Below are 71,071 nucleotides of genomic sequence, written 5' to 3'. Positions count from 1 at the left end.
CTCGCTCCTGGGAGGGACAGATGTCAAGAGAGCTCTCTCCCGGGAAAGCGGCTTACGAGGGAGGTCAGCTGCGGTGCCGTTTTGCTTCCTGTGGTAACTGATCCCCTTGTGATGGGAAGGGACACGGGTTCGCAGGGTGTCTCGTGCTCCCCCCCCCCCTCGCCCCCCATTATTCAGCGGGTTGATAAGAGTTTCCAGGGGCTGATTTCTCCCAAGCGGCGACCGTGGCTGAGGAGAAATCCGCTGACTTGCTGCTTTTTAAAAATAACTCTGCCTTTGTCAGCAGGTCGGGGTTGCTCCACATTGAATAATCACAGCCGCTCGGCCCTCCCCTGCTCTGAGCAATTTGCACAAGGCTGCCATTCTCGTGAGGCCGCACACATCATCACGGTTAATGTTCCAGACGAGAGGGCTGGGGTGCTGCTTACAAGGGTTCACGGTCCTTTGGGAACAGCCGCATCACCAGGTGGGCTCGGAGGGCCAAATGTCTCCTTGAGGACCCCTCCCTCTTCACCCATCTAACCCTGGCAGGGTCATGGCCTCGTGGATCTCTTAAAATGTCGCGACCTCAGTGCTCTCCCAGGCTGGGGTAGCGCCAGCCCAGCCACCCCTCGACAGCATCACTGTGATGAACCTTCCACTTTAAAGAATTCAACCTCATCAACTCCCGAACACCTGAAGGGGCCTCAGGGCCGCATCACAGCATGTGAGATCATGCTGCCTTCAAAGACATCCTGCCACAGCCATCACCTTATCTAACCCCAAAGAGATCACATGCCTCCCGCTCAGATCAGACTGTGGTAAAGCCAAATGCTCAAACTTGGGTTCTGTTGAGGCGGAAGGAAGTGAAACTCGTGGGCCATCGGGCCCTGAAGAGTCTGGTTGAATGTTTCCCAGCAGGGGGGGCTTTACCGTGTTTATGCATATAGGGTAATGTCTGAAACTGTTGAAAATTTTCCAGGGGTGCTTGCTGAGAGAGAGGACAGGGCATGCGGAGAATGGTAGAAAGCCTGAATGTTGCACTGTCTTGGCTTTCTCTCACGTAATGCTTGAACCCTGAACACAGTGTCAAGGTCCCACAGGTACATGAAATCAGACACTAAGAACACTGCAAAAGAACGACTCCAAAAACAAAGAGTAATCCCGTGACTTCCCAGATTCCTGTCCCCGAGCAGATAGATGGGAAAGGGGATGTGTTTAGCAACTGGGCACTCTGTCACTCCCAGTTGGAAAACTACAAAATTGCAACAGGACTGGGTAAAAGGGAAAACAAAATAAGCCCAGCCACGAGCTGTAATGGGCAAAGGTTGCTGCATGCTCCAACTGCATCGGAATACGTCAGCAGCTGACCAGGAGCACCCAGGCGAAATCCTGAAAGCATTTTAAATCCACAAAAAATGTCACAGGTGAAAGGTATCTTTTCAACAAGTGTAATCAAGGATCCAGAAAAACAAGAGATCAGTAGAGTGCCAAAGTGCACAAAATGGCTGATGCAGGCAATTATCAAAACTTAAAAGGTGAACTAATTTGGGATAGATGGGCGTTAGGGATGAAAGATGCAGGAGCTCGAATGAGAAGGGTAAGAGAGCAAACACGACTCTAGCAAGAGCTATAGACAAGTGCAAAGTAGCAGACAGCTGCAGTCCCCAATGCAGAGCATAAGTGGAATAGACACAGAAATAATTCATAAGAACGGCCCTACTGGGTCAGACCAAAGGTCCATCTTGCCCAGTATCCTGTCTTCCAACAGTGGCCAGTGCCAGGTGCCCGAGAGAGAATGAACAGAACAGGGAATCATCAAGTGAGCGATCCCCTGTCACTCATTCCCAGCTTCTGGCAAACAGAGGCTAGGGACACCATTCCTGCCAATCCTGGCTAATAGCCATTGATGGACCTATCCTCCAGGAATTTATCTAGTTCTTTTTTGAACCTTGTTATGGTCTTGGCCTTCACAACATCCTCTGGCAAGGAGTTCCACAGGTTGACTGTGCATTGTGTGAAGAAATACTTCTTTTTATTTGTTTTAAACCTGCTGCCTATTAATTTCATTTGGTGACCCCTAGTTCTTGTGTTATGAGAAGGAGTAAATAACACTTCCTTATCTACTTTCTCTACACCAGTCATGATTTTATAAACCTCAATCATATCTCCCCTTAGCCGTCTCTTTTCCAAGCTGAAAAGTCCCAGTTTTATTAATCTCTCCCCGTACAGAAGCCGTTCCATACCCCTAATCATTTTTGTTGCCCTTTTCTGTACCTTTTCCAATTCCAATATATCTTTTTTGAGATGGGGAGACCACATCTGCACACAGTACCAGCTGTTGGTCAAACCCCCGGCCCTGCCGAGCATCGAATCCAGATGCCAACCATGCCAAGGTGAAGAGAACAGATAGACGCGCATACGTCTCTCCGATCCATTATGGACGTGAGAGCTCTTTGAGGGAAAGCCACAGAAACCTGTAGCAAAGCTCCTGACAAAGGATGAAAGAGACTGCAGCAAAGTAGGCCTCACTCTGGTCTGATTTATGCCACTGAGCCGCTAGTGACTTCAGTGAAGTTACTCCATCTTTACCTTAGCATGAGAGTAGAATCAGGCGGCTTGTGTCTTCCACCCCTTCACCAAGCACCAGGCAAGATCCCATCCTCAGCCAGCCCCGGGAACCAAGGCTGGATCCCATCCCACACAGCCAGACCTGAGATGGGGTGTAGTGACCCTACGCGCGGCGACAGCCACTGAGGGGTTAATGGACAGAGCAGCTACTTCCCCATCTGCGGCTAATTGTTTGACCAGCAACAGTTGGGATAAAAGGCCCCAGCACAGGCTAAGGAGTGCTCTCCCCTGGCAGCAAAGAGGGGAGAAGTGGTGCAAGGAGGTGAACCTCCCAGGATGGAACTGGAGGCAGATGAAGATAGGAAGTGGGCCGGGAAGCAGCAGTGAGCCTGAGGGAACAGATGTAGCTGCTTAATGTGAGGTCCCTGGGCTGGAGCCCAAAGGGGATGGGAAACCCTCCTGAGGCAAGGGGGCTAGGAGCCCAGGCTGGGCTGAAGACCTGCCATAAGGCTCATGGGCTGTTGTTTTTTCTGGGGTGGAGGGCTGGGTGGTGAGGAAGAGCAAACTACTGCAGGCTTGGAGTGGCTGTGGACAGGCAGCACTGGAGTCCAAGGCTGATACGCCATGCCTAGCCATGAGGGGTGCACCAGCTGGCAAGTGACCCTTCTATAGGACCCTGATGGGATCCCACTCTAACACGCCCCCTGCCCACAGCCAGCACCAGGGGACCCTGACGGGATCCCGCTCTAACCCCCCCGCCCACAGCCAGCCAGCACCAGGGGACCCTGACGGGATCCCGCTCTAACCCCCCTCCCCCAGCCAGCCAGCACCAGGGGACCCTGATGGGATCCTGCTCTAACCCCCCTCCCCCAGCCAGCCAGCACCAGGGGACCCTGATGGGATCCTGCTCTAACCCCCCGCCCCCAGCCAGCCAGCATCAGGGGACCCTGACAGGATCCCACTCTAACCCCCCCGCCCCCAGCCAGCCAGCATCAGGGGACCCTGACAGGATCCCACTCTAACCCCCCCGCCCCCAGCCAGCCAGCACCAGGGGACCCTGACAGGATCCCACTCTAACCCCCCCGCCCCCAGCCAGCCAGCATCAGGGGACCCTGACGGGATCCCGCTCTAACCCCCCCCCCCCCCCCCCGCCCCCAGCCAGCCAGCACCAGGGGACCCTGACGGGATCCCGCTCTAACCCCCCCGCCCCCAGCCAGCCAGCATCAGGGGACCCTGACGGGATCCTGCTCTAACCCCCCCCGCCCACAGCCAGCCAGCACCAGGGGACCCTGACGGGATCCCGCTCTAACCCCCCCCCACAGCCAGCCAGCACCAGGGGACCCTGACGGGATCCCGCTCTAACCCCCCCGCCCACAGCTAGCCAGCATCAGGGGACCCTGACGGGATCCCGCTCTAACCCCGCCCCCCCCCTGCCCACAGCCAGCCAGCACCAGGGGACCCTGACAGGATCCCGCTCTAACCCTCCCCCCCGCCCCCAGCCAGCCAGCACCAGGGGACCCTGACAGGATCCCACTCTAACCCCCTTCCACCCAGCCAGCCAGCTCCTGTTCATCCTGCCTTCCCTGTCAGACAACAGTGGATGACATATCTGCCTGTTAACTGAATCTAAGCCAAGTTTTTTGACTCCCAGTCCTGGGCCCTAAGCACTGGGCCGCGCTGCCTCCCATAAATAATAGCAGGGCACAGTGAGGGGTGAGACCATTGTGAAGAATTTTGAAACACTCGTATCTTTCTGCATTTTTGTTGCACGTTCACAATTGCTCCCAATTTGGTGAAAATTCCACCCCCTAGCCAGGCCTGTTTTGGTGAAAATGAGACCGTTTTGCATGTTTTCACTGACAAACGACTGTGATGGGGGAAACTCGACCCGCCGCCCCTCAAGAGTGGCGTTGCAGGGGCGAGAAAGGAGAACGCTCTGCATGGGAAGAAACGCAGGTGAGCAATGTGCAGCGTGCTCGTGGCGGAGGAGACGGGGATGCACTCCAGGGCTCTCCCGAGTGGTGGGCTAAGGAGGGAGGTGGAACATAAAAGGTTTCGTGCGGCGAGATGGGCACTCAGGGAACAGGCTGAAAGGGGGTGGTGAGTGCTTCGTCTTTCATGCTTGAAGGCTCTGAGGCATTTACCGGCCTTTACTAAATGATTTAAGATCAGCAGTACAGCCAGGCACCAGGCTCTGCACTGCACTCTGTACATGGAAAAGAAAATCAAGGGCTGGGTGCCGTCACCCTCCTGGAAAGGGTTTTAAAAACTCCCTGGTCCCAAAGGGCGTCCGAGGCAGACTCTGTCCTGGCAAGGCGGGGGTCAGCCCTGTCCCTGCTGGATCTTCTTTCCCACCTTCTAGCCTCCGCCCCATGGCTCTGGGGGCAGATGCCCGCAGGGTATTGTTCAGCTTGCAAACGGTGTTTCTCCAACCTTGGTGATGAGCCGGGCCTGGAGAGCTCTGTAGCTGGGGCAGCTGAAGAGCAGGTGAACGCCCCTCTGGCAAGTCCGGGCACCATAATCCTCCCCAGCAAGGGGACATCCATCTAGGGATCTTACCTGGCCCCATCGCTGAAGCAAACAAGCACCTCATGGATGCCGCGGGACGGCGCTTGTGAGGTGGGGGCAGTATGTTTCGCCCCATTTGCCGGGGAAATAGAGGCTTGCTCGAGACACGCAGGGAGTCAGTGGCAGGACCAAGCTAGAGCTCAGACCTTCCGTGTCTGACCATCACCACAAGCTCCTTCCTCAGCTGCCTGTGCAGGTGGGGGGGCGGGGGGGGACCTTCCAATCTGAGGTCAGCAAATAGACTGGGGTGGGGGGAGGGGCTGCTCCTCTAGTCAGCTTTTGGGGACCATTTAGGAGAAAATGGGCAATTTCTCCCCTCGCCCATGTTGACCCGTGGAAGTGGCCGCTCCAGTTTGAATCCTTCCTGTTGTCTGTTTCCTGTGGGTTCTCATTACTTTTGCAAAGCTCAGGGCATGGGCAGGGGGTCATCTATCTCTGTGGGGCCTGTATGTTACCAGCTTGTTGTTTACTGCCTAAGAGCCCATTAATCCTACGGGAGGGCTGGGGGTGCGGGGGGAGAGTCTGGGTGATGCCTTTTAGCAGCGGGAGAAGCATCCCGACTCGTGTTCCTAACGGGTGCTTTTCCTTGTGCCTTTCCGTGGGTTGGAGCAGAGAGTCCCAAGGGCACCTCAGAAAGATGGCCAAGCACAGAGGTAGGTTATCTACCTCTGATGGGACTCCCACAGTGATGGGAGAATGCATGAGTTGTGCGTCTGTACACCTCTGCTGGAGGGAAGCCAAACTACTCAACTGTGTGTCATAGACCCCATGTTGCTAATAGCCAGTGGGGAGTCTCCTCTAGTTCAAGTGGTGCTTTGAGAAAGAAAGATCTGAATTCCATCCAGGTGGTTGCTGTGACATTTCAAGTGTGCAGTACGCACACACAGCGTGACAACAGTGAGGGAATTTTGGACCAATCTTTCTGTTGTTTGGATAGCACTGAGACTGCATGGTACATTCCAGACACGGCCCCCGCTCCCTCACTTAGCACAGAGCAAAGCCACCACTGTTGGGATCGATGCAGAAGCACCCTGCGCGTAAAGAGAATGGAAATTAGCTGGTATTGATACAAAACTGAAACTAACTGGCAGTCAGGGAATGAAACTTGAAACTCACTTGGCTTTACTCTGTGCTGTCGCCTAATACACCTGCAGAGACAACTGCGGTTTCTGGGATATTTACCGATCTGGAGCTGCAGCTGCTCACCACCAAAGGACTTAGGGAAATTCCCACCCCTGGCCTTCCTTGTCTTTCCAAAATAAAACTCCTGACGCTAAGCCTAGTGCAAGAAGGATGGTCGTGTGGTCAAGACACTGAGTGGGGACTAACCTAGACTTCTTGTGTGACCCTGGGCATGACACCGCATCTCTGTGGGCCTCTGTTCCTGTAGTGTCTAGGAATTGGGTGGTCTCCCTTCAAATGGTTTAGGAGCCAGCTAGTAGACCCCTGGCCTGATTCCCAGTGCAGAAGCTTGCAGTAGCATGTTATATGTAGCTAGGCCTTGTATGTGTGTATGTAGTTAGTTGGAATCTGGCTGTGTGTGTGGTTCATAGAATCCTAGAATATCAGGGTTGGAAGGGACCTCAGGAGGTATCTAGTCCAACCCCCTGCTCAAAGCAGGACCAACCCCAGCTAAATCAGATCCTTAACATTGTGTCCAGAGCAAGGATGCAGTAGTGCCCGACGGGAAATAAGAACTCTTCCTCTGGCTGTTTGGTCTGTGTCGATTGCAAGTTTTGTGGGACAGGGACTGTCTTGTCCTCTGTATTTGTGCAGGGCCCGGCAAAATGGAGCCCTGATATCAGGTGGGTGCTACCATGATATAATAACACAAGGAATCCAGCAGCCCTGCTTGGGATGGAATTTGCTGGCACGGTTGAAAATCGCAGCGATGTCTTGGCTCTGGGCCCGCTGCACAGCTCTCTCCCTCTGCGCTGGTGACGCAGGGTTTTGTGTGCGTGTGTATCTTGCCAGTGCTTATCAGACAGCCGCTCTGAAGACACTGGCTCTGCGAGTGCCTCTTGCTGGCATCGCCTGCAATACCCATCGCTCTTCCGGATGCAAATGGAAATCAACCAACAAAGAGGAGCAGGGCACAATTCCCATCGCGCACCCTGGGAGCTGCACATCCGAGCGCCCGCTGTTCTCGTCTCAAAGCACGGGGGAGATACATGCGTAAATACCCACATCACATCCTGAGAGAGTTAGAGGAGTAAGATTCATGACGGCAGACAGGGTAGCTTGAACTAGAGGCGAGTAGGGTTACCAATCCCTCAAGCTTCAGGGTATAAGTGCATCCTTATTTGGGGTCAGGCCGGAGTCGGAGTGTCAGAAATAGCAACAGGCGCACTCTAAGGAATTAACCCCTTCCCAGGATGCTTGTGCCGCTGGTCATTGTCAGAGACAGGGCACGGGGATTAGATGGGCCACAGAACTGGTCCACTAGGTCAGTTCCAATGCTCTTATCTGGGGATCCAGAGTGACCACGTTATGGGTATGGCTACACAGCTGCTGGGAAGTGTGATAGAGAGATGCATGCCCAGTAGCTCTACGAAAGTGTGCCCATGGTGGCATAGGGGACGGCTTAGGCTAGTTCATACCCAATGGAGTGGGTGGGATTGCACTTGGGGAGGCTAGCCCTAGCCCTCGCAGTCATGGCCTCTCTGCCGTAGCTTGAACAGAGCTAGTACATGTCCGTCTGCCAGTACTGGGAGTGACACCTCTCACCTGCCGTGCAGGCAGACTCTGTCGCTCGGACCCTCCGGGCCAGCTGCAGCCGTCGCCCAGGAGGCTCCTCCAAAGCAAAGGGAGAGGGTGCGTACACTGCAGGCAAAGGTGTGACCACATCATGGGGAGGAAGTCCTTTGCTAGCTTTAATCTAGCTAGCGCGGGTAACAGTAGTAGGGAAGACGTGGCAGCACGGGCTAGCTGCTTGAGTATAAGTCAGCTGGGGGCCCCGGATGTTCTCTGGTGGCTACACTGCTGTTGTTCCCAGGGCTGGCTGGATAAAGGGTACCCTTTAATATACCTACCCTGGCTACAAACCCCCCTTCCCTTGCAGTGGAGGTGCACCCTGGCACTTGGCAGACCTGGGTTCAGCTCTTGGCGGTGCCCCAGACTCCCTTTCAAGTCACTTAGTCTTTCTGAGCCTCAGTTTCCCCATCTCTATCATAAAGGGTTAATACTTCTCTGTCTCCCAGGGGGTGATGTTTGTAAGGTGATCAGATGTGACGTGGGCAGGACTATGGTAGCATTTATAGATTCCCCATCTGGAAGGGACCAGTCTGATCATCTAGTCGTTGGGAGCCCTTGACTGCGAGATCAGGGCTTGATTGTGCAAGGTGCTCTGTGCACACATAGTGAGACGCGGTCCCTGCCCCAAAGAGCTCCCAGACTGAAAAGATAGGACAGAATTATCCCCTCTTTACAAACAAGGAATCAAGGTGAAGAAAGACTAAGGAATTCGCCTGTGGTCAGAGACAGAGCTGGGAACGGGACTCCAAGCTCTCACGGCCCATCCTTTCCTGAGCGAGGGAAGGCTTAAGCAGTAAAGATCCCACTCTAGGTAGAGAGAGACCTGCTCCCAAACCCTGCACCTGAGCTTTGGGACCACTCTGATTTGGATCTACACTCCTTAGCTGGGGCTCCTGTCCAATTCCCAGAGCCCTGTGTTGACAACCTCCCCATCCCGCTCTGTCCTGTCCGGTTCAGTCGAGTGCAGCATCTCAGCTGAAACTGGATCTGACGGTTTTCCCCTTAGACAAGCAGGCTCTGTTGCTGTGATTTGTGGCGCTATTTAAGGCATGCACCATCGTTCCGTCTCCCCTCTCAATGCTTGTATTCTTCTTTGGCCAATAAACTTCCCTGGCTGCTGTGTTCAGCTTTTCCCCACATCCTTGATCCGTTGCGTGACCTGTCTCAGGGGTTCCATCTGGCGCGGTCTCTCAGCTCGGGGTAGATTTTTCAGAAGAGCTCAGGCCCAAGTTTTCGAGAGCTCAGCACCCATTTGAGCATGTGAACCAGGGCCAGGTTCTCCAAATAACTCCGCACCCAACACACAGCCACTATGCTGAGCAATTCTGAACATTCGGACTCTCCAGAGTTGTCTCCTCAAATGGACGTTGGCTGCTGGCATGACGCATACAAGTAATTCTTCCTTGCACTTGCGTCTGATTCATCCCTAGTTCATCTCCACTGGCTTCAGTGGTGTTACAGCAGAGATGAATTTGTCCTCTTGACCCTTTGGACAATGTAAGCACAGGACCACTCTGATAATCAGTAATAAAGTATATGATACTGGATGAGTCATGTCCCCTCTGTGCCTCAATTTCCTCATCTGTAAAATGGAGATAATGGTACCGACCTCCTTTGTAAAGCGCTGCTGAGATCTACAGATAGAAAGTGCTCTGTGAGAGGTAGGCATTTGATTTATTATTATTACATGAGCAGCTAATGTAATTTCATTTCTATAGTATTTTTCATCTCCCAGGAAGCCCCAAAGTACATTACAAACTAAACCGGGGAACAACTTCATCCGGTACAGAAATGCAGCCACCTCTGGTGTGGAAGGCAGCGTGTATAATTGTGAGTAGGCCGTGGGGCAGGCAGGAAAGTACGTCTGACAGGATTCTGGAATCCTGATCCTGCCCAAGGCCCTGATCCTGCCAGCTGAACCCTGCAGAGCCTTATGACTTCAACAGGGTCCTATGTGGGAGTTGGGTTCTGATCTGTGCTGGCTGCACCCTAACACTGCACAATAAATGAGACCAATATTGCCAGGGCTTCCGGCTTTGTTTAAGAAAAGCCAGGATTTCTTAGCCCTTAGAGAGCTAGGAATGTAGCCCCTTGTATTACCACTAGCCAGAACCGTGCCCTTTTCTGCTATCCAGTTACCATTGAACTCTTCAGTTCAGGTTCACTTTTCACCAGGCTCTTATGAGAGCTGGCCCTTTAAATCTGGGAGAGACAGATGGCTGCATCCCTGCATTGCCCGGCTTGTTTCTGATGACAGCAAGTTCACCTTCCCAGTATTTTGGCTCCATCTTCTCCTGGCTTTTCTGCCCTCTGCCCTACAGAAGAAGTTCATCACCACAACGCGGTACATGCGGGATCAGTCTATTGCCATATGCCTCGGTATAGCGGGGAAGGTCAGAGGGGTTTGGACTTCTGCTGGCCTTTGCTTAGCAGTCTTTGCAGGATGGTTAGAACTGGGGATCAGAAGCTCCAGGTGCTGTTCCCAGATCTGCCGGCAGATTGTCTGTGCAATCTGAGGGAAGTCACTTCCCCTCTCGGCAGCCTCCCGATTCAGTGGGTGCCCTGATGGTGGTGAGAGAGACCCTGCCTGGGATGCAGTCGGGGAGGAGGGTCCACTCAGCATCTGGACCTGGCTGGTCAGAGCTGGGAGAAGCCCAGCACCCTACCACCAGCGTCCCTTCGGGCTGCAGACAGGGTCACGCTGCAACCTGGCCGGGAGCCGCACCACCATGGCACACAGCCACACTTGGGTTCTCACACACAGGAGTGAATGCGGCTTCCCCCTTTGTCCCTACGGCTTGTCTTTGCACCCTTGGTTTCACAATTTCTGTGCGTGCAGCTGAACCCATGAACCCCGCTACAACTGGCCCTGCCTCTCTAGGGATCTGTGACATAAAACCGTCCATTGCAGACAGGTTAGCCACTAGTATGGGGCTGTCGTTTTGATTTCTCTTGAACTCGGGCCATGAGAAGGGCTCTGCAACCGCTGAAGAGCTAACACAAGCAGCCAGGTTTCCAGAAGAGCCTGGCATCTTGGCTGTTGAACACTGGTCTCAGTTGTGGGTGCTGAGCCTGTGAACATCTGGCCCTGAGCAGTCTGGAAATCCCCACCCCAAGCCAGGAGAACATCCCCCTAAATAAGGTCTCCGGGTGCCTGCTTCAAGCTCTGCGAAGAGACCAGGGGACCATTTCGCCTTCTTGCAATTTTGTTCTCCTTAAGAACATTTTCTTCTCTGCAGCAGCTCTTTCCTTGGTGGCTGGCGGAGGGAGGGCACTGGGTCTAAGTGTATTTGATGGATAATTCCTCATTACCTTAATGCATTTGCAAGCTGGGATAATTGATGGATGTTTAACAGGATGTATTTCCGACAGCCGGCTGGAGAAATGGACTCTCATTACTCTGCAAATGTTTCTTCTTACTATTGAACTCTTTTGTTTCAATTGATCCTCACATTTCCCATCATTCACTGCTCATTAGTAATCCCTCAAGCAGCTGCTCCCTTCAGCCCTGCTCCTCCTTGGCAGAGCCATCACTCATCTTCCCCAGCCAGTTCTACCTGGGATGCTGGGAGACTGGGGGAGGCGGAGGGCAGAGGCTGGATGCTTTAGCAGGCATTTGCAAGGGGCGGGGGCAGACATTTGTGTCTTTTAGAAACTAGCTGCAGATCTGTGCTGCACAAGAACAGATGAGACACTCCTCCCCCCCCCATACACACGTTGGACCTTGACTGTTAGTTACACTGAGGCTCATTTATGTCTGATCTCAAAGTAAGTGAAATATGGCTGCCTAAGAATCTCCCTGTGCAGGAGGCGTTCCCACGCAGTGCAAAGGCTCCACGCTGTCCCTGCTCCCAGCCCTCAGAGTGAGGGCTGTGTCGGGGGAGAGGCTTGTCGGCCCTGCATGTCTCCTGTCTCTTTTCTAGGGCGTGTAGGGAACTATGGGAAGTGGAGTGTAAATTAGAGCAACCACAGGGCTGCTCTAACTTACAACAGAAGCTAGGCTGGCCCTTCTATAGCCCTGGAAGGAGGGAAGCACAAACATGGCTTAAAACCAGCAAGAGAGGAAGGATTGGCCAGTGCACTAGCCTAGGACTTGGGAGACATGGGTTCAGTTCCCTACTCTCTCACAGACTCCATCTGAGACGTTGGGGACATCACTGATGTGCCTCAGTTTTCCCAGCAGTATAATGGGGATAACAGTGCTCCCCTACTTCACATAGATGTTGTGAAGCTAAATACATTAGAGATGTTTTGAGGTGCTCAGATGCTATGGTGATGGGAGCCACATAAGTACCTTAGGTAGATCTTTCCCCCAGCCCAACAATGGTGTAACCCAGAATGGACTCACTGGATACTGTGCATGTGGATATTATCAATCCTCAGGGCCTGGCTGTGTTGCATGTGGTGCACCAGGACAAAGGAGGCGTAAAATGCTCCTGAATGAGATCTCTCAACTCATGCTGAGGAAGCTCGTCATGCTCACTTTGAACTGGTGTGAATGCCAACCCAAAGCGCAAGGTAGGGGAGAACCTGACACTGTGGGCCTAATTCTTCCCTCCCTCACTGCCACCGTCATGCCAGCATATCTCCATTGGCCTCCAAGGAGATACCACGGACTGACACCAGGCGAAGCGAGAGGAGGCTCAGGCCCTGACTAAATCCACAGCTCTTTGCTGTACAGCATGGGGACAGGTCCTGCTGACAAGACCACGTATTAGACTCTGGAATTGGCATTGGAGGGAAATGGAAGCCCCATTGCTTGAATCATTCAAAACTGGACTGGGTAAAGACCTCAAGTATAGGAAACACTTCTGCAGTGGTCTCTAGGAGATGCACCATTTGGGACCTAATGGGGCTTTGAGCTCTGCAGCATCTATGATTGTATAATAACAGTCCACCATCAACAGAGTAACTACTGGCTAACGCAACACACGTGCAGAGCATGGTAACGGCATAGTCCCAGAGATGCCTTGGAAATCATCCAGAGAGTTACCATATAACTCACAGGAAATTAGCCATATGAAAATCAAAGATCAATTACCATATAGCTTGTGTTCATGATAACCCTCTAGCGTACGAGGCAGGAGTAACTAGATAAGACCCTGTGATTATGAAGCACTTATGTGGTCAATAGTTACTGTGTAATTAAACGGTTCCTCTCCTTACTTAGTTCTATGCGCTTGGGGGTTACAACCTCTCCTGTCTTGTCCTGCTGGAGGAGAAAACAGTAATGGTGGGACGACGGGGCTTGAGGATGTTGTATCATGATGGCGCGACACCAGTGGGGAATATTTCCCCCCTAATCTAATTAAATGTGGGCACTTTTTCATGCTATGACTGAAGGATGAGGTCTCAAATTCTCCTGCCATTTGGAGATCTCAAAGCCCTATCCGCCCGTTTCACAGTGGGACTTTCAGAGAGGCCCTAGTGGGGCTGGCATCCAACTCCCACTGAAGCCACAGGGTCTGTCTTTTCATCATACTGCACCTTGCACAATGGGGCCCCAGTCTGGCATTTAGGTGCTATTGCACTATAAAGAAGTGAAATGACCTTCACAAAGAGAGCCACTGGCAGAGCTGGGAACAGAACCAAGAGGTCTTGACTCCCAGTCCTGGTCTTTCACTACTAAATCAAGCTCCCCTTTCAATATGCAGAGCATGAGGAGATCTGTAGATTCTCGACAAGCCACGCGGGCAAAGTTGACCCTATAATTTGACATGCTTGGAAGGAAACACTCTGGATTTCCTGTGGTGGCCACACTTTGTTTACCTTCTGCCCAAACTGACTTGAAGCCTTGTGTTTGAGGACATTCCCCCCTGTTTCTATCGAACCAAATTTCTAGTGTCTTTCCCCAACAGCCTTGCAGCTAATAAACAGTAATGGGAGGTGGGGGGAAGTACTTAAATTAGATCTTGACACCCATCCAATGAGAACCGGTGCTGTGTGAGATGAATTCACTGGATCATTTTCTGTTCATGGAGTGTCCAGGAGTGGCTCATGATTTGTCTTGTATGGACTGCTCATTTGAAATGATTTGCCAAAAACTCCTGGTCTGTGAATGGTGCATGGGGGGCTATTCCTTGTAAACATTCAGTGTTGGAAACGTGGGTCACATGATTGGTTCCTTGATTGGATACGTGTCCTTCTTCAGAATCAGGCTTCTAATGCAAATACCTACAGTTACCTTTATGGAAAAAATCCTATAGAATTAAATAGGGATGAAATTGTCTAGGGCTCTGTACAAATTATTCTAAAATTATAGTAATAGCTAGTGCTTTTCATCCATCCATCTCAATGAGAGGAGGTCAGCATCATTTTATAGATGGGGAAACTGAGGCATGGAGAGGGGAAGTTGCTGGTGACCTTGAGCAGTACCAGGCTTCCTAAAAGACAGTCCCATGCGCTATCCACTAGGCTGTGCTGTCTTTCTCTAGGGTTTATTTAACTATCCTACAGAATTCTGAAGTAGAGATTTAATTTTCAAATCTCTAGGATGGTCCATAAAAAGTGATAGGAAAGTCCATCACTTTCTGCTACATTCTGTAGGCCTTCTCTGTAAGGGTCTGAATTCAGAATTCACACTGCAAGAGTATTCATTTAATAATATGCTCTTCCCTCAGTCAGGCCTGCCAGCCAGTGTGCGTGTTCTGTTTCTGCAGCCATTCTAGCAAAGTGAACAGAGACCAAGCAAATTCCTTTAACAATCTTTGAGGACTATATACAGGGCTGTGTTTTTGCCCAGGTTGAGTGAACACATTGGCTTGGATTTTCCCCTGTCCTGTAACTTGTGTCATCACTTATGGCTGTTCAAAGAAGGCATAAAATGCCACCAAAGCAAGGCAGTGGAGAACTGGGAGCTCATTGGGACAGGGACAGTCTTGTTCTCTGTTTGTACATTACCTCGCGTGGTGGGGTCCTGGTCCATGACTGGGCTCCGAGATCTTTCAGTAAAATATATAATAACCCCAGTGAAGTTAGAGGTGTTGCAAGTGTTAAAGTGGCTGCTGTCAGAGACCTCTCAGCATTAATACACCTGGGAGGCCTTCACCTCTCCTGTCAGCTGCTCCCTGCACAGATTCCAGGAAACCATTATCAGAATCTCTCTTATTCAATGTGCTCTAAAACGATCAGGGCTCCTTATCCCTCATCTGTGTACTTAGCAGCATCAGTTATTGACAGCCGCTTCCAAATGAGGAGAGGGAGAGAAGGAGAGTTCTTCTTGGAGCAATTCTGTTCCCATTGACACGCTGACATTTCCCCAAGACCGGGAAGGGCCCAGGGGTGCCAGGCAGGCCAGGGGACTTAGGAGAACTCTACCCCTTCCCCATAGGATCTTATGGTCTCAGCTTCTTGTAGAGAACAAGGGAGCGAAGAAGAGAAAATAAAGAGCAAGAGAGGCAGGGAGGTTCTCCCCTGGCAGCCAGTCAAAGTCCTGTGCGCAGGGGATAATGGTCTCTCTGGCCCATCAGAAAATCATTAAGGGCTGGCTTTTCCAAAGAGCTCCCCTCCCATTCAGACCCCTAAATAACCAGCCGGATGTTTCAAACAAGCTCAGCACATTGGATGCTGATATCTTTGGGGAAATCTGCCCATCGGTGTCGCAGCTGGAGCTGGGCACTCTGGAAAATGTGGTCCTTATTTGGGTGCCTAAAAAGGGAGCTGAGCTTCTGGAAAATACGTCTCCAGTGGTGGGCACTGGGCCCTTGAAAATCTGGTCTGAAGAGTGGCTCCTGGGTGCTCCCAGGCTGGGACGCTCCCATTCAATGGGAATTGGCTGCCTGATGTCTTCAGGCCGTGTTAAACCTACAAGCTGTCACCTGGTTTTTCAGGCAGATGAGCACAAGAGGGGAAAGAGACTGACAGTAAGATCTGGGAGGGCTGAAAGCTTGTGTTCCCTTGCTCCTTCCTCCAGAAGAGCACCCCCCATTCTGTGGCATTCTCATCCCCTCCTGCCCCCGTCCGTGCACTATCCATCAGCGATGCCTCAGAGGACTCCATGGCACAGTCTGCTCTGTCCTTCGTAGATTTCATCAGGGCGGGACCCACTGCCTTTCCACCCCGGTGCACCTTGAACTTGCTTCTAAAATTAACCTTAAAGCTCTAGCGTCTCCTCTGTTGCTGGAGCGAGAGAGGCCGAGAAGGATTTATCGGTGCCCCAGAGAGCTGTAATGTGAGCAACTCCCCAGCGATTACAAGGAAGGAGCAACCCCAATCCATCAAACCCACTGTGCAGAACAGCAGCTGGCCAGATCCTCCTGTTAGCTTCCCATCAGGCTGGCTGTGCTGAAAGGGAAGAGGAGGAGTTGGGGTGAGGAGAGGGTGGCCTCCCCATCGCAATTCCCGCAGAAAGCGGCATAAACAGCCAGGTGTGGGGCAGATGGGAGCTAACTGTATTTTTTATTAGGGACCTGGGTTACTTCTAGGGTAGGCAGTTGATCTGCCTGCCTGTTCCCTGGCTCCCCTTTGACTTGTACACCTACATTAAAGGGACCACCACTAAAACCTACCCCCCATATAACTTATGGGACTAGCTGCATACAAATCCAGTGGGCCCAGATCTCCTCCCACTCTCATCAGTTTGAGGCCGGGGTAACCCCATTGCATTACTCCAGATTCACACTGGTGCAAGCAAGGCAGAATCGGGACCAATATTTTTGGTTGGCCCCATCTCTGTAATGGGCCTGAAACCTAAATCCTCTCCATTGCCTCTGAACTTTGGGGAAGTACAGGTTCAGATCAGGACCTGGATCCACACCTCCCAGGCTGCTTCTTGCATCTACAGGGGGCCAAGCCAAACTCTGGATTAAGCCAGGGACAGACAAAAAGGTGGGGTCTAAAGTAGCTGTTACCAATCAGGAAAGAGACCTTCGAGTCCTTGCGGAGAGCTCTCTGAAAACATCTGCTCAACGGGCAGCAGCCGTCAAAAAAGCCACCAATGTTGGGACCCATTAGGAAAGGGATAGATAATAAAACAGTAAATATCATGGCACTGTATCAGTCCAGGGGACGGCCCCACCTGGAATACTGCGAGCAGTCCTGATCACCACATCTCCAAAAGCTGTATTAGAACTGAAAAAAAATACAGGGGGGGAGGGGGCAACAAAAAAGACGAGGGGTCTGTAACCGCTTCCAGATGAGGAGAGGTTTTCAAAAAGACGGGGGACTGCTCAGCTTGGAAAAGAGACCACGTGGTGGGAGGGGGGGATCTGGTAGAGGTCTATAAAATCATGACCGGTGCGGAGGAAGTAGACGGGGAAGTGTTATTTACTAATACACGAACTAAGGGTCACCCGGTGAAATGAATAGGCAGCAGGTTTAAAAAACACACCAGGAAGTATTTCGTCACACAGCGCACAATCAACCTGTGGAACTCCTCACCAGGGGATGCTGTGAAGGCCAGGCGTATAACTGGGTTCAAAAACAATAAGATCCATTCCTGGAGGACAGGGCCATCAGCGGCTACTAGACCAGTTGACTGGGACAACAACCCCCCGCTCTGGGTGTCCCTAAACCTCTGACTGCCAGAAGGTGGGAGTGGATGACTGGGGGTGGGTCACTAGATCATTGTCTGGTCATTCTCTCTGATGCATCTGGCATCAGCCGTTCTCAGGAGACAGGATCCTGGGCTAGATGGACCATTGGTCTGACCCAGTCTGGCTGTTAGTATGTTCACCCCAGGTATAACCTCGCTGCCTTTGGTATCCAGGCTGTCCCCTTTGTCACCACTCCCGTAGCTGCCCTGGGCTGCCTCTGCAGACCTTGCTGATCACTAGAGTCTCCCATGGCCCAGCACCACCAGATTGCCTGGCTCTGGGTAACTTATGCCTTTAGCACTCAGTCTCCAGGGGGGCAGAGGAGTCGCGCCCCCTTTGACTCTTTCCTCCTTTCCCCGTTGCAAGGTTTGGCGTGTCTGCTCTCCATTGCAGGCAGTTGCTGTAAGTGGCAGTGGCCTGCGGCTCTCATAACTGGCACTGCCAAGCTGAAGGAGGTTGGGGAAGGGGGGTAATCAGGCTGCAGCACCGAGTTCCTGCCCCCCTCCATGCCCGACTATAGAGCACGAACTCTGAGCTGCCTGCCCAGTGCAGGACTCTGCCAAGCACCCGCTCCAGTGTGTCCCTTGCCTCAGACCAGCTCTGAGCGGGCAGCAGGGAGGCCTGGAAGGGGGCACCCACAGCCAAGTGGGTAGTAGGAGACGGGATGTGTGGGACCGGTTCCCAGTTCTGGGAGGGGATAGAGCAAAGGCCTGGGAATCAGGGCTTCTGGGTTCTAGTCCTGGCTTTAGGGTGCATTAGCTAAAATCTGTCAGTGCTACAAGGGTGAGCGGTGTTCTTAGAGCAGTGGTTCCCAACCAGGGTGTATGTATTCCTGAGGTCTTCCAGGGGGTACTCAACACATCTAGATCAGTGTTTCTCAACCAGGGGGTTCTGTGATGGGTTTAGAGGGATCACAAGTGCAGGGCCAGCATTGGGGGGTGCCAACTGCCCAGGGCCCCATGCCACAGGGTGCCCCGCAAAGATCAGTGACCTGCTTCACCCCTGCCACCTGGGGCTTGGGCTTCAGACAAGGCTCCCAAGTGAAAAACTGGCTCAAGTATTTCACTGAACTGTAAGTACAATATTTATATTCCTGTCACTTTATTGCACAATTCTATAGGACAAATGAGAAAGTCAGTGATTTGTCAGTACTCGTGACTGTGACACCTCTGTATTTTTGTAAGCAAGTAGCTTTTAAGTGAGGTGAATCTTGGGCTACACAAGACAAATCATCCTCCTGAAAGGGGGACAGTTGTCTGGAAAGGTTGAGAGCCACTGGCTTAGAGAACAGCCACCCCTGGCACTTGGGGGCATGTGGATCCCATCCCAGCTCTGTGGGGCCATCCCCTTTCTCTGTAAGGGGCCCAGCAGCACTTGTGCCCTGGACCCCTCCTAATTCTGGCAAAGGTCAGATCTGGACCCAGACTCTGCCCTGAGGGCCCATCTCTCATAAGTGGCACATAACAGTGATATTTCATGGACGGGGGGTGGGAGTGGGGGGGCAGCTAGCTGGGCCCATCCACCCATTGCTCCTTGGGCGAACGACTTCACCTCCTCGTGGCTAGGTAAGGGGCAGCACCCTGAAATGGGGCCATTGCCTCCTCGCCAAGCATCCCCTGGCGAGTGGTGGAGGAGATGCAGCCAGCATCCCTGCTATGCCAGGGCCTTTGCCCAACACAGAGCAAGAGGCCTGGACTCTCCCTTCCACCACCACCCCCCACCACCACCCTCTGAACAGTGTGTTGGGTTCTGATAATCTTCTGAGAATTACCAATTGTTCCCTCAAATGTCATTTCCATCCGTAATTGGAACACGAGCTGAAACAAAGCAGCGGCCGCGGCTCCGCGGCCCGATAAGACGCCGCTGGGAAAAACCTTTCTCTCCTCTCCAGCGTGGCGCACGAAGCTGCAGAGAGCTGATAAAGCCGAGAGCGCCCTGCCTTTCTGGGGAAATGGCCCTCGCAGCCCCTTCCCCGGGGGGCGGGGGAGCTGTGTGATGGAAGTGAGGGGGTTGGGGGCAGCGGGGGGGGGAATGGACTCGTGTGGTCAGTGCAGGTGGAAACGTGGGGGTGTGGGGCTCAGTGCATGCTACACATGAAGGGGAATCCGTAGGACAGACTAGGGCAAATCTCAAGGAGCGAAACACGTGCCAGTGCAGTGCAGCTAGGCTAGCAGCGGTGGGATGGCTAATGTTAGCATCGCTTTAGAAATGGGGAGGAGGGGACAGATGGGTGGGTGCCCAAGGCCTAACACTTGGACTCCTGGGTTCAGTTCCTAGCTCTGCTACAGACTTGCTGGGTGACCTTAGATAAGTCACTTAATTGCTCCAGGCTTGCCGAGTTGCACTGTTTTAACTACGGGTGTGATTTCCAAACTTCTCACGAAGGCTGTGAGAACTCACCTGGTTCAGCTTACAACCGTTCAGGCTTATTTCTACTAGCGTCAGTCAACTGGGATCAGTCTGATGCTAAACTGAAAGGGAAGCGTCCACACAGGTTTCACCAAAGCAGAGAAAGCCTGTGTGCAGATTAGGCCTCGGTTTTAGTAGGAGACACTTCGCGTGGCAGTAACCCACATCTGCCTCCTGTGGGGTTCTTGCGCTTTCCTCTGGAGCTGGCTGCTGGTGGAGGCAGGATACTGGGCTAGGTGGCCCTGGGGTCTGATCCACTTGAGCAATTCCTATGGCCCTCATTTTCCCTATCTGTAAAATGAGGATCCTAACCCTTCCTCTCTCCCACTCCTCCTCTAGAGCCTATGAGCTCTTCCAGCGGGAACTGTGGGTCTGTACAACCCCTAGAGCAGTAGGTCTGAGTGGGGGGCCTCCAGCTCTACGGTATCTCGTGTAACAAAGGGTAGCTTCATCCCGTGTTAACTCCCAGGACCGATGGGCTCAGCAGTGAGTTCGTCGCCTTTTCACCAGGAAGAGGAGGCAGAGGCACCGAGCATGGAAACTCTCTTACCATGTGACTTTGGACAAAATCCACGTCTAGACATGGATCCCTGCCCCCGGGCCTCGACCAGGAGCCTCTTCCTGCCACTGACTCACTGGGTGGCTTGGGACTGGTTACTGTGTCTCCGGGCCTCCGTTTCCTTCATATGTAAAAGACAAAAATCATGAATGCTTGTAAAGAGCTTTGAGTTCTTGGATGGGAGGAGCTCTTGATGGGCAAAGCATTACAGTACCGGCCTACGGGACCAACTCAGGATGTAGCCAGTCCTCTAGCTCTGCGGTGTACAAGTGAAATAGTAACAGGTGCAGGCAGGCGTCCTGGATGCCCTTCTCCCACATCTGGTGTCTCAGCAAGAGAAGGGTTTGAAGGTCCGATGAGGTTACCATGGAGCCCTAGGACTTCCTAGCCTAGGATGGTAGGATATGGGGGAATATCCCATGAGTGGAGCAGGGTCCAGGTTCTGGCATCTCTTGGAGGACTCGAACTCGCAGGAGAAAAGCACAGCCGAGGGAAGTGATGTCTGGATTACAGCTCAAGCAGAATCAAGGTGGAGTTGTGTCTGGGACCTGCAACTCAAAGGCACTATAACTAATACGAGCTAGCTCTCGTTGTCCAGAGATCTCCAAGCACTTTACGAAAGAGGCTCGGTATCCGTATCTTCTGTTTATAGGTGGGGAAACGGAAGCACAGAGCAGGGAAGTGACTTGTCCAAGGCTGGCGGCAGAGCTGGGAATAGAACCCACGTCCCTATCCAGCGTGTCTGCCACTCGACCACACTGCCTCCAAGACATGCCCTTGTTGATGGAACCAGCTGTCACCAATGACCCTCTCCCCACTCCCCATTGGGGGCCTCTCCCCCCTTCTGCCCGGGGGCCTCTCCTTTCTCACTACCAAAAGCCCCGACCCAGAGTAAAATCAACTCTAATTCAGTAAGTGCTGATTGCCCAGGCAGGGCTGCTGATGGTGTGAGATTGCTGCCTTGTTCAAGGGTCCCTGCCCTGACCGGCTTCAGTCCGATATTCCCCAGAGCTCACAAGGCCTTGCCAGGGTCTGTCCAAGGCCCCGATCCAGGAAGCGTGTAAGCCTTAGTGCCTTCACTGTGCTTCCCCGAAGCATGGCTCAAGTGAAACTGGAGCTGCGGGGGGGGCAGCTGGCGTCTCCGGAGCAGGGGAGGGCTGGGGCTCAGCCAGCAGGGAGCCGTTCCAGCAGCAAAGAGCCAGCGAGAGATGGCAGGGATGCCTCATCCAGCCCCCCCACGTGGAGGAGAGGAGCAGCTGGAGGGGCGGTGACCAGCCAGGCACACTCATCTCTTCCTCCATTTTCCCTCCACACACAGCACTGACTCACACCCAGTAGTGCCTGCTGTTGTTTTAACCTCCAGCCGCGCTGTCCTGGCTCTGACACGCAGGGGGAGAGGAGGTCACCAGCGCTTGGCTTCCTGCCCTTACCCCTCTCTAGCACAACCCCGTCGCCCTAGCAACCCCATCAACATGGTCCCCTGATGCCAAGCCAAGTCACCCCAAGGATGAGCAGTGGCCCCGCCCATGTGCTCTTGTCTCTGTCTTGCCCCCACACCCTGCTGCCTTGAGTCAGAGACAGCTGACTCTTCTCTTCCAGCAGCACCTAGAGGCCTCAGCGCCCCTCACTGGGCTTCTAGTCGGAAGGCAAGAGACATAGGGTGAGTGATGAGAAGGATGGTTATCCCCGTTTGGGGAAACTGAGGCACAGAGCCACTAAGTGACTTGCTCAAGGTCACACAGGAAGTCTGTGGCAGAGCCAGGATTGAACCCACATCTCCAGAGTCCCAGCCCAGCGCTTTCATCACAAGAGAAACCTCCTTCCCCTTGTTGTATCCTGCACATGTGGGAAAGGGACAACTGAGTGACCTTTAACCTTGTATCCCTTGGGCCTGGATGAGACCCCTTCTGTGTTTTCCCCCTGTGTTTACATTGACTTTAAAGACTCTGCCAACCAAAGTGGTTTCTGAGATGGTTTGGGCCACCAGCATGGCAAGGGTGGAACCCTGGGCCCTATTTCCCCCAGCAGAAGGGTCCCCGAAGGGGGATTGGGAGAGGCAAACTGGGACACTAGAATCCAGCTGAGTTGGAATTGGGTTTATACCGGGACTCCCAAATGTGGAGTAAAGGCTAACATGGATGGTGGGCCCTGAAGGTAACCCGTTCCTTTGTCTCATGCTCCCCATGTACCTACTGTTCTGCCCTGCTGTGCCCCCAGCTGAGGCCTGTGTGACTCAAGGGGAAGCCCATGGTTCTTGGGAAGCTTTACCTTTCTCCTGAGGAACTTGTCATCGAGCCTGTCAGCCCCTCTGCTAGGAGCTGGGGAGGAGCCCCTGAGTGGGGGCTGGAGTCCCCCTTCCTTCAGTGACCTCCACTGCTCTGGGGAGGAGCGGGGGATGCTGCAGCTCACAGAGCCCAGAGTGGAACGCCCTGGGAGCGGGCCTCACACTATGGAACTCACCATCCTCCCAGTGACTCCCCGTGGCTCCTAGAGAGACAGCTAATGACAGCCATCAAAAACACCATCTTTCATCAATGCCTAGTCACAAGACTGGGTCCCATTGTACCACCAGCATGAGCCCCCGTAGGGCGCATCACAAGACTCCTCTTACAGCCAAAGCTGCCCCCCCTGCGGATAGCTGGAAACAGAAGAGTGGCCCAGCAACGTGTTGTTGGTCTTTCCTCATGGAAAGAGAAGAACGGTGCGAGGGGGGGAGAGAGCCCTCCCAGAAAATATCATAACAAAAGGAAGAGAAGGTGGTAGAGATCTGAACCATGGTGATGACCCTGGGGAAGTCACTTCACCTCTCTGTATCATGAGCCGCCATAACACCATTCTCATCTCCCCCCTTGACAGCATTTGGCAGGTCCATGGAGCAAGCCACTCTAGCAACGCTGAAAGAACTCCAAGTGGTCCCCGTGCCATCTGGGCTCAGCCCCATGCTCGCTGTGGCTAGCAAAAGAGATCCAGCAGAATATACAAGCCTGGCTTTGCCAACACCACCTTTGGAGAGGGGCGCCTCCCAGCTGCCGTAAAGAGGGCCATAGCTCGGGCTGGTCTCCAGAAATCAGCTCTGGACCCAGGAGACCTTGGTCAACCCAGTGCCACATTGCTTGCTTTGGGGCATGATCCCTGAGAGACTAGTGAAGAGCCGTCTCCAAACACATCCATCCACTGCCAATATCTAGGCAGGCTCCTGGAATGGAGAGAGTGCTGATCGCATTGATGGATGAGCTCCTCCTGTCCGTAGAGGTGCGGAGGGCATGCACACCTGTCCTCCTGCATATCTCAGGCATGACCACTGGATTCGCGTGTCTTGCCTCAGACGAAGCAGGGAAAGCTCAGAAAAGACTCCAGTCCTTCCTTTCAGAGGGAGAGTGGTGTCGGGGAACTGTCCCCCTTCCTCCAGAGTGCTCACCATGCGCTCACCTCCCACATCCTCTTTAAGGACTACTGAAGCCACTGGGGGAAGACGACGAGATGGCTCTCCATCTCCTTTACCTCTGCCGAGAGCACCATCCCCCAGCTCCCCCTCTGCCTGGCTGGGGGTCGGCGCCTGGAGGAAAGGCAGCCGGCGGGTGCTGACCCAGGTGTGATGTTGACAGGAAGAGGGAAACGCTTCGTAGACAAGGCAACTGTTCACCATCCTCCATCAATGCCCCATATCTGACCAAAGATAGACATGGCCACAGCAATGCAGGCCTTTGTTGCCTTCAGCTGGACTGTCGTCAGTCACTACAGGCAGGCGTTAAAGCTTCAGCTAGGTCTGCACAGGCCTTGCTACTCTGATGCCCCATGCAAGGCCAGGCCAGGCCATCTCACCAGCCTTGGGTTTAGTCTCCAGGACCCTCCATGGAACCAGCCCGTGTTATGGCCAAGAGCACCACCAGTCTTCTGTACAACCACCATCCCTCAATAGTAATCTCTCTCAAGGCCTTCTCGGATCTGGGACTTGTTACCAGCGAAGATAAGAGTGAGCCCAAACCCCAGGGCCTTCAGACCAAAGCAGAAAACTTGCCTCTTTCAGTGGGCTTCCCCCCAACCACAACCCAACACAGCAGAGGAGGAGGAGGAGGAGGAAAAATTGAAGTCAAGAAGAGAGGAGCAGCAGAATGGGAGGAAGGGTGGGAAGGAAACCAATTTAAAACTGTAGCCTGATGGCCTCAGGCAGCAGAGAGGACACACATCTGGGTGAAATTTTTTCAACCAAAACCTTTTTTCAGCAAAAAAAAAAAAAAAAAAAAAAGGCAGATTTGACAAATTTGTGTCAGTTTCATGGGATTGTTTCAGTTGGGGAAAAACCTAACAAAAAATCAAAACCTTTTGATTCAAAGCCACTTTTTATTTGACGTTTTCCTTGAATTTTATTTTTTTCACCTTAAAATGTTTTTTAAAGGTTTATGCTCAAAACAAAACATTTTCATTTGAAACCACTTTTACTTTTTGATTCACCGAATGTCCAAAAAAATCATTTTCAGTTCGATGGTTTCTCCCGATATTTCTTTTTTTCCCAGTGAACCGACAAATCCCTGACAGATCCTTGTTGACACCTAGACGCTGCGGTGATGGGCACCTCTATAACAATCTGATCTCCTCCCCCGTGATTTTCCTTGTCATTGCACTATTCTGCGTGGGGGGGGCCCTTCTGCAGTTTGGGGGCCTTGAATTTTCAAAGAGAGCTCCGATTTTGCCCAGCTCGGCCTAGCAGTCTCTGCTTGGGTTTTCAGCTTTTTGCTTGTGACCTGCATGGGCGTGGGTGGGGTTTCTGAAGCGAATCCCTGCAGCGGGTGCATAGCCACAAGCCTCTGCCATCTTGATGAGCTGCCCTCATTGGGGAGAGCGGGGGGCGGGGGTGGTTGCTTCCTCCCCTTCTTTCTATCTGCCAGGCCTTTCGCTCCCCAGCAGCGAGACTGGGAGGCGATGCCCCGTGAGGGGCTGGTCTGAGATTCCTGGAGGCCGACATGCTTTCCTTCTGAGTCACAGCATTCCTGTCAGGTCAGAGACTGCAGGCAGCAGGCCCGGCGCAGCAAATCCTGTTAACAATCGCCCCAGCTCCTCGCACTCTCCCTGAACTCCCCTCTCAAAACAAACTTCCCCTGAGCACTGGAGGCTAGGATCCTCCGCCTGGCACTGGTACCACCCACCCGTGCAAGAGAACACACAGCAGAGCCGGGGCTGGGGTGGCGGGAAGATCCTCAGGGCTGTACAAAGGAGGCTGGCGGGAGATGTGGCTTGGAAGATGGTTTTAGCAGAGCGAGGCCTGGGCAGCGCTGGCCGCATGCCCCAGCCTGAATCTGTGCTAGCCCCGGGCCAGGAAGTCCTGTTACTGGCGAACATGGCATGAGCTGCCCGTGCTCCTGCTACCGGACCTGGGGTCTATTAGCTGTCAGTACAGTGCAGAACGGGGCAGCCACTCTAAGTAAGAGAGAAGGGTCCCTGGGGATGGAGACAGCCCCTCCCAGTGTGGGGCAGAGGGGCCTGGGCTAGAGACAGTCCCTCCTGGCCTGGGGCAAAAGGGGCTCTGGATAAGTGAAGGGAGCGGACCCAGCTCCTGCTCACGCCGGTGCAGATCAGGGAGCACTCTCTGGAGGTCAATAGCAGAGCTTTGTCGCAGTGAAACGGGGGCAGGCGAGCTCTCTGTGAGGGGGCTTCACCTCGCAGCTCTAGGGAGACAGTTACCAAATTCACAGCCCAGGAGCCACGCTGGCAGGTGAGACAAGCACAGGAAGAGCAGAGACCGAGCCTGGGCAGGGTCTGCGGTGGGAAGAAGGCACCAGGACCTGGTACCCAGACTTTATGCCCTAACCTGTGCGCCTGTACCTCAAGCCAAGCTCCGCCTTGAATCCCAGCTGGCTTAGGGCCGGCTCCTGCAGTGTGCGCACCCAGGGCTTCCACTGCCTGCAGAGGGAGTAGAAGGCGGTCTGCCCGTTCGGGATTGCTCGCTGCTTTGCAGGAGAAGCCCTGACTCACCAGACTTCGCAAGAAATTAATCTCTAATCTTTTCTACCTGTCAATTTCCACCTCTTCCTTTCTTTATTTCAAAGAAAAGAAAAGAGGAACAAGAAGGAGCCGTCCGGCCCCCCAGCATGCCACTCCCCTCTGTATTTCTTCCTAAATTCTGCTCCGTCCTTCTCTCCAAAGAGAGCTAGGGGTTTCCTGAATATGTAGAAGAGGCAGCGTGGTCCAGTGGATAGGGTCCTACACTGGGACTCAAGGACTGCAGTCTAATCTTGGCTCTACTATTGGCTTCCCATGTGACCTTGGGAATGTCACTTTGCGCCGCCGTTTTCCCCGTACCCCTATTGGCATTGTCAGCTCTTCAGGGCAGGACTGTCTCATACCCAGTGTGTGTGGCTACTAGCACCATGGAGCCCAGGTCTCATAGAATCATAGAATATCAGGGTTGGAAGGGACCCCAGAAGGTCATCTAGTCCAACCCCCTGCTCGAAGCAGGACCAATTCCCAGTTAAATCATCCCAGCCAGGGCTTTGTCAAGCCTGACCTTAAAAACCTCTAAGGAAGGAGATTGTACCACCTCCCTAGGTAACGCATTCCAGTGTTTCACCACCCTCTTAGTGAAAAAGTTTTTCCTAATATCCAATCTAAACCTCCCCCATTGCAACTTGAGACCATTACTCCTCGTTCTGTCATCTGCTACCATTGAGAACAGTCTAGAGCCATCCTCTTTGGAACCCCCTTTCAGGTAGTTGAAAGCAGCTATCAAATCCCCCCTCATTCTTCTCTTCTGCAGACTAAACAAGTCATTCATGGGGTCTCCAGGAGTCACTGCATTTTCTGGGTACTCTGCTTGCTGAGTGCTCGAACCCTAGGAAAATCTGGCCTCAATTGTGGGTGCTGAGTGCTTGAAAAATCAGGCCCTGAGCTCTTTTGAAAATCCATGCCTCAGTTTCCCTGCCTGTAAAATGAGGGTAATGATACTGTAAAGTGCTTTGAGATCCATGGACAAAAAGCCCTAGATAAGAGCTGGGTGTTGTTGCTATATATCGCCATAATAACCTTCTTTCCCAGAAGCTGTTTCTTGTGTTAATTTCCCTTTCTCTGTTTAGAGTTCCTTGTTTACCACGTTTCCTCATTTTTGTAAATGATCAGCTTTCCTTTTTAACCCCAAGCTCACACCTCTTCCCTCCCACCCTGAGAACTCTTGTCGGCCTCGTCAATCACTTTTAAAACAAAATCTCCCTTTTTTTTGGAAGAAAGCCGCTTCTCTAAAAGAGGTACCATCAAGTTACAAAATAATAAGGGGCTTTCCTGTGTCCATTACAACACCTGGGGGTGGGGGGAATGTAATGTGATTTAGTGGATAAGGGACTGGATGAAGAGTCAGGAGCCCTGGCTTCTATTCCTGGCTCTGCCACCGGTTTTCTGGGTGATCATGGGCAAGTCACTTCCATGATGTTTCTCTGTGCCTCAGTTTCCTTTCCCTCCTTTGTCTGGCTTGTCTCATTAGATAGTAAGCTCTTCGGGGAGAGATTGCATCTTACTTTGTGTACAGGACATAGCACAATAGGGCCCTGATCTCATCTGGGGTCTCTAAGTCCTACCATAATAACAATCATCTAGTTGGCATTTCACCATGGAGATTGTCCTAACCACCTGTTATCTGTAGATGTTAATTCACTACAGGTCCCACCTCTTTCTCTCACCCATACATGTGAACTCCATGATAAGTTATCTAGTGTGTACTTCAGAAGGATGACAGTCCAAGTCCCCAGGGCTGGGATTTGAACCTCTAACTCTGGCAAGCTTTAGGAGTGTAAACGCTGCTGTTTAGAGCTTCAAGTTTCCCCCACCAGCCTCATAGCCCTCATGCCAACCATCAGCTCCTTATTTCCCTCTGGTCCTGTCTGCCACGGCCCTCGCTCTGCAGTCAGTGACCGTGCAACCATCTGAATGTTTGAGTTCCCGTCCCCACCTGGACTGGGCAACAAATGAGCGGTGAACCTAGCGTTGCTGGAGGCCCAGATTCACGCAAATAGGATCTGCTCAGAATGAGCCCTGCCTGCTGGTCTCTGATGATGTTGTTGTTGTTCTTGTTTTGCTTTTCAAGATTGCGCTGCTGCTCAAAAGCAGATACGCCCACCAGCTACAGGAAACACTCCATCAAGATTACACTGTGGAAGAGCTCTGCGACGTAGGTCCACGGTACTATGGGACGCGTGTGGGCTGGGTGGTGCTTTCTTACCCAATCGATCTGTGTCCTGAGCATTCAACAGAGACAGATCTGCTGAGCGACCAAGACTTTTCCTGGTTTTCAATCCCGTTAGCCTGAAGAGCCAGCTAGGGGAGAGTGAGCTAAAGCCTCTTCCTTCTTGGGCAGCAGCTATAGATTCTTTCCTGCCGTGTTTTGCAACGTTTGCCCCTGGATGCCCCCTTATTCCAAGTCAAAATGTTCATGACCCCTCGCCATTTACTATAAAAGTAGGAGTTTTTTTTTTAAAAAAGGCTCGATGACCCCAAAGTTAAGCCTAGATAATTGAGTGGGGTGTAGTGGGAGAGGTTGGTGGAGAATACTGGAACCAGGGCTGTTACGGATTCTAGGCTCCCTGCTCTGTAAGAGGGAGCCGGGTCGCCTGGAAATATCAAGCAGCCCTGGCTTGAGGTAGGGCTCCCAGCCCGGTGGCAAGGATCCTGGAAACACCCCTTCTCCCTCCCCCCCCCACCCCCGCCAACTGCATTTCAAAAACCCACCATGAAATGTGGGTTTGATTTCTTTTTCGGAACGAGTTTTCAGAATTCCCACTCCATGGGAAATCTGGACATGCAAGGCTCTGGCCTCAGGCAGAGTGAAATTTTGGTTTGGAAATTTTGCACTTGTCTGTGGCATGGGAATTCGGGAGTCTGGCCAGCCCTATTTAGATTGCAATAAACTTTTTAACACCACTTGCCCCAGTGGCTTCCCTTTTGGGGCCCCCCCTTCCCTCCATGGGGGTTCACAACCCACCAACTGAGAAACACGGGTTTATTGCATTCCAGTGGGTCCCTCCTGAGCCAACCCATTGAGGGCACCAAATTCTGAACGGGTATCCCTCCGAGCCTCCTTGATGCTGCAAAGCCCGTACTGCTGGTGATAAAGAAGAGATTCCAGCGTGGCTCTCGGATCCCAGGGTTACTGCAGGGCTGGGAAGGTGGCGGGAGGCAAGAAACCTCTTTCTCTGATCACATTCAATCCAGGAATCATTAAGAGCCAGCAAACTCAGAGCCCCCCGGGTGCCACTTTTCATCATTTTCCCATTCCTCGTCTCACCACCGGTAGGCCACAGCCTCACCTGTGCCTGGGCAATCCCCACTCCTGCACTGTTTTTAGCCCTCGATTCTTCCCCCCCACCCTCTCATCCGACACCTTCCCGGGAGCCCACACTGAGCACCGAGATGAGATACTCGTAACCATATGCCCCCTGGCAGGATTCCAGCCTCTTTCTCCTGCTCTCCAATTGCATCACCGTTCCTATTCAGTTCCAAAGCAGCAGTAGCCCTGATTGCTCATCGCTCATGGCGGGGATGGTCCTGCTTTCCAGACACAAGTCGTGTTTCATGCTTGGGTCAGCCCCCTCCGCCTGCAATCCTCCAGCATATTATAGGGCCAGCATCTTGCAATTTGCTTGTGTTATGCCGGGGGAGAGGCTGGAAGCAGGGCCGGAGCGTCACTGGGGTGGGCATGGCTGTGGGAATCCACACCGTCTATCGTATCTGCCCCATCAGCACACGAGTCGCTCACGCGGCAGTGCCCCAGCCGGCTGCCACTTGGGATCAGCAGATTGGAATGCTGTGAGCTTGCAGAGCGTGGTTTCAGCGAGACGTTATCTAATGGAGGAGGAGGAGGGCGGATTAAGCCAAACCCACAGCACCGGCTTTCAATTAAACCAGGAGGGAATTTACGGCTTCTCTTTCTGACACAGTAAACACAAGCAAAAAAAATTGCAGCCCTGGCAATCTTTAAGGTCCTGATCCTGAGAGATGCCCCCAGCTCTTAGGCTGAGCCAGCGCCATGCAGGATTGGGGCCCCCCAGGCAGCCATAAATCTCCGCCCCACCCACATGAAGGGTGGGAGAAGAGACAGGAAGGCCCAGATCCTCAGTGGAGGTTCGGAGCCTAAATACTGTTTGAGGAACTAGGCCAAACACACAGCAGCTCAGTAGGGGAGCCAGGAACAGAACCCAGCTCTCCCAACTTGCAGGCTGGTGCTTTAGCCACTGGATGGGTTTGCAGAGCAAACTGGAAAACAAAACAAACCCTCGGGACTTTAAGATCGCCCGAATGCATCCGATGAAGTGAGCTGTAGCTCACGGAAACTTATGCTCAAATAAATTTGTTAGTCTCTAAGGTGCCACAAGTCCTCCTGTTCTTTTTTCCTGAAAAAAGTGACTCCCAGTTACTGCCACCACAAACCGAGGAAGAACACACCAAGGGGAGGCATCAACCAAGTAGGGAAAAGTTGCAAGCATGGAGGGCTTTCCCTCTCTGTACCTTTGCAGCATTTAACCCTATGCACTGAGACATGTCAACCTCAGGTCCGGATCCTCAAAGGTATATAAACACCTAATTCCCAAATGGAGTTACTTTACGGAAGGAATCACTGTGATCATCCTGCATAACACAGGCCCACCAAACATTGGACAAGGATCATTCTCTCTGTTTCACAGGTGGGGGAAACTGAGGCACAGAAGGGGCAGTGATTTACCTAAGCCCACTTAGTGAATAAGTAGCAGATTCAGGCGCAGAACCCAGGTCTCCTGATCTCTTCACCAGTGATTCCAGCATCAATTAATAGCCAGGTGCTATATGGCAGGGAATAGATGGTCTTGGGCCAAATTTCCTATTGGAGTAAATAGGCACGGCATCATTGAAAGGAATTTAGGGCCAGATCCTGCAGGGCTGGAACAATGCTGAGTATTGGGATTTGTTTGTTTCTGCTAATTCTGGGTATTTCTAAATGACCGGGGAAAAGAGCATGCTTAAGTTAGGCATCCCTCCTGCTTCCCCACTGTGACTGTGGACCTTAAACGTGTGTGAATTGCAGTTTGTAGTTTGGTGGTGTTATGATGAAGCCATCTCTTCCCTCCCTCAGTCCTGCCCATCTATCATGTCTGGATTGTGACACCCCACGGGCGGCTGGTGCGTCTCGTTGATGGCTGTCACTGTTTGTGGGTTTAGGATTAGCTGGCCTACTGCACTATTAACAGCGTTTTACTAGCTTCCAGCTCCGCTGCCCAGTTTGAGTCAGAGATCTTAAGTGCTTAATGACTTTATTTCAAAGGAGGCATAAAACCCAACCTTCTCCACAAGGTTTTCTGGCTTCACTCGGGACCTGATTCAGCAAAGCACCTGAACACATGCTCAATGCCCAAAGTCCATGTGACTTACATGTGTCCTGAGATGCTTTGCAGAACCAGGGCGTCAGGGACATTTGTTGAGAGGGGGACAGAGGCCAAAGCATGGACTAGAAGTTTGAGAACAGGGAGTTCTGGATTCTCAACTGGATGTTGGTCTGACTAGATCACATCGCTCCCTTCTTTGAAGCTTGGCCTCTCTGAATCATCCCAGCTCTGACTCTTCGTCATGGCCCCTCTCTGTGCATCAGTTTCCCCCTTGGTAGAAATGAGGCTAATTCACCGGAGAGGGATATGTGTCTTGTGGGGCTGAGATTTCTGTTGCCTGTTTTGACTCCTTTGGAACTGTGACCCCCCCCCCAAGTCCCTAGCATCTGCATCCCAGGCACTTCCTTATACCCACTTCAGCTGCTCTCCTCACACGTTGTTTCCATCCCTTCTTGCACTTTGAGTGGCCGCCCATGTACCACATCTGTGTGAGAGATGTGAACTCATCAGAGCAAGGCCTGCCCCAGTGCACAGGGCAGTGGCTTAAGCAGAGCTGGGTTCTGTCCCTGGCTCTCCCACTTAATCATGAAGTGGTGCACTCCATGCCTCAGTTTATCCCTCTGTGAAATGGGGACAATGATGCTTGTCCAGGGTTTGAGCCTACTATGAAAAGGCAGTGGCTTAAGAAGAGCTGTGTTCTGTCCCTGGCTCTCCCACCTAATCATCAAGTGGCACACTCCATGCCTCGGTTTATCTCTCTGTGAAATGGGGACAATGATACTTGTCCAGGGTTTGATCCTACTATGAAAAGCACTATTGAAGTGATAAGTAATATTATCTCTTTTGCGCTGGTAAATTGGCATATCCAGTTACAGGGCTGCATAAAGAAATACCTCAACCATCCTTCTTCCTGCTTTTTTGTTGAAGCAGCAAAAACTTACCATAAATGAGGTCTGACTTGCATGTGGCTTTTCCAGAATCCAGTGCTAGGTCTGGACTAAGGAAACACCCTTCCCCCAAACCCTGAAAATTCCTCTTTTTCCTTTGAAATTCTTATCCTTTGTGCCACAGTCATGACACAATATGGGCTCCCCCTAGTGCCAGAACCTCTTCAGGCTCAGTAGTAGAGAAAGAACAACAGGTCGGTATCATAAACTTGTCTTTTCTAAAGGCTTTGTATGAAGCCCCCGGGCAGGAGGCTGCTAAAGAAATGTGGCAAATACAGTGCGAGAGGTAAAGATGAAGGGCCAGATCCTCAGCTGGTTGTAAATCAGCATTGATCCACTGCAGTCAATGGTGTCATACGAGTTTCCAGTGACTGAGCAATGCTGATATACTCCAGTTGAAGATCATACCCTAGAAGCTGGCTGATAAATAGGACTAGGCGTGATCATGAAAAGGACGAGGCTAGACTGGTGCTCTCGGAATCAGATTTTGGACGAGTGTTGTTCAATATATTGATTAAAAGCCTGGAATGGAGATGAAGAGCAAGGTGGCAAAAATGTCTTCTGACCAGTTCTTTAGGTCCATGCAGAGGATTGAGGAGCTCTGGAATGGTTTAGCCAAAGTAGGTAACTGGGCAATTCCATGCCAGATGGAATTCAGTGCAGTGGCTGCCAGGTGATGGGGGCACTTTTCAGGGTCAATGGCCGTTTTCCCAGGGTGAATCTCTTTGCCCACCTCAGGAAACTCTCCCCAGCCACCGGCTGCTGGCAACAAAGCGCTCCGCTCCACAAGGTCCACTGTTTTTCCCAGATAGCAATTTACACACCCCAGGTTGTCACATTTGAGTGCCCAGGCCCTTGTCTTTTGGACACCAATCCGCTGCCTCAGTGGAAGCCTGGCACCCCAGTTTAACAATTGTCGTTTATTTAACAGAGCTGGAGATAGAGATTCAAATAAAAGCAAGTAGAAGGGCTTGGAAACATCAGGTTACAAGTAAAAGAAAAACACAGAATGCAGGCGATAGCTGTTTCTTTGCTGTCTAATAAGGTATTTCTTACCCAATGGTTAGAGCTTACTGCCCAGGCCAGGCCAGAAAGCTGGGCTCCACCTTGCATGAGACACTCCCACTGGTGGAGTGTCTCCTCCATAATGGGTAACAACATATGCTCTTTCTTCATCTCTTGTACAGTTTCTATTATCTCTTAGCCCAGGAGGTCCCCTATTCAGAGACTTATCTTGGGGTTCTTTTGACTTGAGGACTGACCAAGTCTCCACCAAGTCCAGACCATAAACACAGGGCTGGGGCTGGCTACAGAGATGTCCATTGTTCTCCTTGCCGATTGTGTTAGCCCTGAGACCTGCCTTGCCTCAGGACACAAGTTTCACTTTCTCAGGTTTTGAAATCTAGAATTCAACACTTTGCACCTCTCTCAAGCTTTTTCCCGGACAAACCTCTCACAATAACCATGCCGATCAGCGAGTTCTTAGAGACCACCCGGGACCCCCTCCGGTAAAATATTGAGAAGATGTTTGTACACAGGGGTAATAATATACATGTCTGGGCAAATCTATGTCACAGGGATGCAGTCAGTTCTAAACAAACTCCAGTGTGATATTAGAGAGATTGTAATCGTGATATCTAATTATAAAGATGAGTAAATCACTAAAAAAAAGTTAATAATAACCCATGGAACTTCCTGCCTCAGGATATTACTGAAGCAAATAGCTTGTGAGATTCAAAAAAGGATAAGAGATGAATGAGAATAGCATCCACACTTACACTAGCTAGGATGGATTTACCAGGGCACTCAATGCTCATGCTTCAGGGCATATGGTGTCCACAAATGGGGGGCCAGGAAGAAATGCCCCCTCTTCATGGGATACTATTGCACAACTGGGGGCATCGTGCAGGTTTATGTCTTCCTGTGAAGCATCCGGCTTAGCCCATTTCCAGAGACAGGATACAGAGCTCGCTGGACTATTGGTCTCATCTGGCAGTTCCTGTGCTCCTAGAAGAACTAATCAATACATATAATTACTTTTCCCAAGAGATGCTCAGTGTACATAACCAGCTAGGCACAAATGTTGTAATGCAGCTGCTTTTCCACCTGCCCCCACATGCTGCTTTGTGCCATCTCATCCTGAGAATGGAAAAGTCCAGGTGCTCTTGCATTAGCGGGGCAGGGTGGATGGGCGTGTGAGGGATTGGATTGCAGGGGTCGCTGGTAAATAGCCAGGTTCCTTCAGAGCCACCCTGATCTCTCTGTTTCTAGTAGTGGGGCGTCTTTGCACTGAGTTCAATGGGAGCTGGATTGGGCCCTAGAATTCCCCTTCTAATTGGCCTTTTCCACACGCTGTTAAGGAGGGAGGCTTTTATCAGATGATTGTTTCTATGCATTTAGTTTATGAAATTATTGCAATGGTCCCAAGCCGGTTGGCGACTCGGGGTTAAATGCAGTTGTATTTTCAAAGGAGTGATTGCTTACGAAATGTCAGCCGCTCCGGGCGAGAGCCAAACTGTGTGAGGGCTGGCACCATTACTATACCCCACGCAGGGCCAGATGCTCAGCTGGTGGAGAGCCCCGTAACCCCGGCGATGGCAAGGGAGCTGTGCTGATTAACAGCAGCTGAGGATCTGGCCCGTATATTTCTAAATGAACATCAGCGTCTCAGAACCCTCCTCCCACCCCCCACCATTATGGGTGGATGGCTGAACGTGATGTCCAGGCCGAAACCAGGACTTGGCTTCCCTTGACTGGTGAGGCCATGAGAGCTCAAATGCAGGCTGAGAAGCCAGGAGGAGCAGCAGGTTTGTAAAGGCTGGAGGGGAGGGTGTAGCAGCCCTTTGCTCTTGAGTCAGCTGCACTCTGACTCAGTCTCAGCTGGCAGGGCGGGCGAAGACCTTTTCCATGCCAGCCCATTGCCTCTGCTGATTCAATTAACTAATGATGCGGCTGCTGGTGCCCTGACCGGTCTAAAAAACAGCATGTCCGATTGGTGCTCTCCTTGCCCTCCACGCAGGCCTCCAGCCCCGTGGGCGTCTCGCCGAGCCAGCCAGTGCTACTCTGAAAAAATAACGAGGCAGAAATGGCCCCGCTGCTCCTTGAATGCATTTCCTCCGCGTCTCTTCCGTTTGCTCACTCAGATCTGCAGCCCCCAACCTTTCGTGCTTTTCAGCCCTACCGAGCCCTTCGGGGTGGGGAAGTGAATTCCACTCCACACCTGTGCAGAGCCCCTGACAGAAGCAGGGTCGTGAAGGCAGAGGGATGGCACAGGTGTCACTGAGGGCCTGGTTTGTCCTGGCGAGCATGTCTCCTTAGGGGCGAGTGGCATTGTGATGCCCAGGAAGGAAAGAATCCATCCTGCCTCTCAGATCTCAGGGTGAGTTTGTAGGTTTGGCAGCTTGTAAACTGAGCACATTTGCCCCAGAAGCCCATGTGACCGTAATCTTGCAGACCCACTCTTGCAATTCCTACGTTTTCTGTTTCCCTCTTCAGCCAAGCAGTTAAATGTTCTTCTCCAGTAAGGCAGTGTCCTTAAGAAGGCTTCAAGAGGACAGAAAGAGGGTTTTCTTTCCCCCGTGCTTGGCAAGGAAGATGTCTCTCTAACCTCCAGAGAAGTTAATAGCTTCCTGTCCTAACATCAGTAGTTCTAAGCCCATTCCTGCTCTGGGTAAAGACCACTGGAGTTTTGCCATTGACTTCAGTGGGAGCAGGTTCTCTGTTCCCTTATGACTCTGGTTTCTTAACACTTTGTGGCATATGTTCGTTCTTCAGACAGCCGCTACCCATTGCTGGCAAGGGGTGTGTTCTCTGTGCAGAATTTGCCCAGCAAGGCAGTGCAGCAGCTGAGTACAGAACCCAGGCGTCCTGGCTCGCAATCCCCTGCTCTAGCTACTAGACAGCTTCCCACCTCACCGCTCCACTCCTGGAGCTGGGGATAGAACCCACGAGGACCCGCGCTCCCCTCTCCATGCACATCTGAGGCCGCGTCTGCGCTACAAAACTGAGTCAACCCCCCATACAGCTGCTGCTGTAATTTCACCGCTTGTGCGTGTCTGTGCGTTGCTCTTTGTGTAGGCAGTGCCCGTCCTCCCCAGGAGCGCGGGCACCGATCGCACTGTCGGTGTGGGGCCTTGTGGGACGGCTCCGGAAAGTCAGAGTAAGCCGCGCAGTGTCAATGTCGACGCTGCATCGGTCTAACTACGTCAGCCCTGAACCAATGCTGCTCGTGGAGGTGGAGTTATTAAGTCGGCGTAACAGGGCTGTTACATCAGTGGGAGTGAAATGTCAGTGTAGACACTTCCGTAGTTAGGTCGCCATAAGCTGCCTTGGTGGTGTAGACGAGATCTGACTCTTCAGCAAAATCTCTGGCACAGATCACCTGGGTGGAGTCTGCAGGGTGTAAGGTGCTCAGAGATTCAGCACCCTGCAATTCTCCATAAAGGGACTTAACACCTTCCAGGATGAACCCCTCCCCCACACCCCCGGGGGGGGCGATCGCCTACAGCAGGAATGGAGCTACGCCGAAGGGACACTGATCATGAGCGGTGCTGAGCCCCTCCAGTACCTACTGCAGTCCTGGGGATCAGAATCAGGCCCAAACCACCTCTGACTCCGATGGGGGTTGAAAGTGGCTGTGTGACACTCGGTCCACACCGACTGGCACAAAAGGGATCATCAAAATCACTGCCAAGCGCTCAGGCTGGAAGCACCAGCTCTCAAGTGCCGCACAATCAGCAATCCTCCATCTCTGAACAGCTGGGCTCCTACCACAGGGCTGGCAGCTGACAGCCCCAGAGACACGTCCTCCCGCTCACCCCTCTGCTCCTTCCCCCATCTAGGTAATAAATTCTGCAGCTCAACAGAAGGCAGAAAACTCGTTGGCATGACTGTCTCCTCCCATAACCCCTCTCTCGAGCTCTCCCAGCAGCACCCCGGCTCCCAGCATCACTGGACGGGCAGAGAGGGGAGGGAAAGGATTCCCCTGCATGCGTTGGAAGGGATGGAGCAGTACTTGGGCTCGGAGGGGAGAGATAGCTGGACGCTGTGAGACTCGGGTCTAGTGGAAGGCTTTTGCGTCAATTGCTATTCATGGCATGGCAGACACAGTCCCTCTTGCTGTTAGTGGAACCAGGAGCTTGGGGGCCTGTGAGTGAAACTGACTTCATACTCTTCAAACCTCAGGAACTGGGCTTCCAGGGCAAAATCTCCATCCCAGGGCACAAGGCCCACCTTTCCCTGCTGGCGGTTACAGTTTCTGCACTGGGAGCACAGGGGCTAGGGGATCAGGATAAACATGGATCCTTGTTCCCATCTGTGGCAGGGTGATGTGCTCAGGGCATACAGAGAACCCCCTCCATGGTCACTCCTCCCGCCACCCCGTGCAACCCTACCACAGGCCTCTTGCTCTGGTCCCCTCGGCGCCATGGTGAATTTCACCCTCTGAGCTCTTCATTAGCTCGCCGCACAAAACCCACCTACGGCGTAGCAGGATCCCGTCTCCCCACACCCAGCCTCAGATCGCTGCCCTGTCCCCCAGCCCGTGCCTCTGTTTCCCCATCTGTAGCACAGGGATGGTACGGACGTACCCACCCTAGGGATGGTGGTGAGTCTGACTTCAAGGATGAGTTCAAATCTGCATCAGGACGGAGCTGGTGGTACGTCCGGTTGAGGGTGCATCGCCGGAGGTGAGGGGGCCAGGACGGGGATGGGAAAGTCTGGGCTGAGGTTCCCTGCCAGAGCCGTGGGAGGGAGCGGGACCGGAAGAGCAGCGGTGTTGCATAAGGACAGCAGCACCTTGCTATACAGCTGCAGGGCAGGGTGTAGGGAGAGTGGGCAGGGCTCATTGCAAGGTGCCCGGGCAGAGCTCCGTGCCAGAACAGACACTTGTGCCACCAGACGCTAATACCCCTCCACTTGCATTGACCCTAAATCTGCCGGTGTATTGTTTTGAAAAAAAACAAGGGGAGGAAAGAATAATAGTTTCCCCCAAAGTTTCTTCTCTTTTCTTGCCTGAGTGGAGGCTAACAGTGAATGAACTGAAGTTATGCCCCACCCGCTGCCTCTGTGCCGATTGTTTGGCTGTGTACAGCCTAGGCCAGGACTCCGCCCCCTCCCCACCCAGCTTTCCTAACAGGGTTACTCACGCTATTGCTTGGGAGGGTTTGTTGTGAATCGCTATTATTCAGAAAGAGACCATAAAACTGCCTGCCTTAATCGGGCTCGGCAGGGTGTCTCCAGGGAGTTCCTATTTCATTAGCACTCGCCTCTCCCTGCTGCAGGCACCCGCGAGAGCTGAGCGCACCGGGGCGTTTTACAATCGCCCTTCACGTGGGGCATCATCAAAGCATCACGCAGGTGCTAGCTGATTAAGCTGAGCCGGGAGAGGCTCACAGGGGAAACTGAGGCACCAGGCGGCAATCTGCCCTGCCCAGTAAGCCAGTGCCAGAGCTGGGATTGGAACCTGGAGTTCCCATCTCCCTGCCCGGCGCTTAGATCACTAGGCCAGGTTCCCCTGCTCTGTCATTCATTAATTGTGTGTTGGCTGGCTGGTAGTGCTGGTTCTGGACTCGGCGTAGGCTGGTGTTATTTTAGCACGCTCACACGCAGAGGCGGGCCGGCAACTGAATCCAGGATCTGACAGAGTCGGGCCTCAGTATATAGGTCAGGCCCCTCCATGCCCTCAGATGTACTATGCTAAACGTGGGGGTCCCGGTTTAGCGCCCTGGTTGGTCTGTCTCTTTCTTGGCTCTGTTTGTGTTCACACGGTGCCCTGTGCACCGGCACAGCTCTTCCTGATCAGCAGAGACTGCCCCACCAGGAGCAGGTGCCAGGCCCGGGCAATCTCACGCTCGGAAAGTACCAAAGAGGTAACCCCACAGATAAAGGCCTCTGTTCCCCCAGGCTTGGGCAGGGATATTATGAGTCCCTGTGGCAAGGAGAAGGAATTAACCTTGGGGCAGAAGCTCCCTGGAAACAGAACCTCTTGGGGGCTACAAAGGAGCCCTGCAGAGACCTGTGACCATGCCCCATCCTCACACCCCACACTTTACAGACAGAGGAAGGGGGTAAGGTCAGGCCTTGCTGGCGGGAATCTGCTGGCAAATGCAGGCAGAGGATGCAGCCGCCCCTACTTCAACCCTGGTCTTTCTGCTGCTGGGGCCCCGCAGCAGGGGGTCGGCCCCAGTAGGTTCGGATGTCTGAGGGGGAGATGGGGAGCTGGCAGGGCTGAGTGTGGCTGATGCTGCTGGAGCGGTCTCTCTAGGGCCGTGGTTCTCGAACTTTTTGGACTGGTGACCCCTTTCACACAGCAAGCCTCCGAGTGCGACCCCCCCCTTCTAAATTAAAAACACCCCCATTTTTGTTTTAGCACTATTTTAAATGTTCGATTTATATTTCAATTCTTTAAAATGAATTGATCTTTTCTCACCGCTTTTCACTTAAGACAAAAACACGTTTTTGTTGAATTATTGTCATAAGCAGAAAAGTTTTTGGTGTTTTTTTTTTAAAGAGTTGCCGTTTAATACTGGGAAGAAACGACACTATCACTTTTCACAGCCGACTTACTGGAACCCCATGGCCACCCTTACTTCTGCACTGCTGGTAGAAGCAGGTGCTGCCTTCAGAGCTGGGTGGCGGGCTGGATGCCTGGATGTCAGACCATGCCACCCTTACCTCTGCATCTCGTTTGACATTTGCTCTGGGAGGGGTGGCTACGGTGGGCGGCTAAAGCAAATTTTGGGGGTCCTATAACCCCTGCAAGGCCCCCCTCCAGCGCCACTCCTGCCTGTGTGTCTGCTTGTTAAATTATAAAATTACTTCTTTTTTTTTTGCCAATCTCCGTGTACTGATTGGTCTGCGGTTTTATGCGCCTCGTCAGCTGCTGAACAATCAAGCCCTCTCATGTTGTCTCAGTCCCACCATTTTAGTCTTGACAACAAACCTGCACACAAGATAGACAATCCCCAGACTCCAATTTCCTTAAAGTGGTGCTAATCCAAATATACATTTTGTTCAGGAACAGCGCTCGCAAACATTATCCGTTGACAATACTTTTTGCAGTAAACACACGAGATTGCGACGGAAAGGTGTGTGTAATTTTCTAAAATACTCGATGTAAATGATATATTTCATAGCAGTTGCTCTGTTTCGTGCATGTACTCGCGACTGCCACCTAACAACCTCATGACCCCCTGAGGAGTTGCGACCCCCAGTTTGAGAATCCCTGTGCCGGGGGGAAGGCATCTTAGGGCAGATAAGCGGCCACCAGCTTGGTCCCTTGGCAAGGCTGAATGGGTGTTTTGAACTGAGCTCAGGAGAGAGCACGTCTTCCCACCTGTTCTCTGTTTACCTTCCTCAATGGAATCCACCCTGCCAACTTCCCCCCTGTGCAGCCCAGATAAGGAGAAGTCACAAAGGTTCAGATTTTCTTCGGGCAGCCGTGAACCAGGAACTGTCGCCTATGGGCCTTGTTAGTTGCCCTGAGCATTTGAACAGAGGGTAGCTCCGCTCATGAGCTTCGGCCCTCCCAGGCATAAGGGGGCAAAGTGACATGCCCAAGGTCACACAGCATGTCAGGGCGGAGTCATTGCCAGGCTCGAACCACTAGACCGTATTCCCTTCTCAGAGCTGGGACCGGAACCCCGGAGTCCTGACTCCCAGTCTCTTACTCCTACTATGATGCCAGACTCCCTTGCAATTACGTATCTTTTAACACCTTCAATGCTGAATGAGCTGGGCTTGGTGGCTGACATAACTGGTGTGTCTTGCTGCTCCATCCGTCTAAATGCAGATTCAGTGACGACTGCAATCACAGCATGCCCTTGTCCTGGCAGAGACTCCCCGCATCACCAGGGGGAACGGATCTGACAGCTCGAATCAATCCTGCCATGACTGAGGGTCATGTTGTTGTGAAGGCCAGATTGGAGCAAGCAGCCCTGCTGGAAAGAGTGGCTGATACAATCCACCCATTTCGGGCTCTTCCCACCAATAGACTGTGATTTTTTTTTTTGGTTTTTTTTTTTGAGCGCGCCAGAGCAAGGCTTTATTACAGACCAAAAGGCACCCACTGAGCCCCAAGTACTCAGCTCGTCAGAGATTTACACAGGGGCCAGTCATAGGCCAGAGCAGGGGGATACTGTCCAGGGGGCTGTGGTGGGAGTGGGGGGGCCGTGTCTGGGCTCTGTGCACAGCCAGGCCTGTGCCACCCCCAGCTGCAGGGGCACCAGCTGTTGCGTCAGGAGGCTCCGCCGAGCAACCCCCGGCCCCAGGCTGGATTTGCGGGGCCTCGCTGGTCCCATTCGTCTGGAGGAAGCTGCCGCTGCCAAGGGCCGCAGGGGTCCCTCCCTGGGCAGGGGTCACGCTCGCTCCTGGAGCTCCAGGCTGGGCCGCCGCAGGGCCTGCTGCTTCTGGAGCCCCCGCAGCTTGAGGAGCAGCTCCCGCACGAAGGCCTGCGTGCTGTTGTGACACGACTTCAGGGATGCCCTGCAGCTGCGCGGCCCGTGCCCCGTCTGCGTCCAGCTCCAGGAATTCGTCAATGTTCACTTCGTCCGGCATCTCTGCCTCCCGGCCCCGGTACAGCTCCTCCAGGCGCCCGTCGATCCATTTCTCGGTGTCCAGCCGCCGCTGCAGCTCCTGCTGGTCGTACTTCACTGTCACCCGGGCTTGGCGCTTCTGGATCTCGGGGCTGCAGGCCGGCTCCGCCCGGGGACTCCCCGGAGAGCGCGCCAGGGACCCCCGTCCCACCCGGTTCGCAGCCATCCCTGCCTGGAGCCGCAACCCCGCTCAGCATCCACAGAAATCCCAGCGGGTTCGATAGGTCACTGGGAGGCTGCAGGTCATGGTTAAACAGCTCTCGGCCCTAAATCCTTTAACTGCTCTCTGGTTAATTATTCCGGCCCCTGTACAGGGCTCCTGCTATTTCCACCTGGAGGTAGGAGAGGAAAGGCTGGATTATCTGTCGCACTTAGACAGTGGGGATGAGATACAGGGTGGGCCAAAAATCCCCTCCTGCAAAATACAGCATGCCACGCCCCATACCCCCCACTCCTGCAAAATACAGCGTGCCGCGCCCCATACCCCCCACTCCTGCAAAATGCAGCATGCCGCACCCCACACCCCTCCCCCTGCTCTGCGGGGAATCACCTCGGCACATAATGGAACAGCCTCTCATTGCGGTTCCCAAGAATAGTGCTGGGGGGTACTGAGTTGTGGGAAGAGGCTTGTGCGTTAGCTCTGAATGTGTTAAACTTGTTGCAAGCCGGGTGCTGGACAGCTGCCCCCTCACCTGTCCATGCGGCCAAGGGAGGGGATCAGGCACTCCCCAGACTGAGTCTTCGCTATCTTTCCCCTTCCCCCTTGGCACCACTCCCACCCGCTCTGTTACTGAGGTGCTGCGGGTCGGGGCCGAGCAGGGAGCCTAGGATGCAGGGGCTGCAGAGGTCTCACACATGCCCTGAAGCTTCCTTCTTGTAAGTGCAAAGCCGCGGCCAGGGTCCAAGCCCTGGCCTCGCTGAAGCCACTGGAAATGCTCGCTTTGACATCTGTGGGCCCAGTGTAGGGATAGCAATGCAGGGAGCAAACCGCAGGGAGACATGGGTCTGCAATGACCCCACACCCAATCCAACTGCTCCCCTTCCCTCCCCCCACCCAGAAAACTAGGGACATTGGACTTCTCCTGCGGGATCTGAGTGTTGCAGCTTGGGCCCATCTCTGTGAATATTGGTCCCTCCCCAACAAGTTTACAAGATAAAGGGTGGGAGGGGAAACTGAGGCACAGAGCAGGGAAGTGACTTTCCCAGAGTCACCCAGCAGGCCCATGGCAGAGCAGGGAATAGAACCCAACACCTGAGTCCCAGTCCAGTGCCTTTTCTATTGGATGCTTCCATTTCCTAATCTAAATGTAGCCATGCGGCTGGGGGGGAGGGGGGTGGTGCTGGCAGGGTGGCCGTGTAGGCCCCCTGGGTTGCAAAACTTGGGTGCTCCTGGCCCAGCCTCTCCAGCCCATTCTACTGCTCCCCTTTATCCCCAGTTCGTATGCCTCAGTCCCAGCAGAGCACGGAGCAGTGACGCTCAGTGGGGAAGGTTCCGCAGAAGAGTCGGTGACAAGAGACGTCAGCTGATGTGGTCTTTCTGAGCTGGGTTACGGGCAGGCTGTCTAGGAGGGGGGGGCAGCATTTGTTACACCTGAGAGGTTCAGAGGTGATGATACAGCCAGGGTTATATTTACCTGGATACCAAATCCCGGCCTGCCTAATGATTTCAGCCACTCCATTCTATCCAGCACCTTCTTATGTATACCTGCCTCGCACAGGGAGAGAATCCCATGGTCTCCAAAAGCCTTTGGCTCAGGCCCAGGAGGAGAAAATGGTGTTGAAGAACACAGGATGGGGAATCAGGACTCCTAAGCTATATGCTTATAACATTTGCAGAGGACACCAAACTGGGAGGGGTTGCAAGCACTTTAAAGAAGCCAGGATTAGAATTCAAATCCGACCTTGGCAAATCAGAGAATTGGCCTGAGATCGACAAGGTGAAATTCAATCAAAACAAGTGCAAAGTCCTTCACTTGTGGGGGGGGGAATCGAATGCCCCGCTAGACAATGGGGAATAAGCGGCTAGGCTGAAAAGGATCTGGGGGCAATAGTGGATCACGAATCCAGTGAGAGTCAATTGAGTGTGATGAATTTATGGAAAAGGCTCAGCTAGAGAACTGTGTCCAGTTCAGGGCACCACACTTTAGGAAAGATGGGGACAAATTGGAGAGAGTCCAGAGGAGCGCAACAAAAATGCAAAAAGGTTTAGAAAACCTGACGTATGAAGAAAGGTTACAAACCCTGGGCATGTTTAGTCCTGAGAACAGAAGTCTGGTAACAGTCTTCAGATATGTTAAGGGCTGTTATAAAGAGGATGGGGATCAGTTGTTCTCCTTGTCCACTGAAGGTAGGACAAGAAGTAATGGGCTTCATCTGCAGCAAGGAAGATTCAGGTAAGATATTAGGAAAAAATGTCTAACCATCAGGATAGTTAAGCTCTGGGACAGGCTCCCAAGGGAGGCTGTGGAATCCCCGTCGTTGGCGGCTTTTAAGAACAGGTTGAACAAACACCTGTCAAGGCTGGTCTAGGTTTCCTTGGCCCTGCCTCAGAGCAAGGGGCTGGACTAGATGACTTCTCAAGGTCCCGTCTCGCCCTACATTTCTGGGATTTCTGTTATTCTATTCCTGACTCACTGTGTGATCTTGGGCAGGATGTGCTCCCCTCTCTGCCTCGGTTTCCACGTTTGGAAAGTGGCCTTAATAATGATGGAGGCCCAACCACCTATTGATGGGTGTAAAACACTCCGATGTGATGAAGGTGATAGAGGTGTTCAGAACAGTAGTATTAGGAATAAGCTGCCGTTTCTCGTGTGTCTGAACTGTCGATCAAAACTTTGGCATGTCTTGGAAAAGCAAGGCCCGCTCAGGTCTGACTTGTGGTTCTACAGAACCGTCCGTCCCGTGGCTCCCTGCCTCTGCCCAGGGGTAGCATTAGCAGAGGTGACTTACAGACCCACCCCGGGAGCAGCTCTGTTGCGTAAGGTGTTGACACCTCCACACACAGTCGCCTTCTCTGGCCCTTTCGAATGGAGGCCAGCCCAAATGAGGGACGGGGTCCTTGTCCAGACCCAAGCCCTCGCTGGGAAGTCTGGGTCTTCCCAAGGACCAGGGGGTGGGTGGATGCTGGGCCCTGGCTCTAGGAGTCAGCCAGCTTCCCTTCCTGGGCTCTCCACATCTGGGGGCTGTTCTGTTCTTTAGCACATCTGTCCAGCACACACATCTGTCCCGCACACACATTTCCCCTCCTTCCCCCTGGCCTCGCCAGCACTGGCAGCGGGCAACACCCTGCTCTCTCTGTCACCCTCCGCAGTGAGATGTGGGATTCGTTCGCTTCGGGTGCCGTTTTTAAACCATATCAGTGGGGCTGGGGAGCAGAGGGGCCCACACAGCCCCCATGCGGGACCTTGCCCGGAAGGGCAGTGCCAGTGCCCAGAGCACTGTTTGGGAGGTCTCTGCATGTCAGAGCGCCGAGGGTGTGCCCACCGCCATCTAGGAGAGGCAAGGCGGATGTGTCCGATGCATAAAGCTGCCGGCCTCCTAACTATGGGTTCCACTAGCCCCCACATTCCTTCCCAGCCCTAATGGGTGCCTTTCTGGCCGGCGTGCCTCAACCTGCTGGGCTGCTCAGGCAAGAGGTATTTACCTCCCCATTATCCATGACTCACGGGGGACTCTACCGTCCACTTCCTCACTGGGCAGCTCCAAAGAGAATCTGGTTAAGAGGAGACACGACACTGCAAAATCGGATGGAAAGGTGGGCGTGGAAAGTGCTGCGAGCCAGGGACAGCAGGATGCAGGCTGGATCTCTGTCTGCAGCTGTCTAGGAAACAAGGAGTCTCAGGGCCTGGCGCACCACTGTTACAGCAGAACTGGAAACATGCTAACAACATCATAAGTGTCCCTCAGGTGGAGCATAAATAGCAGCAGCAGGGACCCAGGGCAACCACACAGGTCTTGTGCTTAAGGTGCAGGCAGGCAGGAGATCAGGGTCCAGTTCCTGCCTCGGCTAGTCTCCCCGTGTGACCTTAAGCGAGTCGCTTCGGTCTGGGCTACATCTCAAACGTAGGCCGACCTAGCTGCGGCGCTCCGGGCTGGGAAACATTTCTCCCCCTGTGCAGTGTCGGTACGTCAACCTAACTCCTGCACTAAGCACAGATGGATCCTTCCGTCCATCTAGCTGCCACCTCTCACAGAGGTGGGTTTTCTACAGTGATGGAGCAACCCTCGCCGCCAGAGTTGGGTTTTCAGAGGCGCTGGGGTTATTGGGCCCAGAGTCTCAAAGGTATTTGGCCTGACTCCCGTTGCCGTACAGGGACTGCAGCACTTTGGGTTTTTTAAGTCAGAAAAGTCTCCCAGCTTTGGAAGCAGGTCTCAGCCCGGAGTGAACGCTCTGCAGCCAAGTTATATAAACCCCTGAATGACGAGTTTCACAAGGCAGATGCTAACACGCCCTCACCCATCGCTAGGCAAGCCAGCTGCTGTAATAATACAGGTAGTAACAATAAAAGGAGCGTCTGTAGGTGCTTAATTATCATACACCTGTAGCTATTCATTCGTACAATGGGGGCGGGGGGGCTGGGGCTCCTGGGTTCTATTCCACTGACTTGTTCTGTGAGCTTGGGTGAGTCAGGTCCCAGCTCTGTGCCTCAGTTTCCCCACCAGTGAAATGGGGCTCCCTGATACCTAACATGCAAGGCAGCAGTGGATGTCTCTGAAGTGCTTTGAGATACTGTGTGCAGCTGCGGTCGCCCCATCTCAAAAAAGATATATTGGAATTGGAAAAGATTCAGAAAAGGGCAACAAAAATTATTAGGGGTATGGAACAGATTCTGTATGAGGAAAGACTAATAAGACTGGGACTTTTCAGCTTGGAAAAGAGACGGCTAAGGGGAGATACACTTGAGGTTTATAAAATCATGACTGGTGTAGAGAAAGTAGATAAGGAAGTGTTGTTTACTCCTTCTCATAACACAAGAATCACGTAATGAATAGGCAGCAGGTTTAAAACAAATAAAAGGAAGTATTTCTTCACACAACGCACAGTCAACCTGTGGAACTCCTTGCCAGAGGATGTAGTGAAGGCCAAGACCATAACAGGGTTCAAAAAAGAACTAGATAAATTCCTGGAGGGTAGGTCCATCAATGGCTATTAGCCAGGATGGGCAGGAATGGTGTCCCTAGCCTCTGTTTGCCAGACGCTGGGAATGAGCGACGGGATGGATCACTTGATGATTACCTGTTCTGTTCATTCCCTCTGAGGCACCTGGCACTGGCCACTGCCGGAAGACGGGATACTGGGCTAGATGGACCTTCGGTCTGACCCACTAGGGCCGTTCTTATGTTCTTATGAGATCCCCAAAGGGGAGGCTGTGCAGGGCAGCGCTCTGTGTCAGAGCAGAGCCCGCCAAGGGCTGGGTCCTGCAATTCAGGCAATGGCTTAGGCCAGTAGCTCAGGCCGAATGATCAGCTGTAACATCACCCCCTGTTTTACAGGTGTGACACGCACCAATCTGCACGTCAAGGCAATGTAGCTTGTCTCGACCTGTGAATTTGGATCCCCCCCACCCCAAAATCAAGCAGGGGCTGGACTAACTCCCTTGCTGCCCAGGAGCAGCCGTGAGCAAGTGCCAGATGGCCTCAGACTTGGCTGCCCCACTGCATTGTGCTTGGAGCCATTGGGGGGGCCTCCTCCCAGACTTGTGCCCACGACGGGCGCTGGCATTGACAGGGTGAAGTGCTTTCCCTGGGGTGAATCCACCTCCAGCTCGGGCACTGAGCCCACGAAGGAACCATACCCCGCCTCCTTGTTAAGGGCAGAGCAAGGGAAGAGATTAACTAGCCCGCTTTCTGTTATCAGACAGCCGCCCCACACTGCACCCCTGGGGGTCTCTACCTGCAAACTATTTCACGCACACTGTGTTCTCTGCTCCCAAAGAGCATGTCCCGCGGTGTCCGTGACAAACAAGTGCTGGGCTGGAGTTTTGGCCAGATGGGCCGTGCTGAATCCTGCTGCATGGCTCCCATTTCTTAGCTGTATTACAGCAGCGCCTAGAAGCCGCAGCTGGGCGTCGGGGCCCCACAGATTGGTGGAGTTAAGAGTCTCCCTTTTCTCCAGAATCCTTGCCTCAGCACCCTCTAGTGTTCCCAAGTGTGTACTGCACCTGCTCACGCTGGCGTGGTTCCACTGATGTAGTTATAGCCAGGAGCCCTAATGCCTCTGGGAAAAGGCATCTCGCCACGGGGCTGCTGTGGAAACATCCCTCTCTGAGCCCGCGAGAGCTGTCGGAGCATCCTTCTCCTGAGATGCCGAGAGTCACAGCCTCAGCTGGCGTAAATTAGCATCACCGCATTGACTTCAGTGGAGTGCCACCAATTTACACCAGTTGAGGGCCTGGCCCAGACCCTCTAGCGATGCAAACTCACCCAGTTTCAGGCAGAGAGATGTGAGGGTCGAATCGACATCCCCAGAGCCACCCCCCACGCCCCCAATGAGTTGGAGGTCAAACCAGAAGGAGATTATTGGCCAGGTCTAACTGCGAGGAGCCCAGAAGACGATCTTGCCAGATTTGCACCCTTTCGGGACCAAAGTCAGAGCAGCCGGTGAGACCTTGGTGCCGCCAGCCCTGATTCAGAAAAACGCATCCCCGGCCCATCCTGTTCAAGGAGCCACCTACACAGCCGGGGCCGAGCGCTGGGGCGAGGAGCGGGGAAAGGATCCCAAAGCCAGCCCCGCCCTGTGAAACCCACGCTCTGCGCTGTGTTGTGAAAGCGGCTGGTTATCAGCGCGGGAGGGTGTCAGTGCACAGCTTCCAGGAAAGGAAGGAAGTGTTGGGTCACCGCTCCGCTACCACCCTTTTCCAGCAAACAAACAAGGCACGCTGATAATGAGGCTGCTGGTATGCGCTGCAGAGGAATGTGTGTTAATAGGGAAACTATGTGGCCCAGCAGCATGTGCTCCCGAAACTTTGCATTTACTCACACTTCCTCTCTGGACTCACTGATGCTGAAGCAAAGGTAAACATGGTGCAAGCCAACGAGCGGCTGGATCTGCTCGCCCGAAGATAGCGCTTTGATCGTATGCCCCGCGGAGCCTCTTGGCAGGAATGGGTGCTACATTGGGCCTAATTCTCCTCTTACTCACCCTGGTGTAAATCTGGAGTAACCCACCTTTGGCCTAATTCCCTTCTCACTCACCCACTGGCAATCAAGAGTAACTCTGCGGGGTCTGAGGCCCCTCTTGCTCAGCCCAGTGTCAATCGGGACGAATGCCATTGAAATCAACAGCGTTACGGCTGGGTGAGAGGAGGATCAGAGGTGGGAAGCTTTAAGAGGCATCCCTAGTTCAAAGCATAGATGTGAGGCACTGGGGTAAACCACGACTTGTAATGGAGCACGTAGGGACTCCGTGCCTATGAGTCCCTGCTGAGAACAGTGGGAGGTGCTGAATGCTGGGCCCTTTCGAAACTCGTCTTGTGGAGATCAGACATCACAGCTAATGAGGACAAGGGCCAGCTATCATCCTCTGGAGGGCAGAGGGTCGCAAGAGGAGGCTTTGCAAACCCTAACAGCAAACAGGAAGCGGGTGAGGGATGGAAGGAGTTAGGTGCGTGGAGGCTGCTATAGAAGTGAGTCAGCAAGGCCAGTGAATAGGTGTGTTTTTCTTTAACGTTTGCCTAGTGCCAGCAGTGCTCCAGGCCACCCGGGTATGTCTGAGCTGGGGGGAGGGAGGGTGAAATTCCCGCGCTAGCTTGATGCGAACTAGCTGCGCGAGTAACAGGAGGGTGAGTATGTACGGATGAGCGCACGCTCAGGGCAGCTAGTCCCACGCACTGCCGCTGCTGCCTGCTAGTTTTTGCACGTGAGCGTCATCAGCGTCTCCTTGAGCCGGGAATCGCGCCCCCCAGCTTGCAGTGTGGCCGTGCCCTGAGGCAGTTACAAAAGTCCCTCCGACCCTCACGCAGCCCTATGCCAAGGTCTTCGCAAAAGATCAGCGGTGGGCCAAGTCCTGCGTGTTTTTCCCTTGGTCCACAAATTCGGGTGTTCTGCCTGAATAAGGATTTGGGCATTTATAAAGTGAGATGGGCCCAAAGAGTGAACTCCTGGGGCCCGAGTCTAGTGTTAATATTACAGCTACCGGAACTTGGCTAACTTCTTGATTTACACTGGGAGAGGAGACCCAAGCCCAATGGAGTTACTCCTGATTTACACCTGGGTGGGTGAGGGGAGAACCAGGAACAATGGAGTTACTCCTGATTTACACCAGGGTAAGAGGAGAACCAGTCCGAAGTTCTAGGGAGTTCAGTTCCTGCTCATCCCAGAAATAATCTGCTTGCTGGAGGAAGGGTTAAAACAGCTGAATTTGTGGAGCTCAGTGAAATGGCAATGGATCATGGTAACAACTATGTGAAGGGTGTGAACAGGTAAGACATGGGATGGAGAAGGCTCATCCGCCTCTGTGTAGCCTGTGGCTATAACTGGGAGCCAGGGGAGGAAAGGCTGAAGACTGGGAGGACTCTGAGGCTGTGAAGTGGCATCCCCCAAGGGAGATGGTGAAAGCCCTATGGCTTAGCTTTTCAGGAGTAGGACAGATCCCCCAAACCTGTGAGGCAGCAGCATCAATTTACCCCAGGTGAGAATCTGTCCCTTGTCTCCCTACGGTGAGAGGCAATCCTGCATGGGCAGGGAGCGGAGATGATCTGGTGGGTCTCATCCATCTCTAGCTTCTGTGAGTAATTATGTGATTCTATGACTTGGGAACAAACTGAGGATTCATCTTTGATCTTGTTAGTCCTGCTTGACCACCTGCCTTGCGTGTGCGATGGACTCCCTCATCGCGCCACACCACTGAGAACCAGCCAAATGAGCAAACCCAGGGGAGAAGGCCGCTTTGTGGTGGGATCGCTTCCCTTTACAAAAAGAAAAGGAGGACTTGTGGCACCTTAGAGACTAACCAATTTATTTGAGCATGAGCTTTTGTGAGCTACAGCTCACTTCATCGTATGCATCCAATGAAGTGAGCTGTAGCTCACGAAAGCTCATGCTCAAATAAATTGGTTAGTCTCTAAGGTGCCACAAGTCCTCCTTTTCTTTTTGCGAATACAGACTAACACGGCTGTCACTCTGAAACCTTCCCTTTACAAAGCCTCCCCTCGGAGATCAAATCTCCCCACTCTCGAAGCCAGCCTGTGGGATGCAGACACCTCTGGAGCACGCGCTGCCAGGCGGGTGCAGCTAGGAGAACATGCCTGTGCTGACCAGCCGCCCAGAAGAGGAAGCTCCAGCTGACGTCAACCCAGCCAGGTCTCCGCAGGTTGCACTGGGGCAGGTTTTTTTCTGAGACTGTAATTTGGGCTCAAGAGGCTGCAGCTTCCAGCGTGGTGGTGGTGGTGGTGGTGGGTGGCCAAGGGGATATAAGAGGGAACTAAGAAAGACCAGGCAGAGTCGGAAGGCTGTTCTGGAGAGGAAAGAGAAGCTGGTGTTAAGGCACCCAGCCCATCACTGATATTTATTATTTGTGTTAGCGTGGTGCCTAGGAGCCCCGGTCCTGGCCCAGGACCCCACATCTGGTCAAACACAGGACAAAAAGTCCCTGCTTCTTTGCCTGACTTCTTTATTCAGTGTGTACACATTTTGGGGCAGGGCGTGTCTCTTACGAGGCCTGCGTGTAGCACCCAGCATGATGAGCCCCTGACCTCAGGTGCAGCCCCTAGGAGTTAGTGCAATACCAATGGCAATGTCCTGATGACGAGGTCTCTTAGGCCGTGTGGGCCAGAGGCCTGGATACAAGACCACTAAGGGGCCTGGTGTAGGTAGATCTTAGCCACACCCCCATAACCAAGTCAGGACCCTGCACAGCCTGTGGCTTTAGCCCAGTCACCGAGCCATGGCTAACCGGGTCCCACCAACACTGCAAGTTGTAACTGCGGGTTTGGAGTAGGACAGGCAGAGCTGATGATCCACGTGGACAGCACACAGGTGATGGTGAGGGTGAAAGGATGCAACATGGTATTCCACTGGTCTTGGCCCACATCTCGGTGCCCCATGGACAAACCCACTAGGGGAGGCTTTGGGGGCAGTAATCTCCACGAGGAACTGGTCAAGATCCCCACACATCTTCCTAATGGGGTTTTCACATGGCTCGTCATCCCCGCCTTGTGTCCTGCTGTGCCACTTCCCGATGCTGCCATGATATTTTGTTCCCTGATGTTGTCCCGATATGCCCCTGCCTCATGTTCTCCTGAGAGGCCCCTTCCCGTCTCCTCCATCTCCTCATCCCAGATTTTGTGCTGACACGAACTGGGCCACACCTTGTACTCCCTTGGGCAACCTCCTGCCATGCGTCAGCCCCATCCTGTCCCCGCATGCACTTTTCCTGCGCTGTCCCTCCCTGATGTTGCCCAGATAGGCCTCCTCATGGGGAGACTGATTCTTCCTCCTGGTGGCCACATGTGAAGCCCACCGAGACTTCTTCGGGAGAAAGAAGAGGCCAGCCTCCCTAGGGACATGAAACCAACCTGTGAGACACAGAAACCAGTCCTCTTCCCTGCCCCAGAAGAGAGATTTTTAGATACAATTATCCCTGGGGAGCAGGTTGTCCTAGTGGTCAGGGCAGTGGCCTAGGAATCAGCATGGGCTGTATTCCTGGCTCTGCCACTGACTTGCTGTGTGCTCTTGGGAATGTCACCTGGCCCTGTTTCCCCTCGCCCGCTTGTCTGTCTTGTCTAGTTAAGTTTGTAAGCACTTAGGGGAAGGGCTTGTCTCTTGTCGTGTGTCTGTACAGCACCTAGCACAATGGGGCCCTGGTCTGAGTGGATCATTATAACGTGGCATGTTATATACTTAGCGGATAAAAGCCAGCATTGCCTCCTGCGGGGCCCACTTGCTGTCAAGGCACAGCTGGCAGAGAGAGGATACTTGCAGCTGGTATCCGTCTGCTGTCTGGTTACAGTAGGTGCGTGTGAGGGATAGAGGGAGACGAGTCGGGAATGGAATTTCTTTATCAGTATTGCTCTGAGGTTCTCATATCATGAGAGGCTGAGCCGGGATGGTGGAAACTGCTTCCTCTTTAGTCGTGATCCCCCAGTCAGTGCTGCCACGTCCAAGGAAGTTCACCTCCACCGCCCTCATCACTGGGTGGGAACAGCCAAGGTAGAGAGGCATCTCCAAGGACAGGTGCACTGGCAGAGGTGGTGGCAGGACTGGAGTGTTTGGGCTGCAATGGGTCAGGACCGAGGGGCACTGGCAGAGCTCTGTGGGGCCCTGGGACTGGAATAAGGGTCGGGACTGAGCTGCATGAGCAGAGCTGAGTGAGAAACCCAGCGCTAGGGCTCTTTCCTTATAAACAGGGAAAATCAGCTTCCCCCACCGCCCTGCACTCAAATACAAAAGCAACCTCGACTCCAAAGGCTCTGGCAATGCAGCCAGGCAGGGAAATCGTCTGGGAAGCTCCTAGCCCGCCATGATTCACTTGGGATTAGCAAAGAGCATCTGCATCTCCCAAGGAGTTTGCTCCTCGGAAGCTGGTGTCCGTCCGGCAGCAGGACGCCCAGCTCCCCACCGCCTATGTGTGCGAAGCGGCAGGGGTCTGGGAGACGCGCAGGGCACCGCGAGGCACAGACAGTCACGCTGCGGAGGCTGAGATGGAGGCGCGGCGCCCCGGCCAAGGACACAAAGACCCGATCCCCAGCAAAGGGTGATGGGCTGCAGCAGGGGGAACAGCCAGTGCGCCGGCTGGACGTTGGATTTCCAAGGGTTTGGATCTGTGCTAGCAGCAGGCAATGAAAGGGAGGGAGAGCAAACCCTGTGACCTGATTGGGCACCAGAGAGCGAGAGGAAGAGCCCTGTCCAAATACAAACACGCAGCTGCCCCTGGTCTCAGGCCAGTTCCTAGTGGATGAGCGGCTGTCCAAGGCCTATATGTAACGAGTCTGGCAGTTCTCAACCCAGATCCTAGCGGCCAGGTGTCCACATCCCAAAACCACCCCTACAACTGGTATGAGTTGAACCTCTTATTCGCAGCCTGGCAGCAGAAAGGCCAAGGGTTCAAGGGGTCATTGAGACTGGACTCGGCTCTAAACAAGAGAGGAGGCATAGTCCAATGGAGGCATATTCATAGGCAGGGAACTGTAGGGGGAACTTGCCCAGCCGCAGCCCACGATGTCCCTGCTCTGGGGATGATGAGGGGACTCCCGTCTCCAGCAGTGTCAATCTGTCACCTTTCACCAGCATTAAACATACAACAGCAAACTCCCCGTCAGGGAAGAGGCCAGCACAGAACATGGCAGCTCCAGAACCATATCAGAGACCCAGATGTTCCTGCAAAGAGGGCAGAGTTGATGTCTCCCCCACAGGCCGTGTGAGAGGCAGGCCAGCTGCTGGTCTCACTTACAGCCGAGCAAGCCCAGAGTGACTTTAGGTACCGGAATATCCAAGTGCTTCAGAGGAGTTACAGGGGCTCAGATACCAGTGTGATGGGCAGAGTATTACAAACTAGAATAGAATCTGGACCGATATTTGTAAATCATAATAGTGAGGCCAGATCCTCAGCTGGTGTTACACAGCGTAGCTGCCTTGACTTCAGCGGAGGGTCGGGCCCGTTGTTTTGCATGGATATGGACTCTTTCATGCAGGGATCTCAAAGCACTTTGGCCCAAATCCTGGGCCTTTACTGACAGTCAAGATTCACCCTCCCAACATCTCGCCTGCGTAGGTACGACCATGACTCCAAAGGCCAACCCAACAGATCCCCATTCCCTTATTCCTAGCTGGGTCATTCTAGCAACAGGCCTGCTCTAAACAAGTGACCTCTGGACTGCCTGCAGTCCTGAGCGAGTTGCACAGACAATCCATCCCACCAGGCAGGGTCAGTATCATTATCACTTTTACCGCTGGGGAAACTGAGGCACAGAGCAAGGCAGTGACTTGCCCCACGTCACACAGGGAGAGGAAGGAACAGCTGCAAAGAGCTGGACTGAGGCAAATGTCCCGGAAGAACAAGTTCCATAGCCAAGCAAGGCCCAGCAAGGATCAGTCACCTGATGGCCGAAAGTCTGGTGGGGGAGCCCCTGTTTTGTGTGGGTGGAGTCAGAGCACAAGGACCTGCCAGGATGAGATTTGAGGAGGTTTTACATCCTGGCCAATCCTTCTCTGTTGCAAACTTTACCACTGAATAATTCGATGGTTTGACGCCCGTGTTGCCTGACCTGCAAACAGCCCAGAGCGAGACAGGAGCAAGAGAGAGACGAAAGAAAGTGTAGGTCCCTCTATTCAGCAGGAAAGAAGAACAAATAACTGAGGACATCAAGAAGGCAGAGGTGTTTAATGCTGATTTTGCTTGTCTTCACTAAAAAGATAAATTGTGACCAGATACTTAACACAATTAATATTAACAACACGGGGGAAGGAACACAAGCCAAAACAGGGAAAGAACAGGTTAAAGGATATTTAGATAAGTTAGAGGTATTCAAGTCAGCAGGGCCTGATGAAATTCATCCTAGGGTAATTAAGGAACTAGCTGAAGCAATCTCGGAACCGTTAGTGATTATCTTCAAGAACTCATGGAGGATGGGTGAGGTCCCAGATGGTTGGAGAACAGCAAACATAGAACCTACCTTTAAAAAGAGGAACAAAGAGGACCTGGGGAATTAGAGACCAATCAGCCTAACTTTGATACCTGGAAAGATACTGGAACAAATTATTAAACACTCAATTTGTAAGCACCCAGAGGATAATAAGGAATTAAGGAATAGCCAGCATGGATCTGTCAAAAACAAATCATGCCAAACCAACCTAATTTCCTTCTTTGACAGGGTTACTGGCCTAGTGGAGGGGGGAAACAGTAGACGTGGTATATCTTAATTTTAACACAGTCCTGCATGATATTCTCATAAACAAATTAGGGAAATGAGGTCTAGATTAAAGTACTATAAGGTGGGTGCACAACTGGTTGAAAGATAGTAGTCAAAGAGTAGTTATCAATGGGGCACTGTCAAACTGGGAGCATGTATTAAGTGGGGTTCCGCAGGGGTCAGTCCTGGGTCAGGTACTGTTCATTATTTTCATTAATGATTTGGATAATGGAGTGGAGAGGATGCTTATAAAATTTGCAGATGACACCAAACCGGGAGGGATTGCAAGCACTTGGGAGGAGAGGATTAGAAATCAAAATGACCTTCATAAATTAGAGAATTGATCTGGTATCTACAAGATGAAATTCAAAAAGGACAAGTGCGAAGTACTTCACATGGACAGGAAAAATCAAATGCACAATGAGGAATAACTAGCTAGGATGTAATACTGCTGAAAAGGATCTGGGGATTACAGTGGCTCACACATGGAATATGAGTCAACAGTGTGACACACTGGCGAAAGAGGCTAATATCATTCTGAGGGGTATTAACAGAAGCACAGTGTGTAAGACATGGACGGTAATTGTCCCACCCTACTCGGCACAGGTGAGGCGTCAGCTGGCGTCCTCGGTCCAGTTCTGGGCGCCGCACTTTGGGAACGATGTGGACAAACTGGAGAGTCCTGAGAAGCGCAACAAAAATGCTAAAAGGTTTGGAAAGCCCGACCTTGTGAGGAAAGGTGAAAAAACTGGGTACAGTTAGCCTTGAGAAAGGAAAACTGAGGGGGGACCTGATAACAGTTTTCAAATGTGTGAAGGGCTGTTGGAAAGAGGATGGGGATCAGTCGTTCTCCATGTCCCCTGAAGGTAGGATAAGAAGTAATGGGCTTCATCTACAGCAAGGGAGACTGAGGTTAGATTGTAGGAAAAACCTTCTAACTATCAGGGTAGCTAAGCTTTGGACCAGGCTTCCCAGGGAGCTGTGGAATCCCCGTCATTGGTGGTTTTTAAGAACAGGTTGAACAAACCCCTGTCAGGGCTGGTCTAGGTTTACTTGGTCCTGCCTCAGGGCAGGGGCTTGGACTGGATAAGCTCTCGAGGTCCCTTCCAGGCCTGCGTTTCTATGATTATCAGCCCTGAGCTTCGCTGATGTTTTGATCTGGCCAGATCTCTGCCACGGGCTGAACGGATCCCCTGGGCCCAGCCAGCCCTGCGACATGGAGGCGTGGATCAAACACTGCGGCTCTGCCCGCTTCCCGCAGCCTGCACGGCTGTACGAATCTGAATGATGCTCCCAGGAAAACCAAAGCAGCAGCAGCTTTCCTGGTGCAACAGGTGGGAGGCCCCTGCAATGATGAGGATAAATACACAGAGGGGAACATGAGCAGCTGGTGCTGGGAAGGGCTCCCCAGACGACCCCACTCCTGCCCGAGGGGAGCCCCAAAAAGAGAGCCCTCCCTCAGGGCGGTTGGAGCTTGTGCATCTGACTGCCTTGCCTCTGGTACAATGCCAGCCAAACGGGCGGGCGGTTGACACGCTCGGCCCCCTCTCCATGGTCCCACTGCCCGCGATGGCAGCACGCCCGGCTTTCGTATTTGGGTTTGAATCTCCTGACCTGGGCTCCATCCAGTAACTGCAAGACACCGATCTCCAGAGCACAAGCGGCTGTTATGACAGCGCCTCGTAGCTAGGAAACCGTGCTGGGGAATAGTCTTGTTTTGGCAACGGAGAGCTCCGGCTGAGCGGGAGCCAATTGCAGCGAGGTCATCTACATATCACCCAGGGTCCCGCGGCGCCAGGGCTCTCCGTTCGGGGACGCAGCTATCTGTGCAGCCAGCCTGTCCCGAGACGGGCTGTGCTAGCTTCGGCTTTCAGGGCCTAGCTCATGATTCGCAGCCTGAATCCCCAGCGTGACAGCCACACCTCTGCCTGCAGGGAGTCACAGCGTCCCAGGCGGGGGGCGTTCTTGGCTGTCAGAAGCTATGTTTCCACAGATCATTCATCGCTGGGCCCGTGCGGGCTAGAGGATGATTCCAGCGTGAGCGCTGACATGCCTGGTAGTGGCTTTCCACACCGCATCGTCATTCCTTTTTAACCCCGCCAAGCCCCTGTCCCGGCAAGTGGAGGTCACAGCCGTGCCAGTGGGGCACCGTGGCTGCTTCCCAGTGAACTCTGGGATTCCCGTTTCCAAAGCGCTGGACAATTAGGCATGAGTTCTCCTGCATACCGGCCAAGGCCATGTCCAGTGGGCCAGAAGGCGAGAATGTGGGCCAGGCAGGTGCTTGAAATATCACATAGCAGCAGCAGCTGTCCAGGGGCAGCTGAGCCGGCACTCCATGTACTTGTCTGCAACATTGATTAGCTGGCGTCAGCTTTTCCAGGAGCGATGCACTGAACTGCTTCTCCTCTAGTGCATCACACTTAGCAGTGGGAGAGGGGAGAGGACTGGGGCCATGCAGGCAAATTCTGTGACACCTCTGCCTCTGAGACCTAGAATCACCGGCGTACCCTGGATTCCACCATGGAAGCAGATTCACTTCCAAGGGGGACCAGGAGATCTCGATCCGCGGCTGAGAAAACAGGCAACGGGCGTGAATCACATTTCTGGACAGGATGAGCCAATATGCCCTGGGCACCAATACAGGGGAGGCCAGGACTCAACAGACATGGGCTTTGAATGACCTTCCGTGCATTTCATCCCATTTCTGAGGGTTGGGTTGGTTTTTTTTTAGCCTTTTGTTAAAAATAAAATGGAAGGAAAATTCAAAAGGAAAAGCTGTTCAAATGGAAAAATCAAAACGTCTCCTTTAGAAACCGTCAAAGTATTTCGATTGGCCGGAGTTTGTTTCGATGGAAACACTTTATGACGCAAAGTCACGGGAGGTTTCCATCGACCCAAACCTGCATTTTTCAGTGGAAAAAAAGGGGTGTCCGAAAAACGTCACTCTGCTCTAGTCATGAGCCCGGTGCGAGGCAGCCCCCTTTGCAGAAGCGGATCACGAATGAAACATGCTGTCTTCTGCCCTCGATTCTCCAGGGGCTCTCCCAAGTTGCCCAGGCTGGATGTGTTTGCTAAGGACCATGAAAAGATGAAAGAGACTTCCTGTCTGATCTCCTGACCCCTTGCCTATTCCCTACAGCAGAGAGAGGCATTTTCCCATGGTCGCAGGGGTCAGCATTCTCTCCAGTGCTCATGGACAGAAGAATGCAAGGAATGTACCTGTGGAATGGGCAATTCCTTTGCTCAGGACCTGCAGAGACACATGGAACTGTGAGAGCAAGCGCTCCTTTAACTCTCCAAAGAGCTGTGAATGGCTTGAAATATAAAAAGCCAGTTTTCTGGGTGCCGCTGTGAAAAATCTTGCATCATTTAAGGAATCTGTTCTGGCTGAACTCCCAGGACCCGATCTTCACTAGGTGTAAACCGGCGGCGCTCCATCTCCTCCGCTGCTGCAAATAAACTCAGCTCCGTGGCCCCTGAGTGACACCGATTTACGCCAGCTGAGGGTCTGGCCCAGAACGTGTGTCCTCCTCCTGACCTCCCTCCCGCTCCGTTCCCATCTAGGCAATTGCTCCCTACCCAACGTGCTTCCAACATGGGGTGCAAACAGGGAAACCAATCAGACTGCTCCCAGCAGGAAGCATTTTGCCCGGTTGCAAGTGTTTGCCTGGACTGGGCCCTTCAGTCTCGATCCTGCAGCTGGATCCATGCGAGCAGACCTTTGAGATCCCCATTGACTTCACTGGGACTCTGAGCAGGCACGAGAGTCCCCACGCAGCTCTGATTGCCGGAGCAAGGCCTGACATTGCATGCCCTGATCTCAGCGAAGGGAATCACTCTGTGCTTGCATGGTGGCCCTGATCCAGCTAAGCCCGTCACTTCAACAAGACTGCTCGCACACTTACAGTTAAGCACATTCTTCTGCGCTGGATCAGGGCCAGAGCCCTCAGCACCATGAATGGTCCAGCCCTAGATGATATGCCCAAGGTCATGCCGCAAGGCTGGGGCAGAGCCAGGGATGGGACCCACAGCTAGTGACAAATGACCCGCCCACATTCTGTGCACATTAGGGGCTAAGGAGAAAGGGGCAGGGGTTGCATTCCCAGCTCCCCTTGACTGCAGCACATTTCCCTCTGTCTCACTGGTTCCCCAGCTGTTCCTGAGACAGTCCATCTGGGCCAGATTGAGACCTCTGAAAGGCGCAGATTCAGTGAAGGGGAGAGCTCAAGGAAACATGGTAGCTGTTAAAGGGAGGAGCTGGAAGCCAGGACTCCTGGGTTCCATTTCTAGCTTGGCCACTGACTCGCCATGTAGCTCTGGGCAAGCCACTTCCTCTCTATGTGCCTCAGTTTCCCCATCTCTAACGTGGAGATAATACTACCGACCTACTTTGCAGGGGGCTCCTGAGGCTTAATTACTGTTTGGGAAGTGCTGTGAGATGCTCAGATCAAAGGTGACAGAAGGAGGCAAAATGGCACCATTCCCTGGAGCAGGGCTTGGTTTCGTTTTGGAGGAGTGCCGGTGACTTACGAGGCTCCTCTCCCCTCGGCATCCTTGTTCCTCATTCACCTTCCATCCCAGGGCCCCGTTAGGGGCAACCAGGCTCAAAAAGCTGACTGAAGAGCAGCCATGTTGAGACAGTGTGAAAGCGCAAGCTCCAATGGTCAGAGCGCACTGCCACCAGGCGGCTGGACCCTAAACAGATCCTCAAAGCCTAGGGGTGCATTTTGGTTGCAGAGGGAAAGCATCCTTTCTGGTTTCAGGGTAGCGGGCGACTGAGACCACTCTGGTTTCAGGGTAGTGGGAGCCATGCTTCCGCCAAACAGAGGGGTCATTTCCATTCAGAGGACAGGCTGGATGTGGTTTTGGACAGCGGAGAGTCCTTGGGAAGCGGCAATGCTTTCCACACTTAGAAGAGCGCCCGCCACGACTTGCAAAAGTGATGAGTCATTTCAGCTTGAGATGCTGTACAGGGGGCCTGATCTTTAGTGTAACAAGGTGACTGGCCCCTTTAAGGGCTAGAGCCCTGGTTCCTTAGGAGGCACAGCTGTGCAGGGTCGAGCTGATTCCCCTATAAAAAGCAGCAGGAAGGTGCAGAAAGTGGGAGGATGGTTGTGCAGTTGCGTTGAGTTGAGTTGCTGGGTGTGAGCAAGCTCCAGCTGAGAAACCTGGGACTCGAAGGGGGAGTATACAGGCAGGGAAGGCTTGGGAGTGACCCAGTAAGAGAGTAAACAGATGGATGTGAGCACTTTATTTTGAACTGGTCTGTTAATAAAACCAGACCCTGAGGAACGGGTGCTATTGGATGCAAAGTCTGGGTGTGGAGGTTATTTAAGAAGGGGGAAACTGAGGCAGGGACTGCTTGCAGGGCCACCATTGGTCGTGTGTGGGGAAGGTGGCTGGCCCTATGACAGTTAGAAAGTGCTGAGCACCTGCTGTCTGGAAATCAGGCCTCTTTAAGGTCTGAGGGACCCAAAGATGGAATCCACCAGAATCCCTATGGAAAATCTTGGCTGATGATTTTACTTCACCTTGCTGTGCTGTGATTTTTCCCTGATCCTGGACATGGGGCAGCTGTCTACAGCCACCTCCACACTGGGGTTAGGAACGAGCTACCGTCAAACGCCCAGTGTCCTTTGCCTCTCTCAGCTTCACAGAGCTGGCAATCCCCTGTGTAATCATTCCCTGGAGATCGGTTCCCATTTTAATACCCTCCGGTGCTTAATATTGGACATCCGCCAGCCTGTCCCATCCCCACGATAGAAAGAAAAGTGTGGCGTGGTTCTTTTTCACCTCGCAAAGCACTTGACAACGGAGCTGGTTGGGAAATTCTGACTGAACCTCTTTACCCCATCGGTAAATGCTGAGTCATCGAAACCATTCGTGGGAGATGATCTGGTCTGATCAATTACCTGACTCAAAAAACTTTTCTGCGGGGAAAAAAAAAAGCTTTGAAATGGTTGAAATGACCCATGTGACTTTTTTAGAAAAAACTGAGAAGCTTTGTTTCGGGGGTTGGAACAACTGTTTGGTTTGAAACTTGAGTTGATTTAAACTAAAGAGATTAAAACGTTGTCAAAGGTTGGAACCCGAACAAAATGTTTTGAAATGATGAAACAACAAGGCTTTGCTTGACCCGATCCTATTTTCTTTCTTCAGCTGATCGCTTTGTGAAATTGTCCAGATTTTGACTTTGTCCCGATTCAGCTCTGGAAACATTTTCGATATCGCCAAAATTCTTGTGGGATGGGAAACCTGTTTCTGCCCAGCTCTGCTTGACAAGCACTTATCCATCCTCTTGACCCCCTGTGAGGTAGGTAAATGTTCATGCCTCATTTTTACATATGGGCAGGCAGAAGAACAGAGCGGGTTAGTGACTTGTCAGAGGCACATGGCAGAACTGCAGGTAAAACCCAGGCGTCCTGATTGCTCTAACCACTAGGTAACACTTCCTTCAGAGGTGATCCAGAACAGGGGAGTCCCTAATCATTATTCCCTGCTCTAACCACTGGATCACACTCTCCTGTCAGAGCTGAGAATCAAACCCAGGCGTCCGGAGTCCCAGCCTTCTGCTCTAACACCCCTCTCCCATGTAACATGTTTTCATTTGCTTTGGGAGCACAACAAGAACCAAAGCCACCTGGGGAATCCAGCCCCAAGACGTGGCCTGGACGCGCCTTTGAGGCTGCAGCAGTGGACTGTGCAGATACTTTCCCTTCAGTGAGTTCCCCACTGCCCCCACCCTCAGCCCTCCCTGAACAGACAAACAAAGCGACTAATCTGATGCAAGGACAGCACCGTAAATGGCCATCCCGACTGACTCCTGGAATTCCACTTAGGGCAGTGGCTTCTGGAAGGATCAAAGCCAGGCAGCTCATCAGACGGTCACCTGCCAGCCAGAGACAAGTGCTCTTGTGTTCCTCTAGGGATGCCGTGTGACTTGTGGAGCTTTTTAAATAGAAGGGCTGATCTCACAATGGGTAAAATGTTTCCCTGATCTCACGCTCATCTGCTAAGGTCAAGGTTCAGAGAGAGGAAGCAGCCACCACAGACAGCACCCCCCACCCCACCCCCAATCCCAGACGCTCCGGGGTCCCCACACATGACATCATTTCCCACCAATCGCAGACGATGGACGTCTTATGGTCTGGGAGCCGGGAGGCCCACTTCCCTTTTTTTTTCAATGCAAGATCAACTGCGCACGGTGGAAACTGACCCAGCCTGGATCCGAGAGGGGAGAAGACTCTTTGCTTCTGATGAGCACCGGCACATTCAGCAGACGGCTGGACACCTGGGGCATTGGCATTGGGCCCCACACTTCTCAGGGGGGAGGGCCTCTCCCCATTGGCTTGAAGCCCCCCTTCCAGTTGCCAGCCCCTTACCCACCACCTAATTCAAACTGGTCAAACCCTTGCCCTGCCTTCAGCACCCTGATCCCCCTCTTTCCCGGTCGCTCCAATTCTCCAGCAATGTCCTGTCAAAGCCCCCTGCCCCCGGCCAGCCCTGTGCCAAACCCTCCCCCACCTGCAGGAAGGTCCCCGGCTCTCTTACTGTGCACCAGGCCCCACCAACCCCCGGCCAGTGCTGGGGTCTCCAGTCAGACTCATGCAGTGAGTGAAAGCCAGGGCAAATGGCAGTAACCTCTCCTCCCCGCCAAGTCATTGGCCATCCAACCAAATGTGCCCCCGGGAACAAAGGTGCCACGGAACAGCCTGTGCCAAGGGCACTGTGACCCCAGTGCCTCAGGTTTCACAGGACAAAGGCGTGTTCTGCACCAGACTCTCCCTTCTCAGTCCCCGGGGAGGTGTTTCCTTTTACAGGCTGTGGAGAGCAGCGGACGTCAGCAAGTCCTCTCGGCTGGACTGGAGACTGACTCCATTTAAGGCCTTAGCTATGCTGGGAATTAGCCCCAAGTCCAGCCCCTGGTGTAGCTGTGCCCATGTGAACCCCCGCAATGCAGGCGAGCACCGATGATATTTGCACCAGGGGAGCTTGAAACCAGGGGGTGGCTGCATGGGAACAGATCACAGCTTTCCTGCTGTATACTGGGGGCATGCAGGGTTGCAGCTGCTTCAGTGACTAGCTAATTTCCAGTGTTGCTAAGGCCTATTGCTAAGCCTCTGCCCTTCCTTAGCACTTCCCATTCGAGGATCTCAAGGCACTTCCACGACATCAGTCCCAAGTCGGGGGGGTATCGTTATCCCTTTTCTTTAGAAACAGGGAAACCGAGGCACAGAGCAGTGAAAGGACTTGCCCAAGGTCGCACAGTGAGTCAGTGGCAGAGTTAGGAAGTGCACCTGATGCCCAGGCCCCTGCTCTGATCGCTAGACTGTGCTGTGCACAATCAGCATTTCTCCTCCTCCTGTCTTGGCATCCCCTGATTTATGTCCTTTGTCCCTAATATCCAAGAACTTGAGACACACACACACCCCCTTGGCATAAAAGTGGGACTTTCCAGGTCATGCCATGGGGAAATGCAAACAGTGATGTGAAAGGGACAGCAGGAGCGTGCTGCAGACCTACAGCCAGGGTAACGGGGCCCAGAACTTTTAAGGCCTGGGTGCAGAAATCCTCTTGCCAGCCCTGAGGTTCGTAGTAGAGTGTAGACACTGTGGATTCCCTGGATGGGGCAAACCAGGGGTAGGTTTCTATGCAGCTCCTTTGGCCTGTGGTCAGGCGAGAAAGAGAGATCAAAGGAACCTCTCAGTTGAGGTCAGCCCATTTGTCCATCCCGCTCCCCCGGGTATCTTGCCCCTGGCAGGACCCAGTACCTGTTAGCGCTGAGTGAATGCGGTGCTTGTGGTGTGGATGTGTGTAAAAGCCCCTAAGAGCCATGCTCTGGGTTTGGGTTGCTGTGTCATCAGTTGACGTGGAGCCTGCCGATCCGGGGTCGGTCTGTAAATAAAGGCAATTAATAAAGAGAAGCCTGGGGCAAATTGCCCCAGATAAGCACGTCCTAGACGAGAGGCTCCGTTACATAGCACAGAGGGATTGAGCTGTTCACTCCTAAGACTTCGTTCAGATCCTGGCTTTCTGGCCCGAATGAAAGTGATGTGGGGCTCACCTTAATCCCAGTGGCTGCCACACAACCATCATGTGCTTTGGGCCGATTCCACTCCTCTTGCAAGGAGCCCCCGCCGTCTCTGCGTCAAAGAGACCCAGAATGGGACGAGCAGGAGGTGCTGCAGGTTGGGACTAGGTAGAGTTGCACAGGAGACATAGGCAGGGCACCTGCCTGCCCAAACGAGTGTTCTTCACCCAGTGCTTTGCTCACTTCTGAAACTACACAGAGCTGGCTTAAAATGACTGGCCGGAGACAGAAGCAGGGAAACCGCTTGCCTTCTGAGCTGGTTTTTACTGCGGCCTTAAACCACCTGCTTCTGGCACACCCACCCCCCTGTCCTCAGGCCCGCTCCTGGAACCCGTCGGCATGGGGAGGCTGCCATTCCAGCCCTGATCCCGGCATTGTCGCCATCCTCACCAGCTGGGCTTTCCTGCATGGACGGAGCCTGGCAATGCTGGGACCCACAAAGGGCATCCCTCTGAGCGAGCTCAGCCTGGCAACACTTCTGCCAACTGGCTGGCTCCGTCTGAGTGATGTGAGTGCCTGGCAGTCCTGCTGCTCCGCCAGCTGCATGGGCCGTGCCCTGGAGCCTTCGTTATCCGCTCCCAGGACAAACAGGCATCTAATGAATGGGTGGGGAGGGGAAGGACCTACAGTGACCTGTCCAGAACGTGGTAACCCCTATAGACTGAAGGGGGTAAGACAGTGCTGCTGAACTGGATTGGAGTCAGGGGTTGTTTTATGGCATCCACACCAGCACTTCTGTCACAGCCTCTGCCACCACTAATGTACAGGAAGTATGTGTGACGTTCCCCTGGTGTTATCTGGACCAGTGATCTGCTAGGTCACTCTAATCCTCGGCTCTGGGAGCCAGCCTTAGCCTGCTCTGCTGTGAGACCCCCCCCACTCCCGGGCTGTTCACACACAGCCTCTGGCATGTAAGCTGCTTCCAACTACATGAGTGAACACTTTTGGCCAGCCGCTGCTTGTATTGTGCAACAGAATGACGCTAGTCAATATCTCCGGTCCCAGACACAACCCTAGGAACCTCCGTCTTGCAGTGTCCAGTTGTGTCCGCTGGATGCTGCAAGCTTATATGAGTTTGTCAATTTAACAAAGACATTGATATGTACCAGGCTTGTTATCCCAAGAGGAGTCTCTGACACACTTCAAACCAAACGCACTGCTTCAGGTAGAATAAACAAACGAATTTATTAACTACAAAAGATAGATTTTAAGTGATTATAAGTCAAAGCACAAGTTGGATTTGGTCAAATGAAATAAAAGCAAAACACATTCTAAGCTGATCTTAACACTTTTAGTGTCCTTACAAAATTAGATGTTTCTCACCACAGGCTGGCTGGTTGCCCTTCAGCCAGGCTCTCCCCTTTGATCAGCGTTTCAGTCGCTTGGTGGTGATGTCTATGAGCAGGGGTAGGTGATGGTCTAGTGACCACAGTGGTGGTCCATGTTAGAGCGGCCCCAAAGCCTATGCAATTGTAAGTGAATTTCCACATGCGCACACCTCCCCCTCAAAAAAGCTACAGCCTAAAAAATTGACCTTGTTTAAGGCCGGTTGCTTAGTCTGCTTTGGGAGACAGTGTTGTAACATCACGCTTTGGTCCTGCTAGCATACATGGGGTCAACACTGCTTCATAACAAGGATGACAAAAAATGCATTAACCCAGGTTTAGCACAGCAGGGCTCAGTATCTACAGACTTCAGCTCACATTTAGGCCCCTAGATTTTCAGAAGGGCTCTGTTCCGAGCATTGTGACCCTTTGAGGGCAGATTTTCCAATCTGTACATTCATTTTGGTACCTAAGTGGAAGCTTAGCTCTTCTGCTAACCTGCTCCTTCCAGATGGTTTGCAAACCTGGGTGTTAACATGGTGAAAACCCAGGCTAGAAAATGGGGCCAGATTCTCAGCTGGTATCAGTGGGTGTCCGTGGAGCTAGGCCAAGTTACTACCAGCTGACGGGCTGGCTTGTGATTTTTAAAGATGGTTCTAATACAATTTGTGATTCCCGAATTTAATTTAAAACCAGGGTAGACTGGGCAAAACTCCCACTTCACATGTGAGTACTGGGATCTGTATCTTGTGTAACATTGAGGGAATGATGCAGAAATATTTCCCACAATATTTGTTGGGATTTTTGAAGATATCTCGCTGGTCCTGTGTTTACACTCCTCTTGGATCCTCCAATCAGCCCAGGACACACAAGCAGGGAAAACCAATTTTGTAGCTACTGGCAGTAATATTCCCTCTGGCAGAGCTCCTGTCCTCAGCCAAGGAGGGTGGCAGAAACCATGCCCATGTGACTTGCCCAACCAATTGCTGCTGAGCAATGCAGCTCGACTTTAGAATATACATGATCAAGTGGCAGAGTTATAAAGAAAACTGGACACGGCTGCTCTTCAGATAGATCCGGAGAAAGGGTACATTTGAGGAAATGCAGATCCAATCTTGGATCCAGGGATACTGGAGCAATTTGTAGAGTGGGGGGTAGGGGAGAGCTGAGAGCTATTGAGCCAAACTGTAAACCCTGTATACAATGGAAACCACGTCAAGCCAAGGGGTACTGCCGCTACGCAGTTCCAGCACCTATGCTTGGATCTCCCTCAAACAGAGAAAGCGGCTGCATGAGAGGAACCAGCTGGTGGCTGGGATTTATTTTTCCAGCTCTGATTGTAAGGGAAGTGCTAGATATACCCCCACACACCCAGTCCCTGCTGTGTCACAGGGTTCTCTCTCTCTCACACACACACACACACACACACACACAAACACACCCTCCCCCCCCCCCCCCCCCGCCCACATTGCTCTGCGGGAGGGTTAGCTTTGTAAACATCAGTCACTTAGTAACACTCTTCATCATTTGCCTCTGGGCTATTATTCATCCCAAGCTAGCCTTAAAACCCCTTAAAATCCCAGCCTACCCCTTCTCTCCAAGGCACCCCCAGACCAGAGGAAATTCCACAGCTCTGATGTGATGTGAAACATGATCCCCCCAAGCCCCAGCACCCTCCGCCCCCCCCAAAGTCTCTCTCTCTCCCTATGCCATTTCCCAAACCAGGTCTCCCTGCAGCAGCCCCCCACCCTCCGCCCCCTTCCACCAGCCTTTTCTGTTTTAGACATTGTAACCCGAGAGGGTGGAAACGCAGCTTCTTTCATCTTCCATTTCCCACATCCTGAGAGTCTGCAGAGAAAGAGCCCACCCAGATAAAGGAATTTCAAGCATGTGGCTCCCTCCCCCTCCCATCTCCCCCTCTCCAGCCCCCCATGCAGCTCCATTCACAAAGCAGATTAGTGATGGTTTTTTTGCCTCCAAGGGCGACTGCTCCCTCCTGACATGCTGCACCTATTCCCCAAAAAGCCCATGCTGAAAAAATCAACCAAAGCTCTCTAGTCCGCGTTGGGGGCTTTTCTCCCACATAGCAGGGATCTCCCACAGGGCAGGGTGCCCCAACTGTGCCCCTCTTCTTCCGCAATTGGGGAACCTCCAGGTTCTCATGGGAGGGGAGCTGTTGTACCCCAAGGCTGCCCTTGCGTGAGGCTGGAAGGTCGGTTCCGGGACCCCCGTTAGTAGGCCAATGGGTAGCAAGGTCTCAAAGGTCTGGAGCAAGGATCTGTGGCAAGGTCTCAAAGTACATTAAGGGCAGGAGCCTGAGACGTACCTGCTCCTGGGGAAGCTGCGGGAGGGGAAGTGATTCAGGCCATGAGGCCACCTCCCTTTTCCAAAGCATCCATTGATTTTGGAGGTCTCCCTTTTTTTCAGGAGCCAACGGAGAGGCCTAGGGCTTCATTGCTTCTGGGGCTCACGAGTGCTGGGGATGCACGGCTTTGAAGTTGTCACACACACCCTGTGGCATGGAGGGGGAGGTCTGTGCCTTTATTTGCTGGTCCACTAAAAAGGTATCACATGTCCAACAATAACCTACAATCAGAAGCGTGTGTTGGATGACCAGATGTCCCGATTTTATCGGGACAGTCCTGATTTTTGGGTCTTTTTCTTATATAGGCTCCTATTACCCCCCCATCCCCTGTCCCGATTTTTCACATTTGCTGTCTGGTCACCCTACGTGTGTGCTTAAGCTCAAGTTACTCAAAATGATCCCATGTATGTATGCCCAACTCCCCTATTAAGTCAGTGAGTGGTAACCGGTTTTATGGGTGGATAAACTGAAGCACAGAGTCAAAATATGATTTGCCCAAAGTTGTCCAGTGAGTCAGCGACAGTTCTAGGAGCAGGACACAGACCTCAGGGCTTGCCAGTCCACTGCTCTAGTCACTAGCCCATCCTTCCTCCTTTTCTGGCAATGCTGAAGTGAATTTTGTGATTCTCATCCACTCTGGAATGGCAGGGAATTGGGAATGGAGACACATCTCAAAGCCTGCATTGGCTGACAATCTTTGTTTCAGTCTTGAACTTAGGGTAAGTCAACACTACAAAAGTAAGTCGACCTAAGTTATGTCGACGTACAGCCACTGCAGTAATTAAATCGCTTTTGCATGTCCACACTACGCTCCGTGTGTCGGCGGTACACATCCTCATTGGCAGCACTTGCATCAATGCAGAAAGCAGTGCAATGTGGGTAGTTATCCCACTGTGCAACTCGCTACCATCTAGCGCAGGGTGTTTTGGGAAGGGTTTGCAATGCCTCTTGGGGGCAAACGAGTTGCGCAGGAGTGCCTGGGAACATGGTTTCACTGTCCCATGATGCAGTTTTCTCCATCCTATAATTTTATGTGCATCCCATAATATTTCGCACCTCTCATCAAAGGCCCCGCAAACCCACACATCCGCCATCTTTGTGAGAAGCCTGGATCCTAGAATCATAGACTTTAAGGTCAGAAGAGACCATTATGATTGTCTTGTCTGACCTCCTGCACAATGCAGGCCACAGAATGTCACCCACCAACTCCTGTAACAAACCCCTAACTTATGTCTGAGCAACTGAAGTCCTCAAATCGTGGTTTAAAGACTTCAAGGTGCAGAGAATCCTCCAGCAAGAGACCTGTGCCTCACGCTGCAGAGGGAGGCAAAAAAACCCCTAGGCCTCTGCCAATGTGCCCTGGGGGAAAATTCCTTCCTGACCCCAAACATAGTGATCAGCTGCACCCTGAGCATATGGGCGAGACTCACCAGCCAGACACCCAGGAAAGAATTCTCTGTAGTAACTCAGATCCCACCCCATCTAACATCCCATCACAGGCCATTGGGCATATCTACTGCTAGTAGTTGAAGATCAATTAATTGCCAAAATTAGGCTATCCCATCATATCATCTCCACCATAAACTTATCAAGCTTTGTCCTGAGGCCAGATAAGTCCTCTGCCCCCACTGCTTCCCTTGGAAGGCTGTTCCAGAACTTCACTCCTCTGATGGTTAGAAACCTTCATAAAAAGAAAAGGAGTACTTGTGGCATCTTAGAGACTAACCAATTTACTTGAGCATAAGCTTCCGTGAGCCACAGCTCACTTCATCGAGCTGTAGCTCACGAAAGCTTATCCTCAAATAAATTGGTTAGTCTGTAAGGTGCCACAAGTACTCCTTTTCTTTTTGCAAATACAGACTAACACGGCTGTTACTCTGAAAGAAACCATGTAATTTCAAGTCTAAACTTTCTGATGGCCAGTTTATATCCATTTGTTCTTGTGTCCACATTGGTACTGAGCTTAAATAATTCCTCTCCCTCCAGGGTATTTATCCCTCTGATATATTTATAGAGAGCAATCATATCTCCCCTCAACCTTCTTTTATTTAGGCTAAACAAGCCAAGCTCATTGAGTCTCCTTTCATAAGACAGGTTTTCCATTTCTCGGATCATCCTAGTAGCCCTTCTCTGTACCTGTTCCAGTTTGAATTCATCCTTCTTAAACATGGTAGACCAGAACTGCACACAATAT

At 52.7% G+C, this 71,071-nt stretch overlaps 1 long non-coding RNA gene and 1 pseudogene across 1 annotated transcript; one reads left to right on the top strand and one right to left on the bottom strand.

The window, feature by feature from the left end:
• Nucleotides 1–40,814: 40,814 nt before the first annotated feature.
• On the bottom strand, nucleotides 40,815–42,579 carry LOC119564423 (annotated as a pseudogene).
• Nucleotides 42,580–50,428: 7,849 nt separating this feature from the next.
• LOC122463505 lies at nucleotides 50,429–64,614 on the top strand. Its single transcript, XR_006286952.1, has 2 exons — nucleotides 50,429–50,669; nucleotides 62,256–64,614. It is a non-coding gene; the product is annotated as an uncharacterized LOC122463505 (long non-coding RNA).
• The last annotated feature ends 6,457 nt before the right edge of the window (nucleotides 64,615–71,071 follow it).

Source organism: Chelonia mydas, chromosome 21, assembly GCF_015237465.2.
Source record: "Chelonia mydas isolate rCheMyd1 chromosome 21, rCheMyd1.pri.v2, whole genome shotgun sequence".
NCBI lineage: Eukaryota > Metazoa > Chordata > Testudines > Cheloniidae > Chelonia > Chelonia mydas.
The sequence above is the reverse complement of the archived record's forward strand: the minus strand, read 5'-3'. Positions and strand labels throughout refer to the sequence as shown.